Source organism: Heloderma suspectum, chromosome 4 (genome assembly GCF_057233095.1).
Source record: "Heloderma suspectum isolate Gila_16-S chromosome 4, 16-S_ref, whole genome shotgun sequence".
Classification (NCBI taxonomy): domain Eukaryota; kingdom Metazoa; phylum Chordata; class Lepidosauria; order Squamata; family Helodermatidae; genus Heloderma; species Heloderma suspectum.
In genome coordinates this window covers 291,026,258-291,097,942 of record NC_139461.1, presented here as the reverse complement: position 1 = coordinate 291,097,942, position 71,685 = coordinate 291,026,258, and the positions used below count along the sequence as shown (strand labels likewise).

General features: G+C 46.0%; 1 protein-coding gene and 1 long non-coding RNA gene across 3 annotated transcripts; one reads left to right on the top strand and one right to left on the bottom strand.

Annotated features, from left to right (window-relative positions):
- Positions 1-40,161: 40,161 nt before the first annotated feature.
- On the bottom strand, positions 40,162-46,665 carry PFDN4 (prefoldin subunit 4). 2 transcript variants are annotated; one of them, XM_084854180.1, is made up of 4 exons: positions 46,632-46,665; positions 42,715-42,822; positions 41,981-42,121; positions 40,162-40,748 (listed from the first exon to the last, which is right to left on the bottom strand). In XM_084854180.1, the coding sequence occupies exons 1-4, from the start codon at positions 46,653-46,655 to the stop codon at positions 40,617-40,619; spliced, it is 405 nt and encodes a 134-aa protein (XP_084710306.1). In that variant the 5' UTR covers positions 46,656-46,665; the 3' UTR covers positions 40,162-40,616. The 2 variants fall into 2 exon arrangements, with proteins under 2 accessions (XP_084710306.1, XP_084710305.1); XM_084854179.1 differs by having other exon boundaries at positions 40,168-40,748; positions 44,725-46,665.
- Positions 46,666-46,888: 223 nt separating this feature from the next.
- Positions 46,889-63,958, top strand: LOC146348865 (uncharacterized). Its single transcript, XR_014790743.1, has 4 exons — positions 46,889-46,973; positions 57,971-58,164; positions 59,006-59,166; positions 61,698-63,958. It is a non-coding gene; the product is annotated as an uncharacterized LOC146348865 (long non-coding RNA).
- The last annotated feature ends 7,727 nt before the right edge of the window (positions 63,959-71,685 follow it).

The following is a 71,685-nucleotide window of genomic DNA, read 5'->3' as shown; positions in this document are numbered from 1 at the left end:
ATTCTTTAGAGTCATCTTCTTGATTGAACTAATTTACCTTGAAGGTTAATGTATTCTAAACTAATTCACAGATTAATAACCACTTAAAGATATATGAAAGACATTTTGATGTATACGAGACTAGTGTCATAACCTATTTTATTATCTCTGCAATGACTTTGGGAGTTCATCTGATGAGATTTAAAAGGAAATGTGATCGTATGGTATACAGAGTGACAGGTGCGGATAAGAAAGGGATTCCCCACCCACCCCTTTCTTTTAATCTTGAATTCTCACTCCTGTTAGTATAGAAAATGAAGGGTAATTCTATTTGCTTATATTAATTTTTTCTCCCAATAAAATTTGTTAATTCCCAAGAGGACAAAATATTCTCTCTCTTTAAGATTTCAATTATATTTTTTGTGGGATGTTTACAGCAGTTAAACCAACAATCAAAAAACCTCCACAGAAAGACAAATAATTGTTCACCTTTAAGGCTAGTATAATAAATACAGGCCTTTTCCCCATTGTGTGCATGTTTGTATCACATTAGCAAACACAGGGAAGAGATAGGAACATACACCCCTACTGAATTTGGGGCACAATCTATGGGTGCAACTTGAACATATGAGGCTTCCCTATATGGAGTCAGACCATTAGGGCTCCCTAATTTTTTGGACCCATGGGCATATTTGAGAATTTGAGAACCTGCTGTGGGCACCAACACAAAATGGCTCCCATGGAGGATGTGGCTAGTCACATAATGGCTGCCATGGAAGCCTGGCTAGTCAAGACCAGGGGGGTGGGGGAGAAAGAAAAAGTGAGGCTAGAGGCTGAGAGGGGAAAATGGAAAGAGCTGTTTCCTGGCCCATCTAATCATCTTCTGTCCATCCACACAGACCTTGCCCCTTTGCCCTCTCTCTTTCTCTCTCCACTCCTACTCTCTAGCCTCACTATTTCTCTCACCCAACTCCTTTCTTCACTATTTCTTTTCCTTCCCTGTCCCTAGCCTTCTTCTTCCTCTCTCTTTCTAGCCCCTAGCCTTGCTTTTTCTCTCCCAATCACCCCTTTATCTTGCTGTTTCTTTCCACTCCCAGCCTCTAGCCTGCTATTTCTCTCCCCCACCCACCTCTTTTCCTCACTGTTTCTCCCCGCTCCTAGTCTCCTGCCTTGCTCTTCCTCTCCCCTCGACCACTTTGCTTCGCTTTCTCTTCCTTCCAGCTGAACAGCTGATCATCAGTAGATTCAGGAACAGGAAACAGAACCAGGCGCCCTAATGTTTTTCAATTTTGTATTATTTTTTAAGGGGGTAGAGAGCTTTGCAGGCTCCATTGGAGATGCCACGGGCAGTCCACCGAGGACCCCTTCATCAGTCCATCTAGCCCAGTACTGCCTACTCCAACTAGCAGCATCTCCCCAGAATCAGGCCAAACTAGATGAGAAGCCATGAGATATTTGATCAATCACCCAATGGCTTCCCACACCCTAATGATATGCAGCCCTGTGGACTGCAAATCCAAGCCAACCTCCCTAGAGAGGTTCGCCTGGCACCAACTTTGTATTCCTTCTGGAGCCAGGTGAAGACCTTTTTATTCTCCAGGGATTTTAGCATTGTAGCTTCCTAGTCTTTTAGCTCTGGTGTTTTACATCTGTATTTTAAATCTCTGCATGGCTGCTAGGTTTTATTCTGGTTGTACTATTATATTGTGGTTTAAATGCTTTTATATTTCATATTGTTTTATCCTGCACTTTTTGGTTTTAATTTTTTTCAGCTATAGAAATAAACAAACTTTGATCAGACAAACCGCCTGAATCATTAAGTGAAGTGCCCTCGCTTGTCACTACCTGCTATTCCAATTGGACTCTCGGCCCCTAGTCACTGCATTTGAGTAAAAACAACAACCCCAAAAGATCAGAAGACTGATTACGAATCTCCAGAATTCTGCTCCTTCCCCCCACCCTGGCAGAATAAGGTGGGAGTGATTTTGCTCCCAGTCTCCAGTTAGGAGACATGACGGGAGGATGACTGCAAAACTGCACGACACAGATGGGCTGGCCAGATGCCCTACTTTCCAGAAGGCAGTCCTCTCTTGGGAGTGGCCTCTATTTGAAGGGTTGTCCAGTCCAAGTCCAATTTAAGATAAAGAACTATAAGAAGGGAGAGTAGCAGGGACCTTGAAGTTGCCCATCAGCAGTTAAGCACCTGGGCAGGAGACTGAGCGGGCACACGGATCGCTCGTATAGTCTTCTCCACGCTTGTGAAATATATTGTATTTGTATTTCTATTTAAATTATACTTATTATTTCTGTGTGTGTGTGTGTATTAGCACATGCAAATTCTATGCAAATTGGTGTCCGCTTTTGTCTTCCTTTTTGTGATGCATTTCCTCTTTTTTTCTGGCAGTGCCTTACCAGCCACCCCAGAGGCTGGGCATTCGGCTATTTATGGAAAGCTTCTGCCCCCTTTCTTTCAGTCTCCTTCAGTCCAGCACCACCTGTCCACCATAGATACACTGGGGATGTTTCTAGTCACCAAATAGGGCCAAGCAGGATATTTTGAGCTATTGTACACGGGGCATTTATCATGCATTTATCATTCCCTAAGCATAGTTGTTTACGGGTTCTTTAGATGACATCATGACCCTCCAGTTTCTGTTCTGCATCTAAGCAGTACTTTCGGTGACTTTTTTTAGAGCGTGGAAAATGTGTCATTTAATTGTGAAAGTGAAAGGAAGTGTGATTTCCTCTTGTACAATTGCACTGTTCTGGTATACCACAGTGCCACCTAGAGGTTATGTAGCAGAACAGCAGGAAAGGAAATGCTCTTTGTGTAGTGCTCAGATCTCAGTTATGCAATGAAACCGAAAGTAGATGCAGTGGATTAACAGTTGATGAACAGCCTTGTGAAGAAAGCACTTTCCCTCAGGGGCCCATATTGGCTTTGAGCCAGTGAGGGTTATTTATCTTGCCTACGCCACATGGGCCAATGTAGGAGGCATTAGATCTGGTAGAGTATCAATATGTGTGTATAAGCAGGAAGAGTGAAGGTTAAGTGGAAGAAACAGGGAAAACGAACAAATTGGTGAGCACACTGAGGGACTTTTCACAGATGAATGGGGCACTCTCAGACCTCCCTTCCAAACCTGTGATGTTCAGGGTGGGGGACAGGAAATCTACTTGAGGCCTATCCTACTCACTCACTCAGACGGGGGGGATGATGCAGAGGGAACTCCCTCAGCAAAGTAAAGTGCCAGCTAGGAGGGGCTAGGAATATTTATTTAATTAACTAATTAATGTACTTATATAATACACAATCCGTGAGAAATATCTGCAAGGTGAACAAAAACAAACCCAGTATAATAAAATGTAGATAAGGTGACTCTTAATCCAAGAGTAGGGAGACAAATGGCCCAGGGCCTCGAGCCAAAGGAGCTTACCCAAAAGATTTGAACTAGAGCTGTGCGCAAATGGCCTCTTGACATTGTCCACCTTACTTGTGGGCAGAGAAATTTGGGAGACAATTTCACCAAATTTTTCCAGGGGGAGGAGAACGTCTCAACAGTTTCTCACAGGCAGGGCTCCCCATTGGCAGGGCTTGTAGCACAGCTTCTTTCCTTTTTGGTAAGGGTTTTTGGTAAGGGTTTTGGAGGAGGGGGTCTTCATACTGCAACAGCATCAGCTCTCTTGGCAGGCTGGCCCCCAATTTGCATCCACTGCAAAGCAAGTGGGGGTAGTGTTGTGTCCAGCTCCAGGGATGAGGTGGAGTTAGCGCTTTGCCAAAATCTGCCCTCCAATTTCCTGAAAGTTTTTGCCCCCCATGAAAGAGGATTCCACTGTTCTGCCTCATTCAGGATATTTTATAATTTCTTTTGTGGTAGTTTTGAGCTTACCTAATCACAACTAGCCTTCCAGGCTGCCTGCACATCCAGATCCTGTGGGATGAATTTCCTCATGATGCCTTAAACTGGGCTTTAGTTGAAGTGTAGGAGGATGAGGAGGCTACAGGCAGCCAGAGAGATGTTTGTACAATGAAAAACAGGAAAAACTTGTGCTCGCTTCTCAGCGACTTCCTAAGTAAAGTAAGCCCAAGGAACCCAAACCCAACCCATGAGAATTTCTCTGAAATTTCTTCACCACTGAATTTCTCTTTGGAAGCAGTTTCTCTTCTATCAAATTGAATGAGAATGGTAAAAAAAAAATGTGGGAGGAATTTTACAGCACAGCACTAATTTGAACCATGAGGAAAATGCTCCAGCACCTATAGAATCATAGAATCATACAATAGTAGAGTTGGAAGGGGCCTACAAGGCCATTGAGTCCAACCCCCTGCACAATGCAGGAATCCAAGTCAGAGCATCCCTGACAGATGGCTGTCCAGCCTCGTCTTGAACACCTCCAGTGTGGGAGAGCCCACCACCTCCCTAGGTAATTGATGTTCAGCCGGAATCTGGCTTCCTGTAACTTGAGCCCATTATTCCTGATAGGGACCTGCACTGATTGGAGGAAATTTAGTCATCATCAGTTTTAAACTATTGCAGATCCTTTTAAATGTTAATTTTAAAAATTGTTACTCATTTGAAGACTCCAAACGGTGTCTCTTCTCTTCATCCCTGGGGTCTGGCCATAATCGTGTTTCGCTTAGCTAGAGTTCTTTCCCAGCCCTGCTAAATGAGACCCTGTTAGCTGCAGATGCCACAGACTGAATGGGAAATTCCTGCATGTAAAGCCTGTCATTATTGTTATTCATTATTTTATTTATTTTTATTCTGCCTTCCCACTGAAAATGGTGCCCAAGGCAGCTAACAATAATTTAAAAAAACAGGTTAAAAACAAAATACAAAGCATAAAAAACAGATCCATAAAAACACAATTAGAATGCAATCCTATGCATGTTTAGACTGAAAAAAAGTCCTACAAATCCCAGCATTCTCCAGCCATGGCTGGCTGGAGAATGCTGGGAGTTGTCGGACTTTTTTTCTGTCTAAGCGTGCATAGGATTGTGCCCTTCCATTACAGCAATAAAAGAAACAGACAGCACCCAACTAATTAAAAGCCCCTTCAGCAATAGACTTGCCTACCTGCCAAACGCCTGCCTGAATAAAAATGTCTTTGCCTACTGGCAAAAGAACAACAAAGATGGCAACCTAGCATCCCTCAGAAGTGAGTTCCAGAGTGTGGGAGCGGCCATCAAAAATACCCTCTCCTGTGTCCCCTACCGGACGTGCCTCCGTTGGCAGCGGGACTAAGAGAAGGGCCTCCCCCAAAGGTCTTAAAATGCATGCTGACTCATACGGGACAATGTGGTCTTTCAGGTAGCCTGGTCCCAAGTCATACAGGGCTTTATAGGTCATCATCAGCACTTTGAATTGTATCCAAAAACAGACCAGTAGCCAGTGGAGCTGTTGTAACAAAGGAGTCACATACTCCCCATAACCAGTCCAGGACAACCGTCTAGCCTCAGCATTCTGGACCAGCTGAAGTTTCCAAACGCTTTTTGAAGGCAGCCCCACATAGCGTGCGTCATAGTAGTCCAAACAGGATGTAACTAAAGCATGCATGGCCAGATCAGACATCTCTAGGAATGGGTGCAGTAAGCCCACGAGCCTCAGCTACGCAAGCATGCCCTTGGCACTGCCAAAACCTGGGCATCCAGGTTCAAGGCTTCCACACCTCTGGCATAAGTCACCATTTGGGGTCATAGAATCATAGAATCATAGAATAGTAGGGTTGGAAGGGGCCTACAAGGCCATCGAGTCCAACCCCCTGCTCAATGCAGGAATCCAAGTCAGAGCATCCCTGACAGATGGCTGTCCAGCCTCATCGTGAACGCCTCCAGTGCGGGAGAGGGCACCACCTCGCTAGGTAATTGGTTCCATTCTCGTATTGCTCTAACAGTCAGGAAGTTTTTCCTGATGTTCAGCCGGAATCTGGCTTCCTGTAACTTGAGCCCATGATTCCATGTCCTGCACTCTAGGATGATCAAGAAGAGATCCTGGCCTTCTTCTCTGTGACAACCTTTCAAGTACTTGAAGAGCGCTATCATATCACCCCTCAGTATTCTCTTCCCAAGGCTAAACATGCCCAGTTCTTTCAGTCTCTCTTCATAGGGCTCTGTTTCCAGTCCCCTGATCATCTTTGTTGCCCTCCTCTGAACCCTCTCCAGTTTGTCTGCAACCTTCTTCAAGTGTGGTGCCCAGAACTGGACACAGTACTCCAGATGAGGCCTAACCAGTGCTGAGTAGAGGGGAACTAGTACTTCCTGGGATTTGGAAGCTATCCTTCTATTAATGCAACCCAAAAGAGCATTGGCCTTTTTTGCAGCCACATCACATTGTTGGCTCATATTCAGCTTGTGATCGACAACAGTTCCAAGATCTTTCTCACTTGTAGTGTTGTTGAGTCACGTATCCCCCATCTTGTAACTGTGCATTTGGTTTCTTTTTCCTAGGTGCAGAACTTGGCATTTATCTCTATTAAATGTCATTCTGTGGTTTTCTGCCCAGCGCTCCAGTCTATCCAGATCACTTTGAATTTTATTTCTGTCTTCCAAAGTATTAGCTATCCCGCCCAATTTTGTGTCATCTGCACATTTGATCAGCATTCCCTGCACCTCCTCCTCCAAGTCATTAATAAAAATGTTGAAGAGCACTGGGCCCAGGACTGAGCCCTGCGGTACCCCACTCGCTACCTCTCCCCAGTTTGAGAAGGTCCCATTGATAAGCACTCTTTGAGTCCAACTCTGTAGCCAACTGTGGATCCACCGGATCGTTGTTTCATCTAGCCCACTTTGAGCTAGTTTGCTCATCAGGAGATCATGGGGCACTTTGTTGAAAGCTTTGCTGAAGTTGAGGTATATGATGTCTACAGCATTCCCACGGTCTACAAGGGAGGTTACCTGATCAAAAAATGAGATCAGATTTGTCTGGCAGGACTTGTTTTTGATAAATCCATGTTGGCTTCAAGTAATCACGGCATTGTTGTCAAGGTGCTTACAGATGGATTGCTTTATCATCTGCTCCAGAATTTTCCCAGGGATTGATGTCAGACTGACTGGTCTGTAGTTCCCAGGTTCCTCCTTTTTACCCTTTTTGAAGATAGGGACATTAGCCCTCCTCCAGGCATCTGGCATTTCACCCATCCTCTATGATTTCTCAAAGAGAATAGACAGCGGTTCTGAGAGTTCTTCTGCCAGTTCCTTCATTACTCTAGAATGCAGTTCATCTGGCCCTGGAGATTTGAACTCATTCAAAGTAATTAGGTGTTCCTTGACCATATGCCTATTGATCTCATGCTGCAATCCTGCCCCTTCAGCCTGTACTTCGCCTTTGCCAGGGGGGTCATAGACCCTTTTTTGGGAGTAGACTGAGCCTAAGTAGGAATTGGGCACCTCTGCCTTTTCTTTGTCATCTGTTATTGTTTTGCCATCCTTATTTAATAGTTGAACCACCATTTCTTTCCTCTGCCTTTTACTATGCACGTAGCTGAAGAAAGCCTTTTTGTTGTTTTTAGCATCCCTCACTAACCTCAGCTCATTCTGAGCTTTAGCCTTCCTGACGCCATCCCTGCAATTCTGTGCTACCTGCCTGTACACTTCCTTTGTTACTTGGCCTTCTTTCCACTTCCTGTATGTGTCCTTTTTTGTTTTCAGGTCATCCCTATGCTTTTTGTGAAGCCACATTGGCTTCTTCTGTTGTCTTCCACCTTTTCTTCTTGTTGGAATGGTTTGTAATTGTGCCTTGAGAATTTCCTTTTTAAAAGCTCCCACCCATCTTGGACTCCTTTTCTCGTTAGCATCGCTTGCCATGGGACCTTACTGATCATTGTTCTGAGTTTATTAAAATCAGCTTTCCTAAAATCCAGGGTATGCATTTGACTACACTCAGCTTTTGCTTCCCTTAGAACCAAGAACTCAAGTACAACATGGTCGCTTTCCCCCAGAGTTCCTGTAACTGCTACTTTATCCACTTTATCCACCATGCTCCATCATCGCAGGCTTTTAAGAAGGCCTTGAAAACATATGATTTTACTCTGACCTCCTCCTGATATGAATGCTGTTGTTGCTGTTTTCATTGCTCTTAATATCATATCAGTTTTCTGTGTTTTATTGTTGTATGCCGCCTTGGGAGGGCTTCTGCCCTGAAAGGTGGCCAAGAAATGTTTTATTTAAATAAATGAATAACCCAGGAGTACACCCAAACTGTGGATCTGAGTTTTTAGGTGGCGTATAAGGTCAACCCGCACAGTTGAATCCCTATTCCCTGATCTGCCTTTTGACTAACCAGGAGCATCTCTGTCTTGTCTGGATTAAGCTTCAATTTGTTTGCCCTCATCCAGTCCATTACTGACGTCAGACACCGATTTAGAACTCAAATAGTTTCCTTGTTTTGCTTACGAGTTCTGAGCTGATCCCAAGCCCTGACAACATCCACTGGCTGCTGACATAAATCTTTAAAGATGAAACTACAAGAGGTTGTCTCAACGCAACTAGTGTTACTCTTTTGCACTGCACAGGACTTCTAGATCCACGTTGTAGCATTTCATTAGTGCAGAGCCAGCCTACTGTCTAGGACACCATTGGCAATCTTCACCCCGCAATAATGAATGTCAGGCTAGCCACAGTATCTGGTGGCAGCCCAGAAGCATGAATAACAATTTGCATACTTTCGAATCATAAATGCGTTTTGGTGCAGCTGAGCTGTCAGGGTGAATTTATTTATTTTTCCCCTGACAAGTTTCTCATTTATAGACTGGTTTACTGCGTGCTGCTTAAATGGGAAGCAGGATGATCGCCCTTTCTTTTCAGAGTATATAGCCAAAAATTGCTAGAGGATAACACGCCTACTTCTCTATCACAAGAAATTAAGCAGCATTAAGGCCCCAAACATTAAGGCCCCAGTGCAGTGGGCTATCCCACACTGGAAGCATTCAAGATGAGGCTGGACAGCCATTTGTCAGGGATGCTCTGACTTGGATTCCTGCATCGAGCAGGGGGCTGGACTTGATGGTCTTATAGGCCCCTTCCAACCCTACTATTGTATGATTCTATGATTTTATGAACTTCGTCATGTATCGGATCTTAGTTTCCCTCATTTAGAGCTGGGTTGAAATTTTTCAGAAAATAATTTTCTGATAAATTCTCTGAGCATGTTATTTTTTTTTCTTCCCCGCCCACCCCCCACTATTGGAGAATTTCAGCTCTTCCTCCAATCCAATATTGTTTAATATTCTTGAAGGAAGTAATGGGTGTGGCCCCTACTCTTTCCAGCTCTCCTTTCTAAGCCCATTGCTTCCTTCATCCACCAGTATGAACTAACAATGGAGTTCCAGTCAGTATTTAGTTGGATTATATTTTTCAGAAGAGAATTTTCTGATAATGTTTTCCGTTTCATTTCTCAGAAAATGAGGAATTCACCGTCACCACCACACAAGAATATGGCAGGGGGAGGGAAGTGTGGAATCTCCAATTCCATCCGCAAATAGGATGGATAATTGGGGGGTGGGGTTCATTCAGCCCTAGCTTTTAATACTCTGAATGTTGTGCAGAAAATGATAGTTTAGAAAAATTCCTGTGAGGTTTTCCTGTATCAAGGGTCCAAGAAAACATTGCAGGTCACCATTCATTTGGGATGGAGGGGTTGATAACACCAAAACTGCAGCTCCAAGAAGAAAGAAAAACAAACAAAAACAAACATCCAACAGTTGCAGGAAACAAATTTATTCAAAAGAATTCATAGATTTCAATCCCAATATGGTTTGAGCCAGCTCCAGTGAAAACCCCAAGTTTGCAGAGCCAGCCCTACCATTAGACAGGGTGAGATGACTGCCTAAGGCAGCTGGTTTGAGGTGTCATGAAAGAGCAGTCAATTGTTAGCTATTTACTTCATTTTTGTTGTATTTTTAGTGCCAGGAGGCAGAGAGGCACTTGTGGAGTTTTCTGCCTCAGGGCATATAGCCTTGGGCACTATGTGTGTGTGTATGGGGGGGGGGGGGTCATTTACTGCTTTGCCTTGCAACTTACCTCAGGGAGGTTATGCTGAAAACATAACTGCTCAGCATATATTTTGTTAGAGCAGCCCACAATCCCAGGGTTGGATCCAGATTTATGCTGCATCACTGCACTGGTGGAAGTGGACTTCCCCACCCCCTCCTTCCCAAGGCAGTCCTTCCAGCCCCTGGAAAATGCTACACAGAAACTCAGGAAATCATGCTGAGTTGGATGAGCTGTGGTTTGGGGGAGGGGGGGAATCCCCCAATATCAGGAGGAGGAATCTTCCATGGGCATAGCCCTTCTCTTGAGGAAGGTTCTTCCCTCCCACAGAAGTCAGATCCTGGATCCAGCCCCCAGTCTGGCTTTAACTGTTTGTATTTCGAAAAAAGACTTGCAACATTTCCATTTTCACTCCTATTTTATTTCTGCCTCAATTTGTTTCTTGGGACAGGAGAAACAAATGATCAGACAAGAACAACATAGTTATTCTTCTGCAAAAATGGCAACAACATTGAGAGTGCAAGATGACATGAAGTCCATGGAAATTAGATATAATCATATTCTCTGCTCAATTTGTTTCTCTCTATGGAGTTATTTTTAGCCTTGTTTACTTTAATTGTGTGGGTGTCTAAAATCCTATCTCATTCCCTGTTGCACAGCATATAATGTGGTCATTCCTTCCTTCTGCTGTGTCTGCCATGCAGTTCATTTCATTTCAAGCCTTCTTAGAACAATCTTTGCACAGAACACCAGGCTGAGCACAGGACGTCCTCTGCACCTAAAGGGTTTAGTTATACAATCCACCTTTTTAAAAGGGAGTTGAAATAGTTAAACACAAAAATACTCATCTGCATAGTCTCGTTCTTGTCCTTATGGCAGCAAAGCCCCTGACATTGGCTCAGCTGGTATGATGTCTCAGAATGTTCAGTTGCTCAGGGTACAAAACAGTTTGCCATCCAACTTCTGTGAAGGAAGGGGGAGTTGTCAGTTTGGCTGGGTTTCAAATCCCACCTAGGTGATGACTCTGGACAGTAAAGAAGATAATAGACAGTGAGCTCAGCTGTGATAAGGCTGAAGGAAGGTTGCAGAGTAGACAAAGGACTCAGAAAGGGGACCTGAAGGTAGGGTAGAAGATAGGGAATTTGAGGCAAAAAGGGGATCAAGAGAAGGCGCTCCAAAGAAAGTTCAGAGGGATTAAGATGAGAAAGGGCTGCATGCTTTAGGAGGAGAGAGAGCAGAGTGCTAGGGAGGCTGGTCAAGTGACAGACGTTTCCGTTCATTCATTACTCAGCGTAGCTCAGTATTAGAGCCATCAGTTAGGGCCATAGCTTAGTGGTAGAGCACATGTTTTGCATGCAGACGGTCCCCAACATCTCCAGGTAGGGCTGGAGTTCAATCCCCAACATTGAGTTCCATCCCCAACATCTCCAGGTAGGGCTGGAGTTCAATCCCCAACATCGAGTTCCATCCCCAACATCTCCAGGTAGGGCTGGAGTTCAATCCCCAACATCTCCAGGTAGGGCTGGAGTTCAATCCCCAACATCGAGTTCCATCCCCAACATCGAGTTCCATCCCCGACATCTCCAGGTAGGGCTGGACTTCAATCCCCAACATCGAGTTTAATCCCCAACATCGAGTTCCATCCCCAACATCTCCAGGTAGGGCTGGAGTTCAATATCCCCAACATCGAGTTCAATCCCTAACCTCGAGTTCCATCCCCAACATCTCCAGGTAGGGCTGGAGTTCAATCCCCAACATCGAGTTCAATCCCCAACATTGAGTTCCATCCCCAACATCTCCAGGTAGGGCTGGAGTTCAATCCCCAATATCGAGTTCAATCCCTAACATCGAGTTCCATCCCCAACATCTCCAGGTAGGGCTGAAACCCTGGAGAGCCGCTACCAGTCAATACAGGCCAGGGATAGGCAATGTGATGCCTATGGGCACCATTGCGCCCCCCGGGCACCTTTCTTGGCACCTGCCAAGGTGCCCTACACCTCACACTTAAAAAAGAAAATAACACATTTTCTTACTGGCAGCTGGGATTGTGTTGGTGCTGGAAAGTGTGGCTTCCAATGAGTTGTTTAGTGTGTTGCTTCTCAGACCACACCTCTGTCCTGTATTCAGCCTTTGGGGCAGGTTACTTGTCCTTTGCCATGCCTCCCGTGGCAGCCAGTTTATGGTGGTACAGGACCTTTCTGGAATTTTCTCCAGCTCTTCCAGGCTATACCCATTGAACTAAAGGCTTGTGCTCTCTTGAAAACTACCAGCAGGCTAAAAAAAAACTTTGCTCTTCCAATTCAAACATATATTGGAAGTGAGATAATCTTTCAGCACTCCAGTTCCAGTTTGTCTTTCCGTACGTGCTGCAGTGTGTAATTAAAAATGAGGTGGTTGTAGGTCTTAATTTTAACTGAAAGGCCATTAAATAGATTGGGAGTACAATGCTATTTGAGAGAGCAGGAACAACAGTTCATGCATTCATATTTCACAATCCTATGAAGACATTGGCTAATCCCTGTGATTATTAGAACCAATGTGACGTGGTGGCCAGAGCACTAGACTTCAGTTAGAGCTAATCTTTACAGGCAGATTAATTGCATGGTTCCTGGGACTATGCCATTTGAGGTAGCAGACTGCATATTTGAACACTCCCCCACATTAAAAAACAAAGTAACTAATGTGCACATGAAGAAAGCTGGTATACCAGTGAAAAAGCTAGCATAGAACTTCTTCCAGAGTATATTACTAGTTTCATGCCCAGAGAGGTTTGGATTTGGAGGAACACGTGATACCTTACTGACATTCTGAAATGGTTCGGTCCCTGGAACTCAGTACCATGTGGTTTATCTTCATGAATAGATTGCCTGTTAGACTAAGCTATTCAGAGGGTTATTGCTGTTAGCGTTATATTGGTTTGGTAAGTTACAGCTGCATAGTTTCAGCATGTAACTGGTGCAAGGCAAGTGCTATAGAAAGAAACACACACACACACACTGCTATTCAAAAGCAAACAGTGTTTTATTGGGTGCTCATAGTGAGATGAGTAACTTCTTCTCACTCCATCGGACTAGCTTGTTTCCCAAACTTGAACGGGTGTATCTGAGATTCACCAGATCCAGAGAGAATACAACAGCTTTAAGGACAGACCTCACTCAGTGATAGATTTGCAAATCTTTACCAGGTACTTAGGGCTTCAAGAATTACTGTATAGGTAGTGGTCCCTGAAAATTCTCTCAAGCCAGACAGCACAAATTTGTTATTACAGAATATATATTTATTGCTCAAACAGTCTAAGAGAATAACAACCTTTAGGTAAGATGGGGCATATTGCAAACATCCCTAAATATACACAAGTTATAATCACTAAAAGTATAATGAAAATAGTAGCAAGCATATTGTTAACATAGTAAAACCTAGGTTCCTCTCAATCTAACAATCAATATCAAAGTTTCATATTTACCTAAATGGAGGGCAAAGCCAGCCTGAGGACATATGGCGTGTTTCTCATTCTCCCAGGATCTCTCTCCCAGACAAATCAAACCCTGGTCTTCTCATCATGATGCTGATGACCTCATCCTTCATTTTAGAGCTGGCCTTACCACTATTCACATTGTTGTCAATGTAACCCAGCCTGCCGTTGCCATCAGTAACACCTAGACAAAGGTATCCCTGCTAAACTAAGCAGCTGGCAGCTTCCAGTACCTGACCGACCCACTTGTGCAGCCTTCCTTTAATTCCAAGAATACATTCTATTACTCATAGTTATTTCGTAACACACACACATGGAAATAGCCACGTCTACAAAATGCAGTAAATTCTTATCAATTCCACACAGTACAATGCATATTCCGCTCCGGTAGCTCCTCAGAAAACAAATAGTTTTTGAAACAAAGGTTGAAGTGCAGCTATTATGGTTATACTGTTCAGAAAAAAGAACTCTTACTACTGATGAAGAGGAAGGAAGGAAGGAAGGAAGGAAGGAAGGAAGGAAGGAAGGAAGGAAGGCAAGCCTGAGAGTTGCAATCTACATGAAAGAGTAGTTACAAGAAGAAACCAGTAGTGGAAGAAAACAAGTTACCTTTTGTCTGTCACCCCCAACTGGTTCAGATGACTTATCACAAGAGTCATAGAATCATCGGGTTGGAAGGGGCCTAAAAGACCATCAAGTCCAACTCCTGCTCCATGCAGGAAGCCTGATCCCAGGTGGTCTCCCATCCAAGTGCTAACCAGGGCTGACCCTGCTTAGCTTCCGAGATCAAGCGCATCCATCATTGCTTTATGTTAGGGTGGAAACTGAGCCGATAGAACCCCAGAGCAGTTCTGATTCTGAGGAGGATCAGCAATCCGTGGGAGAGGAGCCAGCTCATCCCTCACAGGCACAATAGCTGGCAGAGATTCCTCCTGCCAGCATTCCTGAGATAGATAGTGACCCTGGCAGTGAGAAAGCGTGGGAGGAGGGCTTGCTAGACGCTCGACGCAGACAGCAACGAGTGATTGAGGGTGCGGAGAGGAGGCGTAGCGCCCGTTTGGCGCGCAAGCAATGGCCGCCTCCCGTGGACCCAAGGGAAAGAGGGAGGATCTCTCCCTAGCCCATAAGTTCAGGGTCTTCAAGTGACTCTCCTTCAAACGGGGATCAACTGCCTACTCGGAGCATAGGCTACTCTGCTGTTCCTTGCTTAGTCGCTGGTGATTAGCATCTGAAAGTTTCATTAAGTTGTAAAAGGATTAAAGCCTTGAAAAGAATTTTTTCGTCTGTGTCTTGAGTTGGCTATTGGAGTCTACTGAAAGAGGCCGCTAGGGCGCTCCTGACACTTTACTCCAACAATTGCAAAGACCAAAGAGATTAGCGTCACCAAGCATTTTGTATACTAAACAAAACAAAATGTCTTAACTGTGCTTGTGGATGATGATGATAGTGATGTTATTTTATGAACACTAGAAGGTAGTTGAAATAATATTTGAATGAAGAAAAGGAGTGTGTTGCTCAATCTAAGAAAGAAAAAAATAAGTGGAAGCCTCATCTAGGGGTGTACTAAACCCCACTCACCTGCGTCCACAGGGGGTCCGCCGAGGGGGGGAGGCGATCCGTTCCTCCCCCCCAGAATCCTCCCCGACTGGCGCTGCTCTGCAGCGACTCCGCAGAGCCGCCGGCCGGGCCATCCGCAGCCAGACCTCCGTCTGCTGCTGGGCTGCTGCGGCCGCAAATAGCGTCCTGTGTAGGGGATGCCATTTCTGTCCCCCCTGTAGCCGTGATAGGCTACGTAAATACTACATAAATAAAGAGCCAGTGTGGTGTAGTGGCAAGAGTGTTGGACTGGGACTTGGGAGATCCAGGTTCTAGTCCCCACTTGGCCATGGAAGCTCACTGGGTGACTTTGGGCCAGTCACACACTCTCAGCCCAACCCACCTCACAGGGTTGTTGTTGTGAGGATAAAATGGAGAGGAGGAGGATAATGTAAGCCACCTTGGGTTCCTTGCAAGAGGAAAAAAGGCGGGGTATAAATGCAATAAATGAATAAATAAATAAATAAAATACTTACGTAGCCTATCACGGCTGAAGTGGGGGCACAAATGGCATCCCCTACACAGGATGCCATTCACGGCTGCACACTGGAGCAGGAGCCTGCAGCACCCAGATCCCGACCTGCCAGAGGCAGGTAGGATCCGGTCCGCGGGGACTTCGTGGGGTAGCCGGGGGAGCAGTCCTTTCTACCACAGACTCCACGGACTTTAGAATCCAGCCTCAATGGAGTCCATGGCGGAATTCTCCGCCATCCCTAGCCTCACCTCAACACCTCTGATGTTGACCACAGGTAGACAACCGCAGCTGTGAAACTGCACCATCTATAATAATAAAAGAGGATGTCTGCGTGTGTCTGTGTGCGTGTGCGTATGGATACGTTTGTGTGTCAGCACCATAGCACCAAGACCATGAAACCTAGAAACCTGAAATGTGCCATGCGTACTAAGGGGGCCCAAAGGATGTGACTTTGGGGTTATTTGGTTTACAAAATGTTTTACTTAATTTTACTTAATTTAAATATGTCCATGCGTTTTTAATGGTTTGTAATTGTATTTTAATGTATTTGCTTCTCATTGTTTTTATCAAGATTTATTAGTGATTGTAAGCCGCCTTGAGTGCCATTTTTGATAGAAAGGCGGGGCACAAATCAAATAAATAAATAAATAAATAAATAAAGTCTTCAAAGCCTGCAGTACCAATTTCAGTCACTAGGTGGCAGGCCTTGCTAACCAACACATTGTAGTTGACACTGTTTGAACCAGGGTTATATGGCTGGCCTGTCCCCCTCCTGTGGGACAGCCTTTATTCGGGAATGGAGTGGACAGACCCCTCTCGCAAGGGGCTAGAGGGAATGCACCATGGAGGGACCATCCCTAGGGATGCCAGCAAGCATAACTTCACTCAGATGAGATGAGTGCAATGTATCCAACCCTTGACGGTTGCTTGAAGGCTTCGCTACATCAAATTAAGGGCTATTCCAACCCATGAGAAGCCATGTCCATTTGTTGGTACAAAATAACATAAAATATTAATGAGCAATTGATCAGACTGCAAAGATAGTAAGTCTTTGCAACTCAATCCCCCCGCCACTGCAGCCATCCCCAAAAGGGAACAGGAAAAATCCCCCTGCAGAGAACAAGAATTCACTAATCGGCAATTCAGAAATACTGCAGCTATACAAATGAACACGAAAGAATTCATCACAGGTACAAAAGCCATTTTAAAACAAATGGGGCAAGGAGGAAGCTACTAATTACAGAGACAGCAACAGAGAGAAAAGAAATAGCAGGATCTTGTGCTGTTTATTGTTTATTATATTGCATGTTATTCTTTTTAATATTTATATTGTATTTTATATTTTTCACTGTATTTTAAAATAGTGTGTGTGTGTGTGTGTGTGTTAACTGGTTGTAATATCCTCCCGACTTTAGTTATTGGTCGGATTAGAAATCTACTAAATAAATAATAAAAATCTTGTATATTAGGGATACAGACTAATTTCAGTGTGCAGCCCTAATGTAAGCTGTCCCGCAGCAGTGAGAGGGGCTAGCCATATAACCCTGGCTTCTGCAAGCGATTAGTGCTGATCTCTGGCAAGAGTGATCTTTTCCTCCCTAGCAGTCTGCTGGGTGGCAGGGGAGGGTGAGTGAGTGAGTGAGTGAGTGAGGGGAAGGAGTGTAGAAAGAAAGAGGGGGGGATGACAGAGAGAGGGGGGAGAGAAGACAAAGGGGGGGGTTGCCCCTTTTTGGCTGTGGCCCTGACCACCAGAGTGGGGTATGTGGCTTCTTGCAGATGTCTCCCAAGGGTATGCAGCCCTCAATAGAAAAAAGGTTCCACTTCCCTAAAGTCCATTAGTCCACAGTGCAGGCTGATGCCTCCAATTTCAGTGGGGCTGTGGATCCATTCTGGGTTTCAGTCAGAACCAACCAGAATTCTAAGGGACTTATTCAAGGTGCTGAACCTATTTGGGGGATTAGGTTTGGCACTTTGGATAGTTCCATTAGAGTTCTGGCTCGTTCTGACTGAAACCCAGAATGGATTCATAGCCCCAGCAAAATCGGAGCCACCACCCTGCACTGTTAATCCACTGGGGGCCAATGTGAAACAGTGAAGCAGATTTTATTAGGGCTGTGCAGGCACCCCCCGATCCAACTTGGAAGCCACTTTGCGACTTCCGAGGAAGGCCTGATCCAGCTCAGGCAGATTCGGGGGGGGGGGGGGAACCCGCCTCGGCCCTGAACCCAAAGCAGGATTCAGATTCGGAGGTCTCCCCCTGACACCCCCACACAAACCCCCTTACCTTGCCGCTACCTCCACCATCGTTGTCCTTGCTGCCTCCTCTGCCTCCACCGCCATCATCATCCTCACTGCCACCACCGCCCTCGCCGCAGCCACCACCCTCACCACCATCCTTGCCATCACTGCATGCCGCCGTCATCCTCGCCTGGACATTGCCATTTTAAAAATGGCAACTCCCTGCAGTGAGAGTCACTGTGTGCATCCAGGCCTCAGCAGTTGGCGGCGGCGAGGACAGCGGTGGCGGCAGTAGTGAGAATGGCGGCAGAGAGGACAGCGGTGGCAGCAGCAACCGAGGCGGCGGCAAGGACGGTAATGGCGGCAGTGGTTCAGGTAAGGACCTGGAGACACCGGGGGGAGCCCGCGACCCACTCTGGGTCGCTTCGTGCCCCCTCCACTTTGCCTTGGAAGGGACACAAAGTGACCCGAAGCAGCCCGCTTCAACTTGGGGCTCAGGTCAAAGCAGCGCACAGCCCTAGATTTTATTCAGTAGGGGAGTGGGTTCAGCACATTTGGGGTTGGTTTTGCTACCGTAGGGGTACAGAACTGCTTTCAGCCCGAAGTTTCCAATTTGGAGAAGCTTGGGGGGGGCACATGCCAGTGGTGGGTGGGACTGAAAGAAAAAGGGGTATGGCCCAAGGCAGGGCTGAAATAACAGAAGTGCCACAATATTTTAGCTTAAAGCTTTCACTGCCAGTAAGGAAGCCCTGGGAGAGGCATTTCAACCTTTTAGAATGGAAGAAAAAGTACGCAAAAGCCAGGAAACCACCAAACAATCAGTGGTTGGGGAAAAGGGGGTCGGGACAGGGGAAGAGAGGAACCCCAAAGGGCCAGATTTGGTTCTGCACCCCTGTGTTACAGCAAAGGTCCTTTGTAATAGGGAAGAAAAAATAAAACATTAAAGATGGCCTTTCCCAATTAAACTACAATTACACTTGCTTCAATAGCTCAAAAAGGAAGGTTTGGAAAGCAGAATTTTTTCCCCATAAAGTATAATCAGTAATATAACTAATCAATCAGTTAAGATGCACATAATTAATCCACTTAAAACTCTTTGGCTGATTGACATTATTTATATAAAGTTACAGAGTCAAGCTGGTAGAAAGGCTTTCTGCTGCCCTAATTGATCACTTAATCAAACTCCATTGTTGCTCTCAACCCGTAGGACCCACCTTTCATAGCTAACTTACTTGAACTATGATTACTTAATTAATCAGAAGATTAATTAACTAAAACTTTAGTTGATTCATTAGTAGGGCAATTTTTCATTAATGTGATGAGACGGAAGGAAATACGTGTTTATTTTTGGAACCATTTACACTCCAGTGCAGTACTGTAATAGGGAATAAAAGGCAAAGGGAGACCGTCCTAAAGATGGATTTACTTTCTAATAATCAACGCCAGCCCTTGTTTATGAAATTATACATTATCTTTCTTTTGTTAACTTCCAAAAGGAAATCATATTGAAGTTTTGACAATACCCAGTCCCAGCTGACCTTAAGATCTTCAGAGGACGCCTTGCTGGTCATTCCACAACTAAAAGAATGTTACCACGTACTACTTTGAAGGATGGCCTACTCGGTGGTGGTGTCTACCTGCTGGAAAACCCTCCCCTGTGCATTCCAGGAGGCAGAAAATGTGGTAAGTGTCAAACACCTCCTGAAAATGCACTTCCTAGCCACACTTTCTCTGGCCTGTAAGTAATTGCAGTCAATCATACACTGTTCCATCTTATTGTTCCTTGTGTTCTTTGGTATTGTTATTGCAGCTGAAATAGTTTTTAATAGTTTTTTTTATACTTTAATCATTTTTAATATTTATATGTGAACCACTTAGATATTTTATTGTATTAAGCAGTATACAATTATTAATAAGCAAACAAACAAAAGTATATGTATATAACAGATAAGTCTCTTCCTCCATCAACTGTCACCAACAGCAGCCATTACAGCAGGCTGTACTGAAGGAGAAGAGAGAGAGAGAAGGATGGTCACAGCTGTGCTTCCTGCTGCCAGCACCCATGACCGAAACACTTCCCCACTGTCTGTGTGTTCAGAAAGCATAGGAAAAGCTACTCCACATGTAATGATTTAGGGCTTCTTCACATGGAGCTTTTATCCTGTTATTGAGATTGCTCACTCATGGAAGTTTGTGGGACCATTAGATGACATGATGAACCTCCAGGGCATCTCCCGCATTAAATGACCTTTATTCCATTGTTAAAAAGATCAGAGACAATGAGCTATTAAATTACCGCACTTGTGTTCCGCTCGAGTTCCCACCGTGAAAAAGGAAAAGCCGCAAGAAGAGAAGTTAGATCAGTGAAACATATGGAAGACTCAGCTAAGGGGGAGAAGGAGGGGGGAAAGGAAGTGTGTGTAAAGGGAGTCCGTTGTGATCCTGCATTTAAAACAGAAGCAGAAAGCCCCATTTTAAATGTGGGATTTTAGGCTGGTGTAGAGATGCTCTTAGGCATGCAAGAGTTCCTCCATGTGACAAGGGACCCACATTGGGTCAGAGCCCTTCCTCATGTGGAAGAGGTCTCTGCAAATACATTAGTACATGTGGACAACCACCCCCATCCCACCCCGCTTTCCTATCCTGGCTGAATGATTTTTATTCTTGAAAGGGTCATAGAATCATAAAATAGTAGGGTTGGAAGGGGCCTACAAGGCCATCGAGTCCAACCCCCTGCTCAATGCAGGAATCCAAGTCAGAGCAGCCCCGACAGATGGCTGTCCAGCCTCGTCTTGAATGCCTCCAGTGTGGGAGAGCCCACTACCTCCCCAGGTAACTGGTTCCATTGTCATATTGCTCTAACAGTCAGGAAGTTTTTCTTGATGTTCAGCTGGAATCTGGCTTCCTGCAACTTGAGCCCATTATTCCATGTCCTGCACTCTGAGATGATCGAGAAGAGATCCTGGCCTTCCTCTCTGTGACAACCTTTTAAGTACTTGAAGAGTGCTATCATATCTCCCCTCAGTCTTCTCTTCTCAAGGCTAAATATGCCCAGTTCTTTCAGTTTCTCCTCACAGGGCTTTGTTTCCAGTCCCCTGATCATCTTTGTTGGCCTCCTCTGAACCCTCTCCAGTTTGTCTGCATCCTTCTTAAAGTGTGGTGCCCAGAACTGGACACACTACTCCAGATAAGGCCTAACCAGTGCTGAGTAGAGGGGAACGAGTACTTCCTGGGATTTGGAAGCTATGCTTCTATTAATGCAGCCCAAAAGAGCATTTGCCTTTTTTGCAGCCACATCACATTGTTGGCTCATATTCAGCTTGATTTTATTCCGTGTCCTGCTCCAGTCTATCAAGATCACTTTGAATGTTGTTTCTGTCTGCCAAAGTATTAGCTATCCTGCCCAATTTTGTGTCATCTGCAAATTTGATCAGCATTCCCTGCACCTCCTCCTCCAAGTCATTAATAAAAATGTTGAAGTAAACCGGGCCCAGGACTGAGCCCTGCGGTACCCCACTCATTACTTCTCCCCAGTTTGAGAAGGTCCCATTGATAAGCACTCTTTGAGTCCGATTCTGTAGCCAACTGTGGATCCACTGGATCGTTGTTTCATATAGCCCACTTTGAGCTAGTTTGCTCATCAGGAGATCATGGGGCACTTTGTCGAAAGCTTTGCTGAAGTCGAGGTATATTATGTCTACAGCATTCCAACAGTCCACGAGGGAGATTACTTGATCAAAAAATGAGATCAGATTCGTCTGGCAGGATTTGTTCTTGACAAATCCATGTTGGTTTCGAGTAATCACTGCATTGTTTTCAAGGTGCTTCCAGATGGATTGCTTTATCATTTGCTCCAGAATTTTCCCAGGGATTGATGTCGGACTGACTGGTCTGTAGTTCTCAGGTTCCTCCTTTTTACCCTTTTTGAAGATAGGGACAACATTAGCCCTCCTCCAGTCATCTGGCACTTCACCCGTCCTCCATGATTTCTCAAAGAGAAATCTGGTCAGAATAGGGGTGTATGAAACATACTCACCAGTCCGCTGAGGGGATCTGTGGGGGGGGGAGGTGATCCATCCCTCCTCCTGGAATCCTCCCCGGCTGGCTCCGCTCTGCCGTGAGTCCACGGAGCCGCTGGCCAGGCCCGTCCGCAGCTGGACTTCCGGCCACTGCCACGCAAATGGCATCCGGCGTAACAGACGCCATTTGCGTCCCTGCCTTTTGCCATGATAGGCTACATAAATCTTTATGTAGCCTATCACGGCAAAAGGCAGGGACGTAAATGGCATCTGCTATGCCAGATGCCATTTGCGTCTGAAGACACGCAGCAGCGGGCAGCAGCAGATGGCAGCGGACGGACGGCGGCAGGTAGGATCCAGCCGGAGCGGATTCCCCCAGGTGGCGGAGGTGAGTCTTTCATTCTGCCGTGGACTCCGGGGGACCGGATTCTAAGAATCTGGCCTCATTGGAGTCTGTGGCGGAATTCTCTGCCATCCCTAGGTCAGAAGGCTTATTCAAGAAAGTTATTCACTCATTCACTAATGAGCTAGTGTGGGACTCAGTGCTAGTAAACCAGGTGTAACTCCTTGAGCATCTCTACACCTGCCTAAAATCCCACATTTAAAATGGAGCTTCCATTTTAAATGCAGGATCACAACGGACTCCCTTTACACGTGCTTCCTTTCCCCCCTCCCTTTTCCCACCTCACCATTTCCCTTTGTTCTCCCCCTGATCTGAGCCTTCCATATGTTTCATTGGTCAGCTCCTCTTCTTGCAGCTTTTCCTTTTTCACGGAGAGAACTCAAGCCGAACACAAGCAGGGTAATTTGATACCTCATTATCTCCAATCTATTTAAAAACAGAACAAAGGTCATTTAGTGCAGGAGACGCCCTGGAGGTTCACGATGTCATCTAAAGGGCCCACAAACATCCGTGAGTGAGCCATCTCAATAGCAGGATAAAATCCCCATGTGAAGAAGCCCCCTTAAAGGCTGGGGTCTCCAATGTGGTGTCCATGGGCACCAGTGTCCCCGCAGACACCTCTCTTAGCACCAGCCTGATTCCCTGCCCCTCCTAATTTATTTCAAAATATTTTTTTTTATAATTACAAATTGTGTTTTTCAACTGAGAGACTCACATGCTGCAAAGGAGGATGTACTGACCTCCAGCACCATCTTTATTTGCTTTCATAAGAGCAGCTTTGTGTTTGGGAGTTCAGACCGCAACTCTTCTTTGTACTAAGATTCTTGGGCAAGTTAGTTTTCTTTTAGCCTCACCAGTTTGCCTTTTGAGACTTGAGGGTTTTGTGACCAGTCATGCCCACCACAGCAGCCATTTTATGAATGGGCAAGCCCCACTCCCATGGCAGCCATTTTGTGAAAGTACCCACAATACATTTTCAAATTCCAAGTGTGCCCACCAACCCAAAAAGGTTGGGGACCCTTGCCTTAAAGATATGAAGCTATTAATGTGTCATAGGTCAATGAACAAGTTATACTTTTATTCCTTCCCTGTGTGTTTTCCTTTCATGGATAGCCTACAAACTTAATTGCCTTCCAAGGCAGGCCAGTTCTGAAGAAAGACAAAACAAAATGCATCAGAAGACTGAAAACAAGCATTCCCGACAACTAACACAAATTGAATTTCAAATTAGAAATCATGAGCATTGGCTCCCAGACTTTATTCCAAGAGAGTCACTTCCCTAATCAGGTGAGAATTGATCAATACCATCCAGGACGTGTGACACGCAGCCTTCAAGCTGCCCAAACATTAGATGCTTGCAAGGAAACAGACAGGAAGGAGCAAGAGAATGATTCAGCGACTCATCCTGAATAATTAATCCATCGGAGAAAAATCACACTCGCTTTTTCACGATCAATTTGTGACTCCCAGCATGCCCGGTAAACGGTGCTGCATGAATTATTTATTTGGTTCTAATAGAAGCTTCTGAATGAGTCTGCCTGCTGCTTTCCTTCATCTGTGTCCGTTGGATCGAGATTTGCTAATGAAACTGCTGGTCGTTTTGCAAAGCCAGTCTCCTAAGATCATCATCTTTAGTGGCCTCCAGTTCAGCACCGAGTTACTTGTGCTTGCTTTATCCCAATCATTTCCAAAGGCCTGGGAACATTGAATTCTGTGTTGGAGCTGGGCCAGTGTATAGGGAAGAACCAACACAGGGCTGCCGCTGAAAACAGCAGCCCTTCTCCTTCCCTCGCAAGGGGTAGTACAGTTTACCTCATTTGAAGATCTCGTTGTGCTGTGCTCCTACTGCACATAATTGGCTGTCCTTTAGAGGCAGGGAAACACACAGTGTAGTGAGTGATGCCAGAATACTGGATCAGTTGTACTAGACATTTCAGAGAGGGCAATCATGCAACATGATTGCATAAGCCAGTAGTGGTTAGAGTGCTGGATTAGGACTGGGGAGACCTGAGTTCTAGTCCCCACTCACTGGGTGATTTTGGGCCAGTCACTGACTCTCAGCCTACCTAGCAGGGTTGTTGTGAGGCTTAAATGGAGAGGAGGAGGATCATGTACACCATCTTGGACTTCTTGGAGGAAATGTGGGATAGAAATGTAACACATAAATGATAAATAAACAAACACCAGACTATCTTTCTCAGCAGCCCTGTGCTTCATATAACTTGCAATTCTGTCCTTATATACCACTTTTTGAGAACTTAAAGCATGTTGCATACATTTTCTCACCAAGCTCAGAACCAACATCCTCTGTTGATTCAGAGCACCCCATTGAATTCAGTGGGGCTTACTCCCAAGTAAGTGTGCCTATGACTGCAGGCTTACAACAGCACAATCTTACATCTACTCAAAAGTAAGTCGTAGCTTTCCTGGGGGCTGCGAGGAAACAGTACAGCAGAACTGAAGTGACGAAAACAAGACTCCACACACACACACACACACTCTTTTGCATGCACACCAGGGAAGGAGGAAGGCACTCCATCAATTCAAACCACGTGTCTGCCATGTAAAGGAGCCCATCATAATTCCACAAAGAAACTGAAAGAAGAAAGACACGGGAAGTATGGGAGGAGTTGTTATTTTTTGCTTAATGTAGAAACACCCCCAGAATCCACAGCCTGGTACGTATATAATGTTACTACTTGTTTGTAGTAACAAGTAAAGCTAGTAGCAGTAACAAGTTAGTAACAAGTTAGTAATAAGTAAAGCCATGGTAAGTATGCGGGTGTCAGGGTGGCTCTGTGTGTCAGGCCATAGAGCCCCAGAGCAGTTCTGATTCTGAGGAGGAACAGCAATCCATGGGAGAGGAGCTCGCTCATCTCTCACAAGCACAGCAGCTGGCAGTGATTCCTCCTGCCAGCATTCCTGGGATAGATAGTGACCCTGGCAATGAGGGAGCGCTGGAGGGGGGCTTGCTGGACGCTCGGTGCAGATGCAGGGAGCAATGACAGATGGAGGGCGCCGAAAGGAGGCGTAGCGCTCGCTTGGCATGCAAACAATGGTTGCATCCTGAGGACCCAAGAGAAAGAGGGAGGATCTCTCCATAGCCCAAAAGTTCAGGGTCTTCCCGTGGTTCCCCTTCAAACGGGGACCAACTGCCTTACCTGGAGCTTAGGCTACTCTGCTATTTTTCCCCAGTGCTGTTCCTTGCTTAGTCACTAGTGATTAGTATCTGAAAAAGTCATAAGGTAATAAAGGAATAAAGCCTTGGAAAGAATCCTTGTCGTCTGTGTCCTGAGTTGGCTATTGGAAGGGACTGCAAGAGGCAGCTAGGGCGCTCCTGACAGCTTGGTCCCCGTTTCTCTTTTCTCTCTCTCTCTCTCTCTCAGCTCCATGGCAGCCTCTGGAGGCTGCCATGGACTCGGCGGTGTAAGCTCTCGCACAAGAAAACCAGGCTCTTCGTAATCAAGTGGCTCAACTGACGACTGCCATGCAGTCTGCAAGCTGCGGTTCAACCCTCACCACCTCCAATTCCGCCCCCTGCCGCAAGTGCCCAGTGGCTCTGCCAGAGAAGTTTTCTGGCAAGCTGCGGTTCAACCCTCACCACCTCCAATTCCGCCCCCTGCCGCAAGTGCCCAGTGGCTCTGCCAGAGAAGTTTTCTGGTGAGAAAGGACTTTTGCAGATTTTCCATGCCCAAACGGAGCTGTACATGCACCTACGACCTGAGGATTTCCTGACAGAACAGGTTAATGTGGGCTTTATCATTAACCTACTTTCAGGCATGGCAGCTAGATGGGCTTCAGGATTTCTCACTAATGACACCGTGCTCAGGGACTATCAAGCGATGGCCAGATTTTTTGGTGACAGCATGCAGACAGCTTCTCGGGAGATTCGCCGCCTCAGGCAGGGCAAGGACTCAGTTTCCAGCTACGCGACAACTTTTCGCTTGCTGATGCAGGATTTACAGTGGAATGATGCCGCACTGGTGGCTCAGTTTTTGGACAGTTTGAACGGCGAGATCTTGGATAAGTTGGCACGCATGCCTAGCCTGCCTACTTTGGAGGACCTCATCCAGACCTGCCTCCAGATAGATAGTCGGCTGGAGGAGCGCCGGCAGACCCAGCGGGGCACCGGTGGCCGAGATTTCCCTCCTCCCATTCCCCCACATTTCCTGCCCCCTCCCCAACCCCTGCCCCTGTGGTGGGGGTGGAGGAGACCCCAATGCAGCTGGGAGCTACTCGAGCCCCGCTACCGCTGAAGGAACTAGAGCGGCGGTGCGCAGAGCGCCAATGCTTTCGGTGTGGAAAGCTGGGACATTTCACCAAAACCTGCCATGCCAGACCTGCAGCCCCACTGCCTCCTCCTCCTCATCCCCAAGCCTGACTAGGTTGCCCCCCAAGCCTGTTGGGGGTCTCCAGTGTGGGGGTTGGTTCCCCACCAGGTGGGTGTCTTCTGCAACCCCCCCACCCTCCCATCTGCTATTGCATGTTCACCTCCGCTCCTCCCAGTGGGGTGGGATGGAGGCCCTAGCTTTAGTGGACTCTGGGGTTACAACCAGTTTCATGGATGAAACGTTCGCTCTCTTCCACAAGATTCCTACCCTGCCTCTTCCTGCCCCCTTGGCAGTGGAGACCATCAATAGCCGTCCTCTTTCTTTGGGCGTGGTGACCCGGATTACAGCTTCACTCACTGTGTGCGCCCAGTCCCACGTTGAGCTGATTCAGTTTCACTTGGCCAAGGTTCCCCAATACCCAATCGTGCTGGGTGTTTCCTGGCTCTCTAAGCATAATCCTCAGATTTCTTGGGAGCTTCAGCAAGTGGAGTTTGCATCTCCCTACTGCCGGGAGCATTGACCGAGGCGCCAGTCCCAGCCTGGGCCTTAACCCTTTCCTCCCCCTCCTTATCTGCTTCTGACAGTTCTTCAGCTACCGTGATCCTCCCAGAGAAGTATGCGGCTTTTCGGGATGTTTTCGACAAGAAGGAGGCCAACCAGCTCCCCCCTCACAGCCCTTTTGACTGTGCCATTAACCTCATTCCTGGGGCGACCATCCCCGCTGGCCAGCTGTATTCGATGTCAGAGCCAGAACTTCGAGTTCTGCAGGAGTTTTTGGACACAAACCTCAGACGTGGTTTCATTCGCCCCTCCTCCTCCCCCGCCTGTGCCCCTACCATGTTTGTGCGCAAAAAATCAGGAGAACTCCACCCGGTGCACGACTTCAGAGCGTTGAATTCAGTCTCGATCCCTGACAAGTACCCCCTCCCCCTCATACCAGAGATGCTGGAGCGCCAGGGGCGAGCCAAGATTTTCACAAAGTTGGACCTGTGTGGCGCCTACAATCTGATTCACATCCGGGAGGGGGATGAGTGGAAGACCTGTTTCAGCACCCAGTATGGAGCGTATGAATACCTAGTGATGCCGTTTGGGCTCGCCTGCGCCCCCCCCCCCCGCACGTTTTCGCGTTTTATGAATGCCATCTTCCGGGACTGTTTGGACACCTTCTTCATTGTGTATCTCGATGATTTACTTATATTTTCTGAGGACCCCCATGCCCATCAGCACCATGTCTCTGCTGTCCTCCAGCACCTCCACGAGCACCATCTTTATGCCAAGCTGGAGAAATGTGCGTTTGACCTAACCTCTTTGGACTATCTCGGCTACATTATCTCAGCTGACGGTATCAGGATGGACAGGCTGTCCTTTCCTGGCAGGCTCCATCGACCAAGAAGGACTTGCAACGTTTTCTGGGGTTTGCTAATTTTTACAGAAAGTTCCTGCCCAGCTTTGCTCGGCTGACATCTCCTCTCACAGACCTCCTTAAGGGCAGGAAATCTCCTTTTCATTGGACGGCATCTGCCCAACAGGCTTTCGAGGAACTTAAGAAGCTTTTTAGTTCTGAGCTGATCCTGTTACATCCCGACCTGAGGAAGCCTTTTATGGTGCAAACTGATGCCTCTGACTTTGCGGTGGGGGCGGTGCTTTTTCAGCCATATCGGGTGGGCAGCACGTTGCAATCCTGCGCCTACCACTCCAGGAAGCTGAACATGTCTGAGAGGAATTATACCATCGGGGAGAAGGAACTGTTGGCCATCAAGTCCGCTTTAGAGACCTGGCGACATCTTCTGGAGGGGGCACAGCACCCAGTCGAAGTTAGAACCGACCATCGCAACCTGGAACATATTCAGACAGCCCGTGCCTTAAACCAGCGGCAGATTAGGTGGTCACTTTTTCCCCCCCGGTTCCACCTTAAGATTTGCCATGTGAAGGCCTCCGACAACCTACAAGCAGATGTTCTTTCTCGTAAGCTGGACCTCCAGCCAGAGGGTGAGGGAAATCCCCCCTGATTCTTCCCCCCCAGAGCCTGGCGGCAGCTGTGGTGCCTCACTCTTGGGAGGAGCTTATTCACTCTGAACAGGCTCAGGATGCTTTTGTCCACACAAAAGTGGAGGAATTGGGGCTAGCCTCTGCCCCCCCACACACACTCTACCACCTTCTCTTTGCGAGGTGGCCTGCTTTACCATTCTGACTGGGTCTATGTGCCTTCTAGACCCCTACGTGAGAAGGTCCTCCATCAGTGCCACGACTCCGCTACCGCTGGGCATTTTGGCTTCGCCAAGACCCTGCACGGAGTGATGCGGGATTTTTGGTGGCCTCGTGTGTGTCAGGACATCAAGACCTATGTCGCCTCCTGCCCAACTTGCCAGCAGGCGAAGGCCCCCTCAGGCAACCCCACAGGCTTGCTTCACCCCCTACCTACCCCCTCAGGACCTTGGAAACTGCTCTCCCTTGACTTCATCACTGACTTGCCTCACTCACACGGTAAGACCACTATTCTGGTGGTGGTGGATTTGTTTTCTAAGATGGCCCATTTCATCCCCTGCTCTGGGTTGCCCACAGCCAGGGAGATGGCGGAGCTTTCTTTGGCGCATGTTTTCCGGCTCCATGGATGGCTCGAGGGTCTCATTTTGGATACGGGGGCCCAATTCACTGCCCATTTCTGGAGGGAGCTACTTGGGCTTCTCCATGTGACCCTCCATCTTTCCTCCACCCACCATCCACAGACAGACGGCCAGACCGAGAGCACCAATGCAACTCTGGAGCAATATTTGCACTGTTATGTCAATTACCAGCAAGATGACTGGTTTTCCTTGCTGCCCCTTGCAGAATTTGCTTATAACAATGCCTGCCATGTTCCACCCACCAAACTCCATTTTTTTGCCAATTTTGGTTACCACCCCAAGGCTTTCCCGTCCACCCTAGCTCCCTCTTCGGTGCTGGCGGCCCATGACTTTTTAGAGGAGTTGAGAGTGGTACACCACCTCTTACGGGACTCCCTCGAGCAAGCCAAGACAGCCTACAAGGCCTCTGCAGACCAGTGGCACCAGCCAGGTCCATCTCTGTAACTGGGGGACTGGGTTTGGTTATCCACCCAATACCTCCCCTCTCACTCGCCTGCAAAGAAGCTTGCACCTCGCCGCATGGGGCCTTTCCAGATTGTGGCCCAGATTAACCCTGTTGTTTTTCGCCTGGCTCTCCCCCCCCTCCATGAAGATCCATCCTGTTTTTCATCAGTCCTTGCTGTCCCCCCTGGTTTCTGGTGACCCTCAGCACTTGGCTGGCTCTCCCCCGCTGCCAGTGCTGGTGGAGGGGGAGGAGGAGTTTGAGATTCTGGAGATTCTGGACTCCCGCCTTTCTCGTGGCCACCTGCAATATCTGGTGGACTGGAAGGGGTTCAGGCCAGATGAGCAATCCTGGGAACCCGTGGAAAATGTGCATGCTCTGTTGTTGCTGAGGTGCTTTCACCAGCTGTACCCCCACAAACCCGGGGCACCAGGGGAGGAGCACGAGGGGGGGCCTCATGAGAGCCGGGATGATGTCAAGGTGGAAACTGAGCCCATAGAGCCCCAGAGCAGTTCTGATTCTGATAAAGAACAGCAATCTGTAGGAGAGGAGCTTGCTCATCTCTCACAAGCACAGCAGCTGGCAGAGATTCCTCCTGCTAGCATTCCTGGGATAGATAGTGACCCTGGCAGTGAGCAAGTGCAGAAGGGGGGCTTGCTGGACGCTCAGTGCAGACACAGGGAGCGACGACAGATGGAGGGCACCGAAAGGAGGCGCTCCGCTCATTTGGCGCTCAAACAACGGTCACGTCCCGAGGACCCAAGGGAAAGAGGATCTCTCCCTAGCCCATAAGTTCAGGATCTTCCTGTGGTTCCCCTTCAAACAGGGACCAACTGCCTTACCTGGAGCTTAGGCTACTCTGCTATCTTTCCCCAGTGCTGTTCCTTGCTTAGTCGCTATTCAGATTAGTATCTGAAAGAGTCATAAAGTAATAAAGGAATAAAGCCTTGGAAAGAATCCTCATCATCTGTGTCCTGAGTTGGCTATTGGAAGGGACTGCAATAGGCAGCTAGGGCGCTCCTGACAGCGGGATTTTTTGCTTAATGTAGAAATACCCCCAGAATTCATAGCCTGGCACGTATATAATGTTACTACTTGTTAGTATGACTCGCCCTTAATTTATTATTGCGCTGAAATCGAGCAGCTGTTAACAGTGCTCAGCACTAATTCTGCATGCGCTGGAAGGAGACGTCCATCATGCAGTGGCACTTCCCTTTCCCTTGGCATGCCAACGTCTATTCTGAGACTCGCACGTTTCTTCTTTTTTGGGCAACATGCCAAGCAGTTGCATGTGGTTAGAAGAAAAAATAGGGGGGAAAGCACAACAGCCCACATATGTTCATGTCTGCTTTATATTAATCACCACCATCAGCTAAAGCTTGCTTGGTGCCTGATTTTACAAGCATTGTGTCTGAAGTGACAAACGTCCAATCAACAAGCGTAAATTGGATTTCACTTTATGTCAAGATGAAGATTTATTTCCAGTCAATGAAACGTTGGACACTTTCCACCACACTGATGGATGACATCATTACATCTATTTACATCTCTTTGCTTATTTTGCAAACTTAGCTCTGTTTCCGCTAATCAAGGTGAGGGGCATAGGGTCATACAGAGCACAGAAGCCACACCTCCAAAAATGACTAAAAGTGAGGATGGATATGGGAGAGGCCTATGCAATTATTCATGGGTAGTGGGTGGAGAGAGAGAGAGAGATGTTTTTCTTCCTCACTCGTACTACTAGAAATGTTATCATCCAATGAAACCAACAAGCCATAGATTCAGGACAGAGAGGAGAAAATTGTTCTTCGTACAGTACATAATTAACTATTTGATATATGAAGGGCTGTCACATGGATGGAGCAAAGCTGTTTTCTGTTGCTCCAGAGCAGGGGTGGGGAACCTCTTACAGCCTGAGGGTAGAATCAGTTTTGGAGAAGCTCTCGGGGGCCGCATTCCAATGGTGGCTGGAATGGTTAGCATGCCGTGAGAGATAAATTAGTTCAGCAATTAAAGGTTCTTGTGAGTTCAGATCACCCATCTATGGAGGAAACTGTCCATTGCTCCTCTATTTGATTCACTGTTCTGGCCTCACCACCTTCCAGTCAGCCTATGCATTGTGAACAACTGGTTGGTTCAGTCATTCCCAGTGCAGAGACATGGCATAAGAGGAGGCTGACCAGAAGGCAAGGCACAAATTGTGTCTTGGAGCACTGGCTTTGGTATACATGTCACACATTCATTTATTTGAGGGCCAGTGTGGTGTAGTGGTGAGAGTGCTGGACTGGGAGCCAGGAGATCCGGGTTCTAGTCCCCATTCCGCCATGGAAGCTCACTGGGTGACTTTGGGCCAGTCACAGACTCTCAGCCCAGCCTACCTCACAGGGTTGTTGTTGTGAGGATAAAATGGAGAGGAGGAGGAGAATGTAAGCCACCTTGGGTTCCTTGCAAGAGGGAAAAAGGCGGGATATAAATGCAATAAATAAATAAATAAATTATTTGCAGGGGAAAATATGTACAGAATATGATGTACACCGTTAAATAATCCTTACTAAGGGGAAAAAACAGAAAATCATAGTATAGAAATACCATATATTTCCAAATCCAGCACTTTGTCCTATCCATACCCACCCAGAAAAAACAACATACCTTACTGTATCATAGCTAGTATTTCCAACTGTCAGGAGTGCCCTAGCGGCCTCTTTCAGTACACTCCAACAGCCAACTCAAGACACAGTTGAAAGGATTCTTTTCAAGGCTTTAATCCTCTTACAACTTAATGACTCTTTCAGATGCTAATCACCAGTGACTAAGCAAGGAACAGCAGAGTAGCCTATGCGCCGAGTAGGCAGTTGATCCCCGTTTGAAGGAGAATCACTTGCAGACCCTGAACTTATGGGCTAGGGAGAGATCCTCCCTCTTTCCCTTGGGTCCACGGGAGGCGGCCGTTGCTTGCGCGCCAAACGGGCACTACGCCTCCATCGCTCGTTGCTCCCTGAGTCTGCGTCGAGTGTCTAGCAAGCCCCCCTCCCACACTTTCTCACTGCCAGGATCACTATCTCAGGAATGGCAGCAGGAAGAATCTCTGCCAGCTGCTGTGCCTGTGAGGGATGAGCTGGCTCCTCTCCCGCGGATTGCTGATCCTCCTCAGAATCAGAACTGCTCTGGGGTTCTATCGGCTCAGTTTCCACCCTGACATCAACTTTACATTGTCCTTATTTTCCCAATAGTCCACAAGCAGGCTCCGATTCCCCTGTAAATATACTGCATTAAAGTCTGTTACTTGGTGGATTAAAAATAAAATAACTGCCAGAAAGAGCATGTGTAATTGCAGTACTCATCTTCATAATTGCGACAAACCTCATTTTCTGGAGCCATTCTTTCACAGAAGGAATCATAATTGATTCCAAGTATTTTGCTATCAACATTCTGGGTGCTAATAACATGCTGATAATCAATATTTCCTGTTTACAATTATGAACTTCATCTTGGAGCCATCCCATAAGCAGGACGACCTTCTAAGGCAGCCTGCCCCAACCCAGTGCCCTCCAGATGTGTTGAACCATAACTCTCATCATCCTCAGCCAGTGCCCATGATGGCTGAGGATGCTGGGAGCTGTAGGCTGGCTCATTCATACATTCAAGTTAATGTTCAGTGTTCCTCCAGTCTCCAGCTGGTGAATGTGAATGTACATATCAGCCCTCTATGCTATCTTTTCACATTCCAGTCAAGGACATTTCAGGAATGTTGGAAGACAATGGACGATGTGGCATTTATGTACCCTTCTTTAGAATATGGAAGATTCTGGGTGGGTTCTTGCACACTTATCACTCCTTGGGACAGTATCCAGCTGTGTCATTCCATTAGCACAACTGATGTTGCACTGGCGGGAACTAGGTTCTGAGCTATGTGCAAGAGAAGAATCTAACTCAAGTTGTTTGCACAAGTGCAGCTGCGCAAGCGGTTGTGCATTATACTTGTGCAACCCATTGTGCAAAACTCTCTGCAACCCATTCTGCAACAGCTTGCACAACCATTCGCTCAAGTGTAAGGGGCAACTGCTTGCTCAACAGAAAGATTCAGTGGAACTCACTAGCGCTATTTGAGTTTGTGGAATGACCCCGCTGGATACTACCTGATGACTGCAACATCAAGCAACTGCTCGCATTCGTGAAAGGGCCCTAGCTTTCGAATAGCCATGCTTTTTAACGCTCTGTGCTTTTCAGTGCTCTCAGTCCGCCCATTCAGCTGCCACTCAAGTACAGGTGAGTAGCAACGCAGCCAATTCCTATTATGCGCACTTATTATGCCTGCACTAATGGATCTACACTGGCTGCCGGTCTGCTACCGAGCTAGGTTTAAGATGTGGCTATTAGTGCTGTGCCAAAATTTTCTTCCAGATTTTTTTCAACCATTCTCACTCAATTTGATAGAAATCGCTTCTGAAAAGAAAATCAGTGGTGAAGAAATTTCAGATAAATTCTCAAGGGTTGAGTTTGAGTTTCTTGGGATTACTTTACTTGGGAGGTGGCCGAGGAGTAAGCACAAGTGTCCTGTTTTTCATTGTACAAACATCTCTCTGGCAGCCTGTAGCCTCATCAACTTCCTACCCTTCCATTAAAGCTTAGTTTAAGGCACCATGAGGTAATTCCTCCCATATGGCTTTTTCAAATCAGGGTGTGCAGGCAGCCTGGGAGGCTGGCTGTGATTAGGCAAGCTCAAAAACACCATACAAATTAATAATAAAGCATCCTGAATGAGGCAGAACAATGGAAGCCTCTTTCTTTGGCCAGGGGGTGCGGGGGGGGGGGGAGAAAACTTTCAGGAAGTTGGAGGACAGATTTGGGCAAAGCGCTAACTCCACCGCATCCCTTGAGCCAGACACAACACTACCCCCACCTGCTTTGCAGTGGATGCAAATTGTGGGCCAGCCTGCCAAGAGAGCTGATGCTGTTGCAGTATGAAGACCCCCTCCCCCAAAACCCTTACCAAAAACCCTTACCAAAAAGGAAAGAAGCTGTGCTACAAGCCCTGCCAATTGGGAGCCCTACCTGGGAGAAACTGCTGAGAATTCCTCCTCCCCTTGGGGAAATTCAGTGAAATTGTCTCCCAAATTTCTCTGCCCACAAGTGAGGTGGAGAATTTCAAGAGGCCACTTTTGAACACTGCTCTAGTTGATATTACTATACAATGCCCTACACAAGTCAGGACCAGGTTACCTCCAAGAACATCTTCCCCTATTCCAATCTCCCAGGCTGTTAGGCTCTTCAGGACAGGCCCAATCGTCTATGCCACAGCCTACGGATTTCCATTTGATGGTGACATGGAGACAGACTTCTCTGCAGTGGTGTCCACCCTGTGGAATGGTCTTCTCTTTTGAGGTATATCAGGCCTCAGCACGGGCATGTTTTAGGTGTTTGGAAGTTCTTATAACTCATTGCATTCATTGACTTTATTAATAAGCAGTTTCCCAGAGAAAACCTCCACCATGTCATTGACAGATATGGAAAGATACATTTAGATAATCACAACTGAATCTTAAACCCCTGAAGAACTTCTGCGTATAAATATGACGTCATTAATACATTGAAACTCCTGTGATCCCTATTGACTGCAATTGGATTTCCTATGTAATGTTTATGCTTTGTTAGAATACTTTTGTGCTCAATGATTACATTGAAAACATGTGATTAGACCTCAATAAAACAAAAACAAAAAACATGTTTGCTTTGGCTTTTTGCCAGCCATGAACTGCCTTTGTACCAGCCTTGTGATACTAGTGTATGTGTATGTGTGGTTTTTGTTTGTTTTGTTTGCTTGTATTCTTCTGTAAACCACTTCGGGATTTGTTTCAAATGAGAAGTGGTATAGAAATATTGCTAATAAACAAATAACTAAGAAGAGCTTAGACTCACACACGAACCAAGCCATCGTGTCCATTTAATACTTCTTGTCTTTTCAAAATGCTGGGTCGTATCCAGCAGCGTCCCAGCACTAGCGCTGATGACATTGTGCTAGTGTAAACCACCATTTGCATAACATGACTAATGCAACAAACAATGAGATGGGATGCACCACAAATTTGTGCAATTAAAAACTCTGAAGAATTTTTTTGTGTTGGAATCTTTATACTAAAATTATTCTCCAGAAAGACACAGATTAAAATGATCAATATAACCACGATATGAAATACTATAAAATGACCAAATGTGTCTCGACACAGGTCTTCCTCAGTGGTCAAACTACAAAAAAATTTATACACACAATAACACAAATACTTAACAGAAATACACATGAATTTGTGCTGGGGCACCGTTGAATACTATCCAGAGATCCAGAGTTTCTTCCTGTGTATAAAAGGTTTAATCGTGTTATTGGGCAACAGAGACTGAAACAGAGAACCTTGAATCAAAATGCAAGTTGTATTAGTTCACCCTCAAGTGCTAATTTTGAAACCAGTATTAAGCATGCTATCTTCCTCCAGTGCTTTCAAGCAGCATTTTTGCATGTGGAGGTTAATATAAGCCTTATTTGGTGCTGACTTATTGCCCTGGTGTTTCCAAAGACAATCAGATTGCTTTGTTCAATGATGGAAGAAAAGGTCTCAAGTGGTTATTGGTCTTTTGCTTCTGCAAGTGTGTGACTCCACACACACACACACACACACACACACAAACAAGAATTTCACAATATGAGCTAGTTACACGTGGCTGAGGGCCAAACTACATGTAACATGAAGGTCCCATGATCAGATCTCCCAACATATTATTTTAAAGCTTTTAAAGATTAAAAACAGCCATGGTTGGAGGAGGCAAATTGGCCACTGCCCCAATCACCTGCTGGTCTCCGGGTGGTCATGGAGCGGGGGCAGGCTGTGGGGCCTTGAAATGTGGCCCCAAGGTCCAGCCCTAGCTGAAACACATTGAGAGAAAGAAAGCAAAAATTTAGCTGCTGGGAGAAGGGAAAGAAAGGGCCTGTTCACTCAACACGCTAACCCACAATGGTTGAGCGTGGGTTGTTTTGAAATGTGGGTTGTTTGTAAAACTGTTGGTTACCGTGTTGTCTGAACTCAGCACGTTTTCCACAGGATGAGTTATTGTGTTGTCTGAACACAGCCAGGATGGCTTCTTAACCACCCTGAACAACCCAATTACAAACCATGGGTTCTGAAGGTGGCTAAGCCACACTGCCACCCTGGCTGCATTCAGACAGCACATTAACCCATGGTTCAACAAATCCACAGTTCAAAACAACTCACACTCAACCACTGAGTGGGGTTAGCATGTTGTGTGAACAACCCCACAGGAAGGAAGGAAGGAAGGCTTCCACAATGCCAGAGCAGCTACCTTTTCACAGATCAGCAGAAGCATGGATTCACAGGACGCCAGCTGAAAAAAATGAAATAGCTGCATAGGTACACATATGCCCCAAAGCATTCAGAACTACACAATGGGGACTTGTAAGAGAGACATGTAATTGAACACAGGGGTGGGGAACTTGCAATTAACTGTAGCATGCCTTTTATCATGCATCAAGGCTTCAGAAAGTATGTGAATTTAAAACAAATGCTTTGCACTCAAGATCACATCCTTTAAACCAGGGGTGTTGATCCTCTTTCAACCCAGGGGCCAAATTCCATTTCGGAGATCTCAGGGCCTGCATTCCCATGGAGTGAAGGCAAAGTAGGTGGGGGATATCAAAAATACCAGCATATTTTAGCTTAAAGCTCTTACTGCCAGGAACTAAAGCCAGCGTGGTGCTGCGGCTAGAGTGTGGGACTGGGACTCGGGAGATCTGGGTTCTAGTCCCCACTCGACCATGAAGCTTGCTAGGTGACTTTGGGCCAGTCACTAACTCTCAGCCTAACCTACCTCACAGGGCTGTTGTGAGGATAAAATGGAAAGGAGGACCACCTAAGCTTCCTTGGGTTCCTTGAAAGAGGGGAGGGGAAGCAAGATATAAATACAATAATAAAAATAAGCCTTAAGAGAGGCATTTCAACCTTTTAGAATAGGAAAAAGCTGCAAAAAAGCTGGAAAACCACCAAATAATTGGTGGTCAAAAGAAAGGGGATGAGGTCCAGGGAATAGGACATGGCCATCTGGGGAACCCTAGAGGGTGAATTGGGACCCCAGGCAAGCTGCATTTGGCCCTCAGGCCTGTGGTTTTCCACCCCTTCTTTAAACATAAGCCGCTTCCTATGGAGGGGGTTGGACTTGATGGTCTTATAGGCCCCTTCCAACCCTACTATTCTATGATTCCAGATTGCAGATGCCTAACTCTACCAATCAGAAGGCATTTTGCTGCAATTCCATGGGGTTTTTTTTTCCCCTTTAAGTGATTTTCTACAGTAAGGAAAAAGATGGAAGCAGTAGGAAAACACGGGAGGATTATAAGTGATAGGTGACAACTTCTGGACCGCTGTAAAATTCAGTGAATGAGGCAGGCCGGTGGTGCTATAAAAGCCTGAAATGAGTAGTTCAATCCTCAGGCAGAACTATGCACTGGTCAAGATATCTTCTCTAAGGAAAAAGACTCCAAGCTGTTCATGAGGTTAAATAACACATGCTGGTGGCCAACACATAGGAGCTGCTGACTAACCCATAAAGCACCAGCTGGATTCAATAATACTCCGCTTGATAGGTTAAGCCAGACAACAAATGCCATTTCAAAACACAGCGGGTCATTTTACAGAGCCATTGCTACTTAAACAGCAAATATGAGCTAGCTACCGTAGTGGATAGAGTGCTAGACATGAACAAGGGAGACTTGGTTTCCAAATCCTTGCCTACCTGATCTTTGGCCAGTAACCACCTCTCAGCCTAACCAACTCACATGACTGTTGTGAGAGGGATGTGGGAGGAAGGATAGGCTATAAAATGGATCTCTCATTTATTACAGCTTCAGCCCACAGAATGGTTTGAAGGCACATGATGCAGTTTTACTGCTGAAGCTAAGCAGATGTGGCCATGCCAGATACCTGGATTAGACTACCTGGGGAATTATAAATCTGCCACTTTAAGTGTGGTAAAAGTGAAATAAACGAATTGTCTTCCAGATGTCTACTATTAAACGGCATTAACAAAGTAGTGTGGCACTTTGCTCTTGTTTTCCCTAGTGGTTTCTTGTTTTTGTTTAAAGTCAGGACTGAATGGATTGAGATAATCCAAACCACTTTGTCATACAGGTGAGATCATGGTAAAAGAGTTTAGAGTCTAAGATCGTAAGAAGCGTTGTTAAGTAAATCCAATCTAAGCTAGGATCCTGCTTCCCAAGTGACCAACCAGATGCCTCTGGAAAATCCATAAGCAGGATGCGAGGGTGACAGAGGATACCTCAGCAACTGGTATTCAGTGGCATATTGCCTCTGAACATGGAGGTTCCATATAGCCTTCCTAGCTATTAGCTTCTGACAGACCTATCCTCCATGAATTTGTCTAATCCTCTAATCCAACCTATATACCTACTAAAATGTATTTGCAATTCTCTGACAAAGACGACAACTTTAACAGTTCTCAAGAGTGTGACTGGAGATAACTGGCACTCTAGTGCCATCTTCTGGACTGCCAAAATAGCAGTACATTAGCCCCAAAGACACACAGGAGAATCTAATAACCTTCTCCAACCCGGTGCCCTCCAGAAGTTTTTGACCTTCCAAATCTAATTCCCATCAGCCCAACCATCATGGCTAATTATCAAGAATGCTGCCAGTTGTAGTCCAAGACATCTGGAGGGCACAAGGCTGGGGAAGGCTGATCTAAGATTCCCAGCAATTCATGTTTGATTTGTATATAGCTGGATCGTAAGGTTTTCTGTACGTATGCCGGACATTTAACTGAGAATATACATGGTATTGAATGCCATAAAAACTCCATCCATGATCCCTTTCTCTCACGCATTACTAGACTTTTAAGGGCCTTGTCTTTCCATTTTTTTATGACAAGGATTAAATCAATAGACACAATAATTGCAAAAAATAGTAATTCAATAATTGTAAAATTCAGGATTGGTCTTATTAGAAAGCTGAGTCAAGTAGGTTGTCTTCATCACTGACTACTTACGTGACTGAGAGTTGAAGGAAGGAGACAGCAGTGTGGCACATGGGTGCCCTGATTAACATTAGCATGGAACTTCTGGAGTGTTTGTTTATTCTAAAGTATATATCCTACCAAACAGCCAAAGTACAGTTCTCTTCTGGTGGAAAGTAAGTGTTCAGCGCACTTCCATATCTCAGTCCTTACACCAACTCAGTGTGGTAGGTCAGTGTTATATGCCCCAGTTGCAAATGGGGGGCTGGGAGTGGTTTGCCTGGCTGGGAATAATGGGAGTTGCAGTACAACACATCTGGAGGGCACCAGGTTAGGGAAGGCCTAGTGAGTTCATGGCAAAGGGGAAATTTGAGCTGGCTAGTTCCCAGGCCACAGCTCAGTCTCTTTGCTTCTATACCACAATCCCCAAATCAATGGTACTTAAGTATGATTACCAAAAGGTAAAATCATCCATCAGGACTTCAAAAGAGATATACAACATCCCATTTTTACTCCAGAGTAGTCAGAGACCTACCTTTCTTTCTCTTTTTCTTTCTTTCTTTCTTTCCTTCCTTCCTTCCTTCCGCCCGCCCGCCAGAACTCCACTCTGGCTAATGATTTCTATTGCATGTGAAAATGATCTCTAGCTTATGCTCAATCTTATTGTAGTATTTTGTTATGTTGAACTGTTTTGTACTGATATCAATAAAACATTTGGGTTTTTCTAAAAAAAAGATTGAGCGCAAAACACTGTATGCTTGCTTGACTTTTATTCTTCTTCAATAAACTTTTAAGCACCCACTCTTGATGCAACCAGCAGAATTTGGATCTGTTCACTTAAAACATATAAATAATTATAGGTATGCAAAATAATAATTCTTTCATTAAATATATGAAACTGACAAGTGAATGTAAATTTTAAAAAAACAAAAACAAAACCTGGATAGGTGGAGCTTCTCAAAACATTTTTAAAGGAGGGGAATCATTAGTACAAAAACCAAAATACTATTTCTAGAATATTTAATTATCATCTGCCTCAAGATTTATATTGTTTCCAAACTTTGCATAAAGCTGCACTTTAAGGTCTGATAATACTCTCTGGATGGATTCCACTCGTGACTCCAAAGCTCCAATTTCTTCCTGCAAGTTTTGCTGGGAAAGAAAAAAAAAAAGCTTGTGACCCAAACAAACTAGTTTTTAAACTCTCTTAACAGTAAACTCTCATAAGGAGAAACAATTATTTTACTCGACCAACAATTAATCAGTGACAGACATTGTAAACAAACATTTAAAAATGTTATTTTCCTCAGGCTCATGAGGTCCAGAGCAATATAATTAAGATGCCTGCATGCTCAGATGATTTCAAATCTGGCAGAGTCCAGTGGTCTTTACAATAAAGCAACAAAGAGGAAGGTCTGAGCAGAACTGCTTGGAAAACAGCAAAAACCACAGACTGATAATTTCCATGTAGAGGACAGTGTCCAATTTGCATGCAGATTGTCAGGTGATCTACACATGGGTTGTATGATATTCCCTACATGGATGTGCTTTCCAAGTAGGAATGTTGCCATATTTGCAGTGGCCCTATGTAACTGGATTATAAATACTTTAGGCCTTGGATTAAACAAGATCCTAGAGTCAAAGCAATGAAAACAAAGTTTTATTTTTAATATTCCAAATCAAGTTCTGGTTCCCTCATTTATTTTGGCATTAAGAATTTTACAGCACATCTTGATTTTCCCAGAATGCTTTCAGGCTCTGCCTGCCCACCATCCTAGTAAAAATAAGGAAATATATGAATTACTATATTGGGACCCAAAATATGTAAATTAGTATGTCAGGGCCCAGAAGCTTTCTAGGGAAATGAAGGTGGCAGGCAGCTGCAGCCTCACCCAGTGCTTCTCTTCACTTCAAAGTGCTGGACTGAACTCTGCCAGCCTGCCACCATAATAAAAATGTTTTTTGTTGGTTTTTTTTTAAAGGAAGAAAAAGGGATGGTGGCAACTAGTGTCAGCCTCAGTGGGCCCAATGGAGCCCTGGTATCTTCCCATGTCAGGTGCTGACACCAGGCCTGTCAGATAACCCAATATAGGGCTAAATTGACTAATCGTCTTACTTGGCGTAATGCAGCTTCTTATATTCCTAAACTGGCGGGTCACTGCCTTGGCAGGATGCCCTGTTAATATGGATGCTGTGTCTGTTGTATGCAGAAACTAAAGAGCAGGATGTTTCATATTATTTAGTGTAACTAATAGTCAGAAAGAGAGAGAATGAACCTGATATATTGCATTTATTTATAAACCCAATACATAGTTGCCACCATCCCTACACCCACACCATTCTTGTTGCATCACGAAGAGAAACCACAAAGAATAGGCACTAACCTTTGCCTCCTCTAACATCTCTTGCGTTTCATCATGGGGATGGCTAATGAAGACATCTCCAATTTGATAAGGTATCAGTAGTGAATCGTCATCAAGCATCATGATATCATCACACGCATCCTGCAAGTTCTGAAGCTGTTTCTATGGTCAAGAAATCAGTCACTCTTTCAGGTAATTTAACCAACTGGTATGAGTGCAATTTGATGCAAGTTTTAAGAAAGGACTGTAACTTCACACATATGGTTTTGAGTTCTAAATTGGCTGTGGCCACTTAAGAAAGAGGTCTTGGGGTCAGAGTTCAGAGCTCAACTGAAGCATCAACTCTCATGTGCCACAGAAGTGAAAAAAGCAAGCTCAGTGCAAGAACCTACTGGGGAAAAGATTGAAAATTCAATGGCAGGTAACACAATGTCTTTAAATGAACTTATAATGTTCCCATAACTGTGTACCCTCAAAAAATGTACAACTTTTTTTTTATATTTGACTAGTATTGTATACATTTCAGTTCGCCAGTTGGACTTGTACTGTGTTCATTCATGATGCTAATAACTAATTTTATGAAACAATGCATTACTAAAACAGTGGGGAAATGTCTATGGAATAAATATAGTAGTGGAAAAAATTCCACCTCGTAACATTGAAAGTCCTCTGAGTTAAAAGGAACTTACATCCCAGTAAGTTGTACTTAGGATTGCAGTGAACTGAGCCCTCTCCTAGAGACTGTATAATGTTACCTTTTTATCCTCTATTTCTTCTTTTAGTTCTGTAATTCTGCTAGTGTTTCTTGCAAACTTGTTGATTTTCTGTTGATCTTCAAAAGTAACATTGACATCTTCTGCTGCCTGCATAAGAACAACAGAAGCAGGGAGAGCTCAACACACATACTGCTCGAGAACTACTTTTTCAGTCAAATTAGGGTACATTAGGGCATGACCCTATGGAGATAGTTGTCAGCCTCTGAACTCACAAGCTGATGTCTATCCAATGCAGGGGGCCAAAGCACAGAAGCGATCTTCATCTCCATGCTGCAGGCATCCTGCATTTTTGGCTAGACAGGTGATTTTGCCTGTGTAGCTGGGGAGCTTCGGCGCAGGGGTGGGGGAGGCCACACAGTTCAGGGAGCTGCGTAACATGGCTTCCACAGTCTCCTCCCCGCCCTGGGACTGCTCCCTTTTCCCTGTCTCCTGGGACTGTCCCCTTTTCCATTTCCAAGCGCTGAGACATAGCTGGCGCAGAGAGAATTGTGCCAGCTATGGGGGGGTCAGGGAGAAGTAAGAGCCTTGGTTCCAACCTCGGAGCCCAGAAACCAATAACTCCTACGTCCCCCAGACACTGTCTAGGGGACATAGGATTGTTCCCTTAGGCTCGTTATTAAGTTTAGCTTCTCAGCACTTCACCTGCATTATTTCCTAAAAGATTCCAAACCAGAGAGTTCCCATAAACTCAACAGGGACAAGATCATGATGGAAAGAGAACAACATTAGCAAGGAGCACAATAGCTCCAAGAAAACGCCTTAGGACATTTACACATACAACAGAAACCATGGGAATCACCTGAGATCAGAAAGGAACTATGACCCAAAGTTTATAAAGAAGAATCAGAGGGGGGACTGGGAAGAAGACACATTTGTCTCTTATGGGACGCTTCGAATAAATAGGAGTACAGTGTGCCCTACAAACATGAAGATATACAGCTAACCACCTGCAACGGGGGGAAAATCCACCAAGGCGACCAAGGCCATTTCTGTCCCATGCCAGGCCTGAAGCCCAATTGAAATGCATCCATGAATATTTTGTCTTCCCTAACAAGGGGCTATTAGTTCAATACTGTCAGTCCATTATGTTCCAAATTCACACTGCTTCACGGTTTTAAAAATTCTCACGTTTTTAAAGAGCTAATAGCCTACTTAATCCTGGGGTAAAAAAATCTTAAGTTTAAAGCTGCCCCATATATTATCGCTGGGTGGTGCACATGTTGTATTGATATCCTGCTTATGGGCTTTCCGTGGGCATCTTGCTGGCCACTGTATAAATGCTGGACTAAATAGGCTTTTGGTATGATCCAGCATGGCTGTTCTTATGTTCTTGTTATTCATATAATGAATACACCATTCATTATATGAATGAATACACCATTCAATACATATAATGAATACATGAATATTGATCTCCCAAATATCAATGTGCACAACTCTTCCCACCCAAATTACCCAGGAACACAAATATATTTATGGATTATTCCAGTGCAGAATTATGATTCTGGAAAAGGAAGAAGTACACAGGACATTCAAAATGTAGGATTTTTTTCCCATTGAGTGAGAAGGACAAAGTAGCAGGCAGCAGAGTGAATTGGGCCTTTTGAGCCTGCCTTTCAAATATGCAATGACACCACCAACCCAAGGAGTTTTGAGTGTTTGATAAATATGCTTGAAAGGCCAGGTTCTTTTTTAGTGTGAGCACCAGGATGCTCATACACTCCTACTCAGGAGCAATTCCCTTTCAATTTAACGAGATTTGTTCCAATGAAAGATGCACAGGATCAGGCTGCAAGTGTCACAATGGGATCTGGTTGCACTTACTGTAGAACAAATTCAGCAACTATCTAGACAGGTAAAAAAAAATGCAGACTGTTGGTTCATTAGAAAAAACATGACGTGCCAGTAAGGTATTACCTGTATTAGGACCAACACAGCTATTCAGAATACATAGATATGTATTAATTATCAACTGCATTTGTATCTCACCTTTCCTCTGTGGAGCTTAAAAATGCAGACATGGGGCTGGATCGAATGATACCGTTCTGCCAGTGGAAGGGAAACTGCTGGCAGATCAGCTTTCCCCTCTCCCCTGCTGCCCACTCCAAATCTTCTCCAGAGGGTTGAGGGACCCTCCAACACAGATTTGGGGGGCACACACAGGCTGGAGGGGAGGTTGGGGGAGTCCCACTGTGTGAGTGGATTTCCCTTCATGCCACATTGGACCCAACCCCCTTTTATTTTCATAACCGTGTGAGGTAGATTAGGCTGAGAAATAGTGATTGGCCCACAGTCACCCAGTAACCTTCATGACTGAGTGGTGATTTGAACCTGGCATTCCTCAGTCTCAGTCTAACACTCTAACCCAGCCTTCACTAAGCTAGTGTCCTCCAGACATGCTGGACTACAACTCCCATCATCTCCAGCCAGCATAACCAGACTATGGTGATTGGGGATAGTGGGATTTGCTGTCCAACACATCTGGAGGGCACCCACTTGGGGAAGGCTGCTCTAACCACTACATTAGGTACATACAGGGAGCTGGTAGTGGAAAAGAAGTACTGGTATTTGTGGTCCTTGCAAATTCATAAAACACATGCACATTAAAATCAAGATGCATCCACCCCTTCACTCTCACACACAGAAACCTGGGCAGAAGGGGAATGAAAACCGAAAGAGTCTAGTGCAGCCTTGTATTAAAGCACCCCCAGTAGCTATAGGTGACTAGAAATTTCATGAACGTGAGTGGCAAAGGATGGGGAGATCCATCCCTCCTCCACAACTAACACAGAACCCAAGTGGAACGGCGGAAGAGTGATAGATCCATCCTTCCTCTGCTAGCCTGTTTGATAGAAGACTTTTTTAAAAAAAACCAAGCCGGTTAAAGCTGCCTTCCCCAGCCATGGGATGCTGGGAGTTGTAGTCCAACACAGCTGGAGAGCCATGGATTGGGGAACCCTATGTTAAAGGGCAAGAAGCCTATGTTTCCAAGTGGGCTGCAGAGGAAGGGCCTTCTCCTCCATGGCCACCTCGGAAATGCAGGCTTCCCGTTTCTTAGCAGGCTGGTAAAAAAAAAATAGTGCAGGCTAGCTACTTGGGTGGGCCTATTTACAATGCTGGCCTGCGTGCGCGCGTTTATTCGGTCAGTCGCTTCCGACTCTTCGTGACTTCATGGACCAGCCCACGCCAGAGCTCCCTGTCGGCCGTCGCCACCCCCAGCTCCCCCAAGGCCGAGTCCGTCACCTCCAGAATATCATCCATAATGCTGGCCTAAGAGATCTTTATTACTTTTATCACCACTACTGCCACTACTACTACAATTATTATTGGCAGCACGACTTTGCCACTCCCAGTATTTTAATATACCACCGCAGTAACTTCCCCAAAGTCAAAACAGGCCACATGTTTTCACCAAGCACCAGAAAACAGCAGGTGCTAACAAGGGCACTCCCCTAGCCCGGAAGCCTGCCTCGCAGGGTTGCTGCGAAGATGAAAAGGTGTGTGGGGGGGGGGGGGAAGAGTTGTTCCCCGGACTACAACTCCCATCATCCCCGCCCGCTGCTGGCCGGGGCTGATGGGAGTTGTAGTCGAAAACGACTGGAGGGCGCCGCCGGGTAGGGGCAGGCCGCTCTGGAGCCTTCGGGGAGAGGACGCGCGCACGGGGGCGGCCGCCGCTCCCGGCGCTGACCAGCCCCGATCCTGCTTCGCTTCTGCATCGCAGACTGGGGCAAGGAGGGCGGGGAGGGAGGGACTGAGGCCCGAGGCTGCCCCGCGACATCGCCGCCTCAGCTCGCGTCGCCCCCTCGAGCCCAGTCCCCGCAGGAGCCAACGACCCGGCCACCCGCCCGCGGGAAGGGCCAGGGCCGCCGCCGCCAGCCCCGCCTCGGCCCCCTCACCGCTTTCTTCATGGTGGCCGCCATCTTGGGGACTGAACTATTTCGCCTCCTCGGCGGGGCGGCGCGGCCCGCTCTCGCCGGCCCTTCGCCCCTGCCGGCGGCCCCTGCGTTCCCTCCCTCTCCTCGTCGGCCTTTGAGGGCCCAAGAAAGCGACTCCAAGTTTTGTTTTGGGGGGAAGGGACACCACGAGGGTCCGCCGCTGCCCTCCGTTCTCTCCCCACTGCCGGCGCTGGTATGGTACGGTCCGGGTCAAAGGCGCCGAACAGAAGCCCGAAGAACGCTGTCGGCCGACTGGAGAAGCAACGGGCGTATTTCGCCGGTTGCAATGCGCGGCGGGAGCCGGTAGGTGGCGGAGCGGACCTGTCAATGAATCGGGCGGTCGGTAGACGTAGTAGCAGGCAGCGGCTGGGGCCGCGAGGAAGAAGTCGCTGCACGCGGACGTGATTAATGGTGGGAGAGAGATACGCATCTGATATAAAGCGTTGTTGTTGTTCAGTCGCTCAGTCGCTTCCGACTCTTCGTGACCCCATGGACCACAGCACGCCAGGCCTTCCTGTCCTGCGCTCTCTCCCGGAGCATGCTCAAGTTCATATTCATTGCATCCGTGATGCTATCTAGCCATCTCATCCTCTGCTGTCCCCTTCTCCTTTGGCCTTCAGTCTTTCCCAGCATCAGGGTCTTTTCCAGAGAGCTTTCTCTTCGCATTAGGTGGCCAAAATATGTGAGCTTCAGCTTCAGGATCTGTCCTTCCAATGAGCACTCAGGGTTGATTTCCTTTAGGATCATAGCAAACACTCTTTTCCAACAGCACAAGAGGCGACTCTACACATGGACATCACCAGATGGTCAATATCGAAATCAGATTATGTATTTTGCAGCCAAAGATGGAGAAGCTCTATGTTGTTCTTGTTGTTGTTCAGTTGTTCAGTCGTGTCTGACTCTTCGTTACCCCATGGACCCTAGCACGCCAGGCTACCTGTCCTGTGCTCTATACAGTCAGTAAAAACAAGACCTGGAGCTGACTGGCTCAGATCATGAGATTCTTGTTGCAAAATTTTGGCTTAAACTGAAGAACATAGGGAAAACCACTAAACCATTCAGGTATGACCTAAATCATATCCCTTATGAATATACAGTGGAGGTGAGGAATAGATTTCAGGGATTAGACCTGATAGACAGAGTGCCTGAGGAACTATGGACGGAGGTCCGTAACATTGTTCAGAAGGCAGCAACTCAATCCATCCCAAAGAAAAAGAAATGCAAGAAAGCAAAGTGGCTGTCTGATGAGGCTTTACAAGTAACTGAGGAAAGAAGGGAAGCGAAAAGCAAGGGAGAAAGGGGAAGATATATCCAACAGAATGCAGAGTTCCAGAGAATAGCAAGGAGAGACAAGAAGGCCTTCTGAAATGAACAATGCAAAGAAATCGGGGAAAACAATAGAATGGGAAATACTAAAGATCTTTTTAAGAAAATCGGAGATATCAAGGGAACGTTTGGGGAAAGACGGCCATGATAAAGGACAAAGAAGGCAGGGACCTAACAGAAGCAGATGAGATTAAGAAGAGGTGGAAAGAATACACAGAAGAACTATACAGGAAAGATCTGAATGTCCCTCATAGCCATGATAGTGTGGCCACTGAACTTGAGCCGGACATCCTAGAGAGTGAAGTCAAGTGGGCCTTAGGAAGCATTACTAACAACAAAGCTAGTGGAGAGGACAGTATTCCAGCTGAGTTACAACAAATTTGGAACACTCAGCAGTGGCCACAAGACTGGAAAGGTCAGTTACATTCCAATTCCAAAGAACGGCAGTGCCAAAGTGTTCAAACTACCGTACAATTGCGCTCATTTCACATGCCAGCAAGGTTATGCTCAAAATACTACAAGCTAGGCTTCATCAGGATGTGAACCGAGAACTACCAGAAGTAGTTACCAAATCGCCAACATTCACTGGATCATGGAGAAAGCAAGAGAATTCCAGAAAAGCATCTATTTCTGCTTCATTGACTACACTAAAGCCTTTGATTGTGTGGATCACAACAAACTGTGGCAAATTCTTAAAGAGATGGGAGTACCAGACCACCTTACCTGTCTCCTGAGAAACCTGTACAAGGGTCAAGAAGCAACAGTAAGAACCGGACATGGAACAACCGACTGGTTCAAAATTGGGAAAGGAGTATGACAAGGCTGCATATTGTCACCCTGCTTATTTAACTTATATGCAGAGTACATCATGAGAAACGCCGGTTTGGATGAATCACAGGTTGGAATTAAGATTGCTGGGAGAATTATCAACAACCTCAGATACGCAGGTGATACCACCCTAATGGCAGAAAGTGAAGAGGATCTAAAGAGGCTCTTGTTGAGGGTGAAAGTGGAGAGTGCAAAAGCTGGTTTGAAACTCAACATTAAAAAAACGAAGATCATGGCATCTGGCCCCATCACTTCCTGGCATATAGAAGGGGAAAAAATGGAAGCAGTGACAGATGTTATTTTCTTGGGCTCCAAGATCACCGCAGTCGGTGACTGTATCGATGAAATTAAAAGACGCTTGCTCCTTGGGAGGAAAGCTATGGCAAACCTAGACAGCATAGTAAGAAGCAGAGACATCACCTTGCCAACAAAGGTCCGTGTAATCAAAGCTATGGTTTTCCCAGTAGTAATGTATGGCTGTGAGAGCTGGACTATAAGGAAGGCTGAGCTTCAATAAGAAGAATTGATGCTTTTGAACTGTGGTGCTGGAGAAGACTCTGACGAGTCCCCTGGACTGCATGGAGGTCAAATCAGTCAATCCTAAAGGAAATCAACCCTGCCTGCTCATTGGAAGAACAGATACTGAAGCTGAAGCTCAAATATTTTGGCCACCTAATGCGAAGAGAAAACTCCCTGGAAAAGACCCTGATGCTGGGAAAGATTTTGAAGGCAAAAGGAGAAGGGGACGGCAGAGGATGAGATGGCTAGATAGCATCACCGATGCAATGAATATGAACTTGAGCACACTCTGGGAGAGAGCGGAGGACAGGAAGGCCTGGCATGCTATGGTCCATGGGTCACGAAGAGTCGGAAGTGACTTAACGACTGAACAACAAAGTCCAATACATCTGGAGGTCACCAGGCTGGGGAAGGCTGCTACATACTAAAAGCTAACCCATTCTCCAAGTGTGGTTCCTTATGCAGCCAAAACAGCACCATCCATGCATAAGAAGGAGGTATCAGGCTTGGGGGGGAACCCCAAAGTTTGCAGGACTACAAAAACCTTTTTGGTGCTTCCAAATTAGGCTTTTGTCATGCCGTTGCCCTACCTAAGAAGAAGAACCATGCTGGATCAGACCAAGGGTCCATCTAGTCCGGCATTCTGATCACACAGTGGCCAATTAGCTGTCTAGGGGAAACCAACTAGGAGGACATGAGTGCAAGAGCACCCTCCCACCCATGTTCCCCAGCAACTGGTGTACATAGGCTCACTGCCTCTGATACTGGAGGTAGCACATAGCCATCAGGACTAGTAGCCATTGATAGCCTTTTCCTCCAGGAATTTGTCTAACCCCCTTTTAAAGCCATCTAAACTGGTGGCCTGTGGTAGTGAATTCCATAGTTTAACGATGCACCATGTGAAGAGGGATTTCCTTTTATCTGTCCTGAATCTCCCACCAATCAGCTTCACGGGATGACCCCGGGTTCTAGTATTATGAGAGAGGGAGAAAAATGTCTCCCTATCCCCTTTCTCCACACCATGCATATTTTTTACACCTCTATCATGTCTCCTCTTACTCACCTTTTCTCCAAGCTGAACAACCCCAGCTGTTGTAACCTTCCCTCATAGGGGAGTTGCTCCTATGCCTTGATCATTTTAGTCTCACCTTTTCTGCACTTTTTCCAGCTCTACAATATCCTTTTTTTAGGTGTGGTGACCAGAGCTGTACACAGTATTCTAAGTGTAGTCACACCATAGATTTGTATAAGGGCAGTATGATACAGTTTTATTTTTTATACATTTCCTAATTATGCCCAACATGGTATTTGCCTTTTTCACTGCAGCCGCACACTGGGTCGACAGTTCATTGAGCTGTCCACCACAACCCCAAGATCTCTTTCTTGGTCAGTTACTGCTAGCTCAGATCTCATCATCCCATCATCATACATGTGAAGCTGGGATTTTTTGCCCCAATGTGCATCGCTTTATACTTGCTTACATTGAACCGCATTTGCCATTTAGATGTCCATTCTCCCAGTTTGGACAGATCCTTTTGGAGCTCTTCACAATCCCATTTTGTTTTAACCACTCTAAATAATTTCGTGTCATCCACAAACTCGGCCACCTCACTGCTCACTCCTAATTCCACATCATTCATGAACAGGTTGAAAAGCATTGGTCCTAATACAGATCCCTCTTATTCCATGACTGCTAAGTTTGCTCAGGAGTCTTTGGTGAGGGACTTTGTCAAAAGCCTTTTGGAAGTCCAAGCAAACAATGTCTACCAGATCACCCCTGTCTACATGTTTATTGACACTCAAAGAACTCTAAAAGGTTAGTGAGACATGAATTATCCTTGCGGAAACAATGTTGATACTTTTTCAGCAGGGCTTGCCCTCCTATCTGCTTACTAATTTTATCTTTAATAATGCTTTCAACCAATTAACCCACAACAGATATTAAGCTAACCGGCCTGTAATTTCCAAGATCCACCCTGAATCCTTTCTTAAAAATTTGTGTTACATTACCTATTCTCCAGAGGCTGATCTCAGGGACACGCTACATGTTTTTGTTAGAAGATCAGCAATTTCACATTTAAGTTCTTTAAGAACTCTAGGATGGATACCATCTGGGCCTGGTAATTTATTAACATTCAATGTGTCTATAAGGTTGAGAACGTCAACTTCTGTCACCACTATTTGCCTCAATTCCTCAGACTCCTTTCCTAAAAGCATCAGTTCTGGAACGGTTATCTGTCCTAAATCTTCTGCAGTGAAGACAGATCAAAAGGATTCATTCAGCTTCTCAGCAATCTCCTTATCCTCCTTTAGTACTCCTTTAATTCCATTGTCATCCAATGGTCAAACTGCCTCCCTAGCTGGTATCCTGCTTCTGATATATTTAAATAATTCTTTATTCTTGGCCTTGATGTTGTTAGCAATATGCTCCTCAAAATGCTTTTTCGCATCTCGTATTGTCTGCTTGCATCTCGTTTGCACAAAAACTTTGTGCTCCCTTTTGTTTTCCTCATTTGGGCAAGACTTCCATTTTCTGAAGGAAGCTTTCTTTGATCGCTTCCTTGAGACTTCTCATTAACCATGCTGGTGACCGCTTTGACTTGAAGCTACCTTTCCTAACCTGTGCTACACATTCTAGCTGAGCTTCTATTATTGTGGTTTTGAGTAACCTCTAGGCATTTTGAAGGGATTTAAACCTCGACTCCCCCTTTTAACTTCCTTTTTACCAGTTCCCTCATTTTAGAAAAGTTTCTTTTTAAAAAAGTAAAATGTGACTGTATTAGACTTCCTTGACTATTTTCCACTTAGATATATATTAAATCTGATAGCACTGTGGTCACTGTTTCCAACTGGCTCGACAACAGTCACATCTGACACTAGGTCTTGAGCCTGAGGATTAAATTCAGGGTTACCTCGCCTCTGGTTGGTTCCATGATCAACTGTTCTAGGGCACAGTCATTTAGGGCACTGAGAAATGTGGGGCATAGTCCTATAAGGCTGTCCGTAAGGCTCTGAACTCAGAGCCTTATGGGCATCCTATGGGGAGCAGGAGAAGCGGCAGAGGCAGTCTTTGCCTCCACACTCCTCCTGGCTAGACGGGCTTTTTCACCCATCTAGCTGAGACACATCGGAGCAGGAAGGAAGGAGGCTGGGGAGGCCTGACAATATACCATAAGCCAGCCTCCCCAGTCCCCTCCCCGCTCACAGGAACACCCCCTTTCCCTCCTCTCCAAGGTTTGTGAGCTTGGAGAGGCAGCCAGCACAGTTCTCTCCATGCCAGCTGTGGGGGGGGGGAGGGGGGGCGGGGACATGGATTCCTGGGTCCGAGGTTGGAGTGCTGTCTCCGACCTCGGATCCAGGAAACTAAAATATCCTGTGGCCCCCAGACTCTAGGATTGCTCTCTTAACCTCTTTGTCATGACTGAAACGTGCATTTATCCAATCAGTATGGAGGTAATTGAAGTCACCCATTATCACACTTCCTCATTTGGATGCCTCCCTGATTTCATTTTTTCATCTCAAGATATTTATTTATTTATTTATTTCATTTATATCTCACCTTTCTTCCATCATAGAACTCAAGGTGGCTACATGTGGTTCCCAGGTGGTCTCCCCTCCAAGCACTGACCAGACCCAGACCTGCTTAGCTTCAGCAAGGTGGCTGCCTCATGTGCCTTCAGACTATGCCCTGGGACCACCCTGGTGATCACCCTGAGAGTGCTGCTTCTACAGCAGCTTTTCCCAACCTATTGCGTTTCCCAACTTCTAGAGCTGCTGGATTACAACTCCCATCATCTCCAGCCACCATGGTCAGCATGGAGATGACGGCATTGGTTTCGATGGCAAAAACTTCCAGATTTCATGAGCTGCCTGTAGAAGAAGTTGTCCTATGTTCCCTTTTGTAGCTATCGAGCTGTTAAAGAGACAGGAGGGGATCTCTGGGTTGCAACCTGTCCGCCTCTTATTTTTTTCTAGTGGTTTTCTGAAGAACTGGTTTTAATTAAACCAGTTAATGGATAATCATTGTTTTTAAATAGTGGGTAGTGTTTTGTTTTGTTTTCCCTTCTCCATGGGCCAGTCTCTCCCTTACTGTTAAACTGACTAGTTCTATACATCAGAGACCCACCCACTCATGCCAAAAAAAAAAAATTCAAGTCAAATTGTAAGGTTTCACAATGGCAGCTGCAAGGCACATTCTGTTGCTGGCAAATGCTTTCCTTCCATTTCAGGGGAGCGGGGTCATGCCAAGCCTCGGAGCAATGATGGAGGAGGGAGTGGCACTGAATGCCCTGAATGAGCTCGGCACCTTGGCAGTTTCTTTAGAGCAAATGGGGAGAAGAAAGCACACACTGGCAATAAAAGTTCCATGGACTTGGATGGTGTCAGGATTGCATCCTTTTGGCTTCAGGCACATATCCCTATCTTTCATAACCGAGAAGACTCCCATGCCTAGGTACATAAACCAACATTTGAGGGTGAATGGGAAACTCATGGAGATGGCTCCATAAAACTTTGGCAGGTTCCAGCATTAGGGGGTCTGGTTTACACTTCATGGGCTTTGCGGAAAACAAGACCTTTGCAAAATCCCAATTCTAAGAATGCTTCCACACATGAGGGCTTCACTGACTGAATTAATTCCATCTCTAAAGGAGATTGAGTGCATTTTAGCCTTAATTATGCCCATGTGTTGACCCATAAACTGCTGCTCCATCAGAGGGCTTTGTGTTCTTCCGGCCACACTGATGAAAAAAGAAAATGAGTCAGGTTTTTCAGGCTACATGTTACATCCCCAGTGCAACGCTGCATAGATATTGCTTCTGAGTCTGTCTATGCAGAAGCAAGCCCCTTTGAGTTCAATGGGGCTTACTCCTTAGAAAGTCTGTATAAGATTGCATCCTAAGCATGCTGCTGCTTCTTTTCAAGTGCTTGACACTGGCTGCTTTATTCTTTCACAAAAAGCAGCTGCATGGGGTCCTGATCCGTCCTGGGACCTCTGGGAATGGGGGTAATCCTGACTTCCGTTCCCCATCTTCCTGCTGGAAATGACCACACACACACACACAGCTGTTATTTATCTCCCCACCACCACCCAAAAAACGGGGCTAGTTTTGGTAAACAACCAATGTAGGAACAAACAGTAATAGGGAGGAAAGTGCAGGGAGAAAAGGGCTAATCCCCTTCTTGCCACATGCCATAGTCTCCATCTAGATCTGGGCCCCACATAACTACTTTTGGTGAAGTAGTTTGACCCTCAGGATTCCTGTGCCAGATTGATGACACCAAAATCCTGGCAAAGGATCTATATTTGACAGCACCAGAAACACTTGATCAACAGATTGTTTTAAGACTTGGTGGCTAAGTGCTACTTAGGGTGATCAGATGCAAAACCACAGGACAAGGAGCTTCTCCACACCAGGCTTTTTATCTCACAACTTTACTGGTGCTTCTGCTTCCAGATTCTTTGTGGGATTAAGATCGGCTCCTTTACACACACGTCCTTTGCTTTCAGGGGTTGCCTTTATCTGCAAGTTCTATATGTTTCATTATACAGCCAGTAGATGGTGCTGCTGTTATAGCACAACTCCTTCTTTACACAGACAAATTACATTTGTGTTTTTTCATTTCCTCATTATCTCCATTTCAAATAAAGCCACGGAACTGGTCGGAAAGCATGGGAGAGGTGCTGGAGGTTGACAATGTCATGTAAAGGACCCACAAACTTCTGTAAGTCACCAGTCTGAATAGCAGGATAAAAGCCCCATGTGGAGAAGCCCAAGGCTCTGGTGACTTTATGGGTTTTGTATAAGTGTGTTGGGGGGAAGGGGGTGTCCATGCAGGTGCAACTTGTCATGCAAATTTGCAAGTGTAGCAGTGGGGGGAGCTACAAATGCCAAAAATCTGTCTTGTATGCAACTGTTAAAGGTACAGGACCCCTTTCTTTCTTGCATTTGGTCACTCTATTTCAACTGAGGATTTAAAAACATTCGTCGTAGTAGTAGTAGTAGTAGTGGTAATAATATAGATTTTTACCCTGCTTTTCCTCTCCAAAACCGGAGTCACTCAAATGCCCTCCAAACAGCATTGCGGGGGGGGGGGGAATAGGCTAGTTTGGTTTCCTGGCTCCAAGCTCCTCGCCCCTCCCCCTCCCCCTTGTAGCCAGCATGGAAAGAACCACGCTGCCCACCTCTCTGTGCCTGGGGGACAGAGTGTGGAGGCAGGGAAAGGGGGTGTTGCCAAGGGTGGGGAGGGGAGGAGACTGGGGGGGCTGCGGTATACCACTTCCTGTGGCCACCCAGCCTCTTTCCCTCCCCCCCGAGGTATCGCCGCTAGATGGGTAAAATCAACCGTCTAAGAGAAATATAGGGTGGCCAGCATGCTGAGCCACTTCTGTTGGAGGCTGCCGGCGATCTGGATAGGATTGGGCTCTTAGACAGACATGCTGGCTGGGGAATGCTGGAAGTTGTAGGACTTAGTTCTCCCTAAACTTGTATAGGATTGTGCCCTAAGCAGCTAAAAACAGTAGCAAACACAAACCAAAATAACAAACAATAAAACAAAGCAAAAGCAGAGTCAAAGAGACACGTCTTCACTTGCCAAGGGGACATAGATTTAAGAGGATGAAGATCAGCTGCAAACAGTTTTGTGTCAGATGTGCCAGATTTATCAGAAGGTACATTAGTTGTTGCATGGGCCACACAACATTTTTCTATGGTGGCATCCTAAAGATGCAACACCCTCCCCAAAGAAGCCAGTCGCTTTCCATTTCAGAATACTTGAAAAGACCTTGGGATGAAGGAGTTCAGCAGGCTGCAGCAAGGGTGGGGTACCTCAGGCCCGTGGGCCACGTCCAACCCTCCTAGGGTCCCAATCTGGCCCACCGGGGTTCCCCAGATGGCCCCACCCCTTACCTTGGCCCCACCCCTTTCATGCGACTGCTGATTCTTTGATGGTCTCCCAGCTTTTGTGCAGTTTTTCCCCATTCTAAAAGGTTGAAATGCCTCCCCAAGCCTTAGTTACTGGCTTCACCTTCAAATATGCTGGTATTTTTTGTACTTTAGGTTCTGCCCCTTTTGCAACTGCAGCCCTGGGAGCTTCTCCAAACCTGAATTCGTACGTTGGGCTAAAAGAGGCTCCCCATCCCAGGCTATAGGATGAATTGAAGGACTCAATCCTGAGCATACTTTCAAGGGAGCAATGTGTAAACCCCACCCCCCAAAATGTGCAAATCCACTCCAAAATGTGCATTGTCATGCTGTAGCCTACGGGGGAAATGCACATTTTCGGCTGGTGGTGTTTTTTTTCATGGGTTTTTTTAGACCAAACTTGCGTAAAATTCTGGAAAGTAAAAAAATCGCTCCTGAAGTCTGCAGACTCAAGAAAAGCTGGTCCTCTGCAGAATCGATGGCTGGATTCCTAGAAAACCAAACTCGTTTGATTCTGTTGTTGATTTCACCAACAACCCTAAGCACTAGGGTATTTGCGTTTAGACAAAATGTCTCACAACGTTTTTTTTCGTACCTGAAGCAATTACTTTAAATGAAAACTGAAAGTATAGGATTTTACCATATGCCTTGTGATTTAAGACGCCCTCAGAACCCTTAGAACTATAAAGGCAGGCTGGGGAATGCTAGGAGCTGTAGGACTTTTTTCTGCCTACACATACATAGGATTGTTCTCTTCCTTACATGGAAAAAGGGTGCAAACTGAGGGATTTAAATGTTAAGCGTAACAGAGCTGGATAAAACTCTACAAACATCTACCAAAGCCCTTGTCCAAGTGCCTCCGTCATTTGTGGTGAAGCAGATGTCAGTGATGCTTTCGAACTGTGCAGGACAGGAAGGCCTGGCGTGCTATGGTCCATGGGGTCACGAAGAGTCGGACACGACTTAACGACTGAACAACAACAACAACAGATGTCAGTGAGGGAGACTGGTACCCCACCTATGGTATGATCTCCCCATTGAGAACCCCCCGGGTCTATGGTTGTTGTCTTTCAGGCGCCTGGCCAAAACCCAAAGAAGTTAATTCACCCAGACATTTAAAACTCTGCTGATGCGCTACTTTACTACTGATGACTACTTTCCCCTCCTGTTTTGTTGGTTTGTTTTCATTCATGCATTGTATTAGATATAGGAGAACCGGTGCTTTTCGAGCTCACGTAAATTCTCAAAAAATCACTTTGAAGTTCCTTTCAGATCGCTCCTGTTTTCATTTTCGACCTCTTCTTCGGCTCATTTGAATGGGAAAAGTGCACATTTGAGATTGGGAAAGTGTGCATTTCTGTGCATATTTTTCAAAAATATGTGCTTTCCCCCATTGAGTAAAGCATGAAAAAAAAATGGTTAAAAAAAATGTACATTTCAAACTGCCCATCTTAATAAACGACGCATTTTTCAAATGTGATTGCAAATTCAGGAATTTGCTAACATTTCTTGAAAAAGAGCACTCATGCTTGTGTTCGGGATTCCAAAGAGGACATGTTTGCATGCTTTGTGAACAGAAACAAAATTCTCATGCATCTCTACATTGTATTATGGAATGTTTATACCGCTGTAAACTCCCTGAACTCTAGTATGATGAAGGGAGGCGTATACGTGTTTTAAATAAATAAAGTTATTTTGCTGCAGAGATGAAGATGACACTTCCTTGGACTGCTACCAGCCCAGGCTGCCGGCTATGCTAGCCCCATATAAAGAAGCAACTGATTTCTGAACATCTGGCAAAATTTGGCATAGCATTTCCAGCTGGGTTCCTGAGCTGTTTTGAAAATGCTGGGGTGTGGAGAAAAATTGTGCTGCCCGCATCTTCACGTCTGAATGAGGCTCGTTTAATTTTTTTTTTAAGCTAGCTTATTGATAGAAAGCAACAAGTGACATGAAAGGAGCGTGGCTATGTCCTGTCAGGCCGTGCCTGCTTATGAAATGCCATATAATAGGAGCTCATTAGCTCTAGAAGGATTGCAGAGGGAGAGTAGGAAACAGTTTCCTGACTCCAAGAGCTGGCCCTGCTTCGAGTGCTTCATCAGAGGCTTTCTGCACTTATAGTGATGAATTGTGTTGCACAATAACAGCATGGCAGCCAAAGGATGAATAAGCTTCTGTGCAGAGCCAGTGGATGGCCTGACGAACATTGTTCCCATTTTTCCAGGAGGAAACCCAGTGTGGTGTAGTGGCTAGACTCTAACCTACTAGGGTATTGCAGTTGGACCAGGAAAATCAGAGGGCCAAACTAAACATGATGTTAACTGTGTGAATGCACTTGTTTTGTGAACTGCCCAAACAATTTTGGCTATAGGTTGGTACAGAAATGCAATAAATAGCAATCAATCAATCAGTCAATAAATATGCATGTTTCTTGTCTAAATAGTAGCCATGAGGAAGTCTATGGAGCTTCCATTGGCACCTCTGGAGATGTTCTGCCCCGACTGGACATTGTGTTATTTGTAGTTTTGGGCAAACATACCCCAACTGAATTTGTCACTCGGAAAGTAACAAATTTGTCCGTGTCGGCTCGGATGAGAGTTTTAGTACAAAACCTCATTCCTTGTATATGAGTATTTGCGCATGCACAGTCTCAAGGTGCATCTTGGGAGCTGTAGTTTGGAATCACGTCATGTGGCAGGACGTCATGCATCACCACGTTATGTGCCCCCATTCTGATAGGTTGTTTTCACATGGCTTGCCTGCGTAATGGTGTCATATGATGTGTATTCGCCGTCACCAATCAGCAGTATGAAGACAGACCCTCAGAGCCCTCCTCCTCCTCGGAGCCAGAACTCCAGCGGCAGCGATGGTGAGGGAAACAGCTAATGATACTGTTTCAGGTAAGTTTTAGGAGGGTCTAGGTGGTAGTATACTGAAAAATTTAGGGGCAGGAATCTGTGTACTGCTTTACCGCACACGCTCTGAAGCTCACAATCACTTCTGAACTTAATAGCGAAATCATAATACATTGACCCAGGCTCACTGGAAAGGTGAACGTTATGAACGGAGTTTTGACGAGCAAGCTGACTAATTATGAAATTTGGTGGCATCACTAATTATTTGTTATATTCCACTCTAGGTTTTGCATTTAGAACTGCTTTAATTTTTCCTGCATAGATCTGTCAGCAACTGATCAGGCCTTATTTTCTGTTATCATGCACTGATTGCTTGTTCCAAGGGAGAAACTTCAGTGTAATTCAAACCAGGTTATTCTGCAGTAGGAATAGCCCCCCTGCCACCCTGCCCCCCCCCCCCACCTGGTTCTTTGCTGCTGTCCTGAGTTGCAGTCTGGAAAGCCCAGCCTTGTATTATCTTTTCACCTCATCCATTCACCTCATCCACCCCAATTCTTTTATTTCAGCTGCTTCAACTTCCATGCATCCTCCTTCTACAAGTAAATGCAGATCCTCTGCATTTTTTAGTTGCTTGCTATTCAAGTTGTGGTTTCAATAAAGTTGAAGGTTGATTTACATGAAAGTGTGAACTGGATGGTATTTTAGCTGCCAGAACAGGAGGCTTCATTTGAAATGCAAACAGCACCTTCCAAGACATAATCATTATCCATGTGTGCCTTCATTTGCAGAGGACAGTCCTCTATTTGAATCCTTCTCCATCCTACTGCTTGAGACACAGAAAACATAGATTCACATGACTGGGTGTACAGAGGAAAGGGTATGCAAACTTTAAAGTTAAATAGTTGTAACCTGAGCCAACATAGTGTAGGGGATAGAGTGCTAGATTAAGACTGGGGAGATCCAGGTTCAAATCCCCACTCAGTCATAAAGCTCACTGGGTGAACTTATTGGAACCCTGGAAGTGTTTTAAATTGCATTCAAAAAGGATCCCAACTGTGCTGAAAAGCCACAATGCATGAATATTATACAATGGTAGAAGGACTAGAAGTTTGCTGTTCAGGACTGGGCCTCTTCACTCTCAGCCTCAACTCTGTCTCCCCCCATCCCCTGCTCTCCATACACAGTAGCTTTCAGATCATATCAGACTGGCTTTGATCCACAGCAAAGCCCTGTTTCCACAAAGCCACAAGGCAGCACAGTTAGTTGCTGGGACCTAGAAGACAGCTTGACAATGACAGTGGTCTATTTTACCTGTTCATTTGGGGGCCAATCTCTTTGCAAGAAGGAAGAGGCAGGTAACCTTGTCTAGGAATGGGCAGAAAGTAGATCTCCAGATGTTTTGGACTTACCTCCCAGCATTCCTGACCATTCGCCATGCTGGTAGGGGCTTCTGGGAGTTGAAGTCCAGAACATCTAGAGATCTACCTTCTGCCCAGCCCTGCCCTAGGCTGCAACGAGATGGGCCTTCTAGGAGGCAAGGTGAGGTGGCCATGCCAAGCAGAGGATTTTGAGCACCACCGAGAGGAGCAGAGTGAAAGGCACACAATTGACCCATGGGGCACAATTCATCAGGAGGTTCTCCTGTGCAGCTCCCATTGAAATATGGGGCAGATGTGAAAGGACAGAAGTGCATACGCATCAGCTGCTCCAGTTAGTTGGTTGGTTAATTAGCTGCTCTTCAGCCAGAGCTCGCAGAACACCCTACAAGAAAAGATGAAGACAATGACAATAAAGTTGACCTGGGATTGTGGACCTGAAGGGCAGCACACTCTGGCCTCATCCATCTGCCAGGGAACCAAGGGCCCCTGGAAGGCTGCACACCCTGATTCCCAGGAAGAACATGATGGTAATGAGGAGACCTACCTGGCCTCATCCATCAGCGAGAGAAGGACCAGCTGCAGGGAGTTCGTGGTGCTGTTCCCTGCCAGAAAGAGCAACTATTAGAACCGTGACCAACCTAGTCCCATCCATTGGTCAGAGATGCTCCAACATTTGCGTTCCTCTTCCCTCCCCACTCCTTTGTCCTTTTGTATAATGTCTACTACATTGCAACCTGGCCTATCTTGTGGGGATGCTATGGGGATTGCTAACATGATTCATGTGAACTGCTTTGGGCATCTTGAAGTGACCTATAAGTGCCACGTATTATTAAGTGCTTCTGTGTAGCTCTCACACATTGGAATGGGGTTGCGCTGGAGAACTTCACAGAGGATCATGACCCATGTTAGCATGTGTGGTGGGGAGTAATAGTGCCAACCGGATTTCCACCACAAGCACCAGAATGTCTTGCTTTGGAGTTTTCTCAGTGTAGCAGTCCACAGGTTGCTTCTGAAGGATTTGCAAGCTCATACCTCCTAATCCTATGCCCCACCCTTAAAGTGCTTGCAAAGGGTGAATGAGTTGGTTCTCCTTCTCTGAAGTTTATTACTCTAGGTGGGTTCTTCTGCCAAAGCCCTGGTGACTTCCACAGATGAATAATCCATGTTATGTCTGAGTCAGTTTTGTTTTCCTTCCAGATGAAAGTGGAGGGAGAGATTGTGATTGGATTGGACACCTCTGAAGTCTGGCAAAGAAGACTTTCCCCTGCATGCATAGGCAAGACTTCTGCAGCGTAGGACGTGTTGCTCAGGCTGTTTTTCTCCCTGCCTTTTAAAAGTGAAAGCTGTATCCTTGGCGGAATCAAACAAACTCACTGAACTCACTGACCTTTACCACAAGGAAGCGGCTTGATCATTTGAAGCTGTGTGTGGGATGCTGTCCCAGTATTTTTTTCCCCCTTTCCTTTCCGCAAATGCGAATAATGTCATTCTTGTAGAACAATAGAATCATCCTAATGGAATCCCACAAAAGCCAAGATAACCACCAGCCATTTACAAAGGCCAGCATTAAAAGCCAGCTGTGTTTCAATGTCTTTGTTCATGTGTTCTGCAGAAGTAATCCTTAACAGTGGTCCTGTTCAGGTGGGCCAGTATTATCATCTGTGCATTGCAAAGCTATGGCTGGTGCTGATAGGGGTTTGCCAACCCCAACCCCCCCCACCTCCCCACCCAGTGAGTTCACTGCAGAGATAAGATTTCACTTTGGAGCACTGTGGTCAGAGTATAGGCAACCCGGTGCTCTCCAGATGGTTTGGATTACAACTCCCAGAATACCTGGCCATTGGCTACACTGGCTGGGGTATATGGGAGTTGTAGTCCAAAACACCTGGAGGGCACCAGGCAGGCTACCTATTCGAGTGCCAGCTCTTCACAAATATCACATAATATTTGTCCATAAACTGGTGGGGAGTGGGGGGAGGGAATCCAAAATCCAAAGTTAGGCAATAACTTTATTTGGGCCAACCAAAATGCCACAAAAGGTTGTGCAAGCATGTGGGTTCTCCAGAACTCTCTGTCAGGCCAGATGGTATAAGAGGCAGGAAATTAAGGATGAAACAGAAAAGTTCAAAAATCAGGCCAGCTCTTGAATAGGCTCAGTTTCAAAATGGTGATAGCAGACTGAATGAGTTACTGGGAGACGCTGCAGGTATCTGACTGCACCTAGCATTCTGGAACAAAGAGGCAATGGCTAAACCCCATTTCTGAAAACATGAAGGGTGACTTTAATTCAGACCTGCCTTAACTGAATTAATTATGGTCCGTTTGCCACCTGGGCCCTCTCCAAAGTTATCCTACAGTTCATCCAGCCTGGCAGCTTCGTGTAGAAATCTTAACTACAGATATTCACACAAGGGCTCGTGAACTTGCATGCTGCAGTCCGCTGTGCTCTGCTTCAAGGAGCAGAGTTTCATATTCTGCTCATACCTGCAGGGCAAGCCCCAGACATTTCGCAGAGGCTGCAGCACACCATCCTGTGAAGGCTACCCTGATATCTCTTGCAGCTTCTCTTGCAGAGGATGCTGAGGTGTGACCCTCAGTGAGGTGTAGTGGTTAGAGTGCCAGACTCAGGTTCAAATACTTGCTTCAGCCATGCAGATCACTGGGCAACCTTGGGCCAGCCTCTCTGTCTCTGCCTCTACCTCTGCGTCTCTGTCTCTCTCAGCCAAACCTCACAGGCTTGTTGTGTGGATAAAATGTACACATTTTTGAACTCCTTGGATGAAAGGTGGGGTATAAAAGTAATCAGCAAGAATTAATAATGTGCAGTTCTGCATTTAGAACTCTGACTGTGAAAGAAGAGGTATTGCAGGATTTTAGGGTTACCTTTGTCCACCTCTATTCATAAGCAATAAATTAAGATAGTGCTTGGATGTGTTTTGGGCCCTTGTTGCAAACCTAGCTTAGGGCTTCCATGTCCATCACTCCAACACTGCCCCTACTACAACCACTAGGGGTTTGCCTCCTTCCCCCTGCAAAGTCTCCCCTCCCCTGCCCCCCCCCCCCGCCCAGGGCTGGCCCTAGGATAAATAGAGCCCTGGGCAAGGAGTGCCTTTGGTGCCCCATCCCCACTACTCAGTTTTGCAAGTCCACCCAGAGGATGTATGGGGCCTGGTACAGGTGTGATGTCCATTGATAACAACATTGCTTAAAACCTTGATCTTTCTGCCATTGCGCTACAGTTTGCACAAGTCAAAGTTTGAAAGTCACATTCTGAGCAGTCGCAGTGCACTATGCAACACAGCAGAACAATCACAGGTTTCTCTCTCTCTCTCTCTCTCTCTCTCTCTCTCTCGTAGCAGTTCCTATGTTTTGGTAAGCATTCTTTAGTTTAGAATGTCCATGATTTTTATCTTTACAAACAATAAAGAAAAGTTGTAAATAAAAAAGGTATCCAGCTGACCTCTTACAACTTACAGCATTTTATTATTATCTATATAGTGCTTATAGTGTTTACTGTATTTGAAGTGCTAAGTGCTTGATAACATTGCCTCAAAGTAAAGCTGTGTTCCACTGAGTTTTACCTAGCGCAAATGACATCACAGTGGAAATTTTTAAAAAGAAACATACTTTAAAGCTAATTGAAGGAAGATCGTTTTTGTAGTTAGTACACTAACAACCTATAGAACTTTAAAAGAATGGTTACAGACACTTGCTTTTTGCCACCCTAGCTCAATGCAGACAGTACATTAAAAAAAACAACAGCCATTGAGCTCAGCAGGGCACCCCCCTCAGCTCAGCTGGGTGCCTCCCTCAGTTCAGTGCCCCGGGCAACTGCCCAGCTCACCCACCCCTAAAGCTGGCCCTGGTTTCCCCCCACCTTCTTTCTTTTTTAATCACTTAAGTAGACTCAGGGGTGCGGGTGGAACTGAATCCTGGTAACTGTCCTCTGATGTGACAGTTTATTGGAAGCTCAGCCACCTAAAGGGATAAGTGGTGCAATACTCTTCTCATGTGGCAATACATGCATTCCACAGTCTAAAACCATTCCTAAGCAGGGAGAATCATGACCGGGAAGAGAATGGACTGGACCTGCAGGATCCGAGGCAAAGGGGATGTCCAAAGAGCCTCTAATCTGTAACATCAGTGCACAAGAATGGAGATACTGGTGCTCAGAGAGCATTGAGTTCAATGAACTATATGGCCCAAGAGCTCTAAATTAACTGACCTTGCAGGGAGATGGAGTGATAGTTCTGTTAGCTTTCTTCCGTGTGTGTGTGTGTGTGTGTGTGTGTGTGCGCGCGTGCGCGTGTGCGTGTGCGTGTGTGAGAGACAGACAGACAGAGGGAATATGAAGGACCTATTTAATTAGCAACGCTCTTATTCAAGGTTTCCCAAAGTAAGGAGAAGAGGCAGTTCAAGAAGACAGGTAGTGACACATTGAGAAATCTTTAATCCAAAATCTAGCTGAAAGCATATGGACAGGAGAGATGGCCAGGCAGTGATTACAAAGGGATAGGAATCTAGGTGGGACAGGGCATATCGCGGCCATGGAAACTCACTGGGTGACTTTGGGCCAGTCGCAGACTCTCAGCCCAACCTACCTCACAGGGTTGTTGTTGTGAGGATAAAACGGAAGGAGGAGGATAATGTAAGCTGCCTTGAGTTCCTTGCAAGAGGAGAAAAAAGGTGGGATATAAATGCAATACATAAATAAAAATAAAATAAATACAAAGACTCAGCTGTCTCCCTGGCAGCCGCCTTTTCATCAATCTGAAGTGAGGGAGAGAAGGGAAGCCACTCTGCCCAGAACAAGCCAGTTCAGTCAGGTCCCTCCCTCCATCAATTGTCACCTGGTGGCAACAGCAGGGCCACTCCATCAGCTGAGACACCAGCAACGTTCGGCTCCTCTTCTCCTTAAACTCTTTCCATTCCTGCTGGTTAGAAGAACTTTATAACTAACCGCAAGTGCCTAAGGGTGCAATCCTACGGCCACTAGTCAGCAGCTAGAGGGCCATAGGATTGGTCGGTTTCCAGGAACCGACCTCAGAGACAGCACTCCGAGGTCGGTTCCCGGAGAACCGCCTGCCCGCCCCTCCCGTGCCGCCTCATAAGCAGCACGGATTGTCCCCAGGCTCCGGGCTCGGAAGACCAGCATGGAGCAAGGCAAAAAAGAGGTGTTTCTGGGAGTGGGGAGGGGCAGGGAGTGCAGAACTGTCAGTATGACGCTTCCTATGTGTCGTCCAGCCTTCCCACCCCATGCTCCGACGTCCCGTGGCTAGACAGCCAAAGTCAGCCATCTAGCCACGAACGCAGGGCGGCTGGAGCATGGAGGAGACAATCCCTTCTTCATGACACCCACCCTGCATTGGATAGATGGTCACTTCCGAGTTCGGAGGCAGCTGACTGTCCCCATAAGATAGCGCCCTAAGTTTGCTTTTTTTCCTCCTCCCTCCCAAGCCCTTTTCCTTTTGTGCTGTGTCTTTTAGATTGTACTGGAAGAGGTCATGGCCTTCCCCTGGCCCTACCCCCTTTCCCCCAACCACTGATCATTTTGGTGGTTTTCAGAGGCTTTTTGCAGGATTTTCCCCATTCTAAATGGTTGGAATGCCTCTCCTAAGACTTAGTTACTGGCTGTAAGCACTTCAAGCTAAAATATGCTGGCATTTTTGCCCTGCCCACCACTGGCACATGGGCCCTGAGAGCTTCTCCAAAATAGAATTCAGCCATTGAACTGAAAGACTTTCAACCTCCCTGTTCTAATCCGTAATGCGCGTGGCTCTCCATAGTTAGCCTGCAGTGAAAGAAATGCAGTCTGTACCTGCTCAGGGGCACTTTCTTCTGGGGTTGCTTCCTCCATTACAGAGTTGAGGCCCAACATTGCCAGGACTGAGCACTGGTTCAAATCACATCTTGGGTGTGGCGTTCACACATGCACAGCCCTGCACATAAGAAGCACGGCACAGTGAAAGAAATATGGGACGCCAAATCTGCCTGTATCCAGGCTCCCCCAGTTCCTCAGGCCAGCCTTGCGAATTCCCTCTTTTGCTTTGTTGTTCAGCTGTTAAGTCGTGTCCGACTCTTCGTGACCCCATGGACCATAGCACGCCAGGCCTTCCTGTCCTGCGCTCTCTCCCGGAGCATGCTCAAGTTCATATTCATTGCATCCGTGATGCTATCTAGCCATCTCATCCTCTGCCGTCCCCTTCTCCTTTTGCCTTCAATCTTTCCCAGCATCAGGGTCTTTTCCAGGGAGTTTTCTGTTCGCATTAGGTGGCCACAATATTTGAGCTTCAGCGTCAGTATCTGTCCTTCCAATAAGCAGTCAGGGTTGATTTCCTTTAGGATTGACTGATTTGACCTCCTTTGCAGTCCAGGGGACTCATAAGAGTCTTCTCCAGCACCACAGTTCAAAAGCATCCATTCTTTGGCGCTCAGCCTTCCTTATAGTCCAGTTCTCACAGCCATACGTTGCTACTGGGAAAACCATAGCTTTGATTAGACAGACTTCTGTCCGCAAGGTGATGTCTCTGCTTCTTACTATGCTGTCTAGGTTTGCCATAGCTTTCCTCCCAAGGAGCAAGCGTCTTTTAATTTCATCGCTACAGTCACCGTCTGCGGTGATCTTGGAGCCCAAGAAAATAACATCTGTCACTGCTTCCATTTCTTCCCCTTCTATATGCCAGGAAGTGATGGGGCCAGATGCCATGATCTTCGTTTTTTTAATGGTGAGTTTTAAACCAGGTTTTGCACTCTCCACTTTCACCCTCAACAAGAGCCTCTTGAGATCCTCTTCACTTTCTGCCATTAGGGTGGTATTGTCTGCATATCGGAGGTTGTTGGTAATTCTCCCGGCAATCTCAATTCCGACCTGTGATTCATCCCACCTGGTGTTTCTCATGATGTACTCTGCATATAAGTTAAATAAGCAGGGCGACAATGTACAGCCTTGTCGTACTCCTTTCCCAATTTTGAACCAATCGGTTGTTCCATGTTCTTACTGTTGCTTCTTCACCCTCGTACAGGTTTCTCAGGAGACAGGTAAGGTGGTCTGGTACTCCCATCTCTTTAAGAATTTGCCACAGTTTGTTGTGATCCACACAATCAAAGGCTTTAGCGTAGTCAATGAAGCAGAAATAGACGCTTTTCTGGAATTCTCTTGCTTTCTCCACGATCCAGCGAATGTTGGAGATTTGATCTCTAGTTCCTCTGCCTCTTCGAAACCCAGCTTGTACTTCCGGTAGTTCTCAGTTCTCATACTGCTGAAGACTAGCTTGTAGTATTTTGAGCATCACCTTGCTGGCATGTGAAATGAGCGCAATTGTACAGTAGTTTGAACACTTTTTGGCATTGCCCTTCTTTGGAATTGGAATGTAAACTGACCTTTTCCAGTCTCATGGCCACTGTTGAGTGTTCCAAATTTGTTGGCGTATTGAGTGCAGCACTTTAACAGCATCATCTTTTAGGATTTGAATTAGCTCAGCTGGAATACTGTCATCTCCGCTAGCTTTGTTGTTAGTAATGCTTCCTACGGCCCACTTGACTTCACTCTCGAGGATGTCCGGCTCAAGTTCAGTGACCGCACTATCATGGCTATCAGGGACATTAAGATCTTTCCTGTATGGTTCTTCTGTGTATTCTTGCCACCTCTTCTTAATCTCATCTGCATCTGTTAGGTCCCTGCCATCTTTGTCCTTTATCATGCCCGTCTTTGCACAAAACGTTCCCTTGAGATCTCTGATTTTCTTGAAAAGATCTCTAATCTTTCCCACTCTATTGTTTTCCTTGATTTCTTTGCATTGTTCATTTCAGAAGGCCTTCTTGTCTCTCCTTGCTATCCTCTGGAACTCTGCATTCAGTTGGATGCAGAGTCCATCCAACTGAATCTTCCTCTTTCTCCCTTGCTTTTCGCTTCCCTCCTTTCCTCAGCTACTTGTAAAGCCTCATCAGACAGCCACTTTGCTTTCTTGCATTTCTTTTTCTTTGGGATGGATTGAGTTGCTGCCTCCTGCACAATGTTACGGACCTCTGTCCATAGTTCCTGAGCCACTCTGTCTATCAGGTCCAATCCCTTAAATCTATTCCTCACCTCCACTGTATATTCATAAGGGATATGATTTAGGTCATACCTGAATGGTTTAGTGGTTTTCCCTACGTTCTTCAGTTTAAGCCGAAATTTTGCAACAAGAAGCTCATGATCTGAGCCACAGTCAGCTCCAGGTCTTGTTTTTACTGACTGTATGGAGCTTCTCCATCTTTGGCTGCAAAGGACATAATCAATCTGATTTCAATATTGCCCATCTGGTGATGTCCATGTGTACAGTTGCCTTTTGTGCTGTTGGAAAAGAGTGTTTGCTATGATCAGTGTGTTCTCGTGGCAAAACTCTATTAGCCTTTGTCCTGCTTCATTTTGTACACCAAGGCCATGCTTGCCTGTTATCCCGGCGATTTCTTGACTTCCTACTTTAGCATTCCAATCCCCTATGATGAAAAGGACATCTTTTTTTGGTGTTAGTTCTAGAAGGTGTTGTAGGTCTTCATAGAACCGATCAACCTCAGCTTCTTCGTCCTCAGTGGGGCATAGACTTGAATTACTGTGATGTTGAATGGTTTGCCTTGGATTCATACTGAGATCATTCTATCATTTTTGAGATTGTACCCCAGTACTGCTTTTCCCACCCTTTTATTGACTATGAGTGCTACTCCATTTCTTCTAAGGGATTCTTGCCCACAGTAGTAGATATTATGGTCACCTAAATTAAATTCGCCCATGCTTGTCTATTTGAGTACGCTGATTCCCAAGATGTCGATGTTCAATCTTGCCATCTCATGTTTGACCACCTTCATCTTACCTTGATTCATTGATCTTACATTCCAGGTTCTTAAACAATATTGTTCTTTACAGCATCGGATTTTCTTTTCACCACCAGACACATCCACAGCTGAGTGTCCTTTCAGCTTTGGCCCAGACGCTTCACTCTTTCTGGCGCTACTTGGAAATACCCTCTGCTCTTCCCCAGTAGTATATTGGACACCTTCCGACCTGAGGGGCTCATCTTCCAGTGTCATATCTTTTAACCTTGTGATACGTTCCATAGGGTTTTCTTGGCAAGAATACTGGAGTGGGTTGCCATTTCCTTCTCCAGTGGACCACATTTTGTCAGAACTCTCCGCCATGACCTGTCCATCTTGGGTGGCCCTGCACGGCATAGCTTATGGCTTCACTGAGTTACGCAAGCCCCTCGCCACAACAAGGCAGTGATCCATGAAGGGGTCTTTTACTTTACCCTTGAATTAATGTGGAGGAACAGGAACGAATTGTGCCCCAGGGTAGTTTCCCAGTGTAAATGTAGCCCAGAGCACTGAGTTCAGCGGTATCTCAAAGGCAAGCCAGTTGCCTGCTTATCGCCAGTCTTATCACCAGCCTGCCTTTCTCAACAGCTCCAATTACCCACATAGAGTGGCAGTCTCAGCCTGCCATGCTTGTGGAAGGTAAAAGATCAACAAAGGCACCTCTGTGTTTCACCTAGAACAGTACTGGAGAGCGGCATTGCATTCTGTGCAAATCAGTTATTATCAACCAGCCTTGATGTCATTTTTCCCCAAAGCGCAGGTTGCATGTGCAGCACTGAATGACATCCACGCAGACCACTTTCCAGTCATGTGCTCTGTTATTATCTAGGGCCAGGCACTGCAGAGGAGGAGGAGGAGGGGAGGAGAAGAAGAGGAGGAGGAGGAGGGGGAAGGGGAGGAGACTTCTTTATTCCTTATTTGCAGTCAGAAACCTTCAGACTGGATCCAAGCTCCAGCTTAGTTCCAGAAAGAGCTTGTGTGTCATCCAGCCAGATTGAAAGTTCGTCCCAAAAAAAATACAACCTAATCTGCGACAAATCACCAGAGGCTCGGTTGACAAACCTTGCTAATCAGGTGGCTTTGGCGTCGCTTCAAGCTTTTGTGTAACCATCTTTCAACAAACTCATTCAGGAGAGCTGAATGGTGGCTACAGCTCAAAGTTGCTGATAAGAACCCAGCTGAAAGGTTCAGACTTTTCAGTTCGAGGGGAGTCCCCCATTTCCTAGATAAAAGTGTATGCTGATCCCTTTTTAATTGGACCGGCCTCTGTTGGACTACAACAGGGCTGCACCGTTTGTGTCTTGCAAGCCTCGTATGGCTGGTGTTATTACTTTCTGAAGATTGATCTGCTTATAGAAATGAAATCCTAGGGGACTGTTTAGAATAATTTTGAAATGATGTCCCATGAAAATGAGATTTTGCTGAAGGAGATTTTTCCAGTGTTCAGTCCCATAGTTGTATTCCATTACATATTAAAGAGGCAGAGGAACAAAGATCACTGCTTCAACTATTATTCATTTAAGAAAATGTACTTTAAGTTAGCCTAGCAATAGCAGAGGTTGGAAACGCTGCCCTCTAGCTGGCATGATTATGACACCAACACTTTGCTCCCCCAGCAACTGCAGGTACATGTCTAGCTTGTTCTATGGGGTGGCAGTTAGGCCTGGACCTCAGGACCAAAATTCAGGCCCCGCAGCCCAGCCCCCCCCATCGAATGTCCACCCAGAAATGTCCACAGTACATCGGGGCAGCAGAAACGCAGTCCATTTTATTCCTGTAGACATAACTGCGCCATGATTTACATCAGTCTAAAATGCAAGACTGTGCATGCTCAGAGTAATGTTGTTGTTGTTGTTACTTATTCGGTTGGCAGTTTAGTTGTTGTTCTAACTTATCAGGCATGTAGAAGCAGTGGTAAAGCATGGAATGGTGGGAGCAGGGAGAAATGTTAGTTGTGTGCTTCACAACTGAAGTAATACACATGGACATATAAATGACTCCCCCCCTCCCCGTAAGACCATTAGGTCCAGGGTCTATAATAGCTGCAGCCAGTGGAGACTGATGGCTCTGATGTCAGGGTGTGTGTGTGTGTGTGAATCCACTCCAGGTTTCAGTCAGAACCCTAAAGAAGCTATCCAAGGTGCCACAATAAACTGTTGGTTTTCAAGGTACCAGATAAAAGTAAGTACTTCTTCACACAGTGCATAGTTAAACTATGGAATTCTCTACCCCAGATGTAGCGATGGCCACCAATTTGGAAGGCTTCAAAAAGGGTTAGACAAATTCCTGGAGGAGAAGACTATCAGTGGCTACTAGACCTGATGGCTCTATGCTA

What these genes read in the sequence shown, in the direction of transcription:
- PFDN4 (XM_084854179.1), bottom strand. Translation starts at nt 44,982, where the DNA reads ATGAAAATAAAAGGGGGTTGGGTCCAATGTGGCATGAAGGGAAATCCA. An exon ending in TTAAGCTCCACAGAGGAAAG is followed by an intron (nt 42,823 to 44,724) that starts GTGAGATACAAA and finishes GTTCTTATGCAG; the next exon opens with GCAGCAGAAGATGTCAATGT. An exon ending in AGATGTTAGAGGAGGCAAAG is followed by an intron (nt 40,749 to 41,980) that starts GTTAGTGCCTAT and finishes TTTCTTTCCCAG; the next exon opens with CAAAACTTGCAGGAAGAAAT.